The sequence below is a fragment of the Uloborus diversus genome, chromosome 6 (assembly GCF_026930045.1).
Source record: "Uloborus diversus isolate 005 chromosome 6, Udiv.v.3.1, whole genome shotgun sequence".
NCBI classification, from domain to species: Eukaryota; Metazoa; Arthropoda; class Arachnida; order Araneae; family Uloboridae; genus Uloborus; species Uloborus diversus.
In genome coordinates, this window is record NC_072736.1 from 27,441,734 (window position 1) to 27,513,822 (window position 72,089).

General features: G+C 32.8%; 2 protein-coding genes across 2 annotated transcripts; one reads left to right on the plus strand and one right to left on the minus strand.

Moving 5' to 3' along the window:
* Positions 1-2,419: 2,419 nt before the first annotated feature.
* On the minus strand, positions 2,420-40,245 carry LOC129224416 (sorting nexin lst-4-like). The gene is made up of 14 exons (XM_054858864.1): positions 40,221-40,245; positions 37,649-37,735; positions 31,890-31,964; positions 24,718-24,867; positions 23,110-23,231; positions 21,230-21,320; positions 19,324-19,449; positions 14,511-14,625; positions 12,586-12,716; positions 11,186-11,289; positions 9,505-9,763; positions 7,755-7,844; positions 3,731-3,937; positions 2,420-2,844 (listed from the first exon to the last, which is right to left on the minus strand). Exons 1-14 carry the CDS (start codon positions 40,236-40,238, stop codon positions 2,797-2,799), a joined length of 1,623 nt encoding a protein of 540 aa, XP_054714839.1. The 5' UTR covers positions 40,239-40,245; the 3' UTR covers positions 2,420-2,796.
* A 238-nt stretch (positions 40,246-40,483) lies between these two features.
* Positions 40,484-56,036, plus strand: LOC129224530 (histone chaperone asf1-like). The gene is given in 5 exon segments (XM_054858997.1): positions 40,484-40,776; positions 43,092-43,207; positions 52,814-52,855; positions 52,857-52,991; positions 55,750-56,036. Coding segments are annotated over 5 exon segments (600 nt in total). The 5' UTR covers positions 40,484-40,667; the 3' UTR covers positions 55,948-56,036.
* Positions 56,037-72,089: the final 16,053 nt, after the last annotated feature.

Below are 72,089 nucleotides of genomic sequence, written 5' to 3' on the forward strand. Positions count from 1 at the left end.
TTGCAAATAGATAAGAATTTTATGTTGGTGGGCGAACTGCAGATGACAATAGCACCAATGCATGAAACTAATGAAAAATCAGTATTTTTCCTAAACTGTGTTGAAGAACATTAAATTTGATAATTAAAATTATGTTTTGGGTGTCGCCTTATTCTGATATCTAAATATTCTGCAAAAGGTGTTTCAACTCTATACAGTGAAACCTGTGTATAACAATGCTGTCTATAACAATAAACCTGTTTATAACGATATTTTCTGTGGTCCCGCCAGCAATATGTAAACATTAATAATCAAACTGCCTATAACGATAACCTGTCTATAACAATACTTTTTTAGGTCCCAACAGTATCATTATAGACAGGTTTTACTGTACTTCAGTGTTTATGTATCAGCTGATCAATATATTTCTCTTTATTAATATATTTAAAGTTTTACAATGAATAAACAATTTTCAGATACACCATCAAAATGTTTCCAAATATTCAAAGGAAAACAAAATCCAGTAATGAATATTGATACTAAAAACAAATGCTTAGCATTTTAAATTGTTCCTGGAACATTACAAGATAAAAATTGTAATGTTTTGAAACATTCACAAATGTATCACGGTTATACCATGAGTATATTTGAAATAAATGAATCTAAATTGCTAAATCACAGTCATCATTTAATTTTCACAGATTGCTATTATACTTTTTTTTCTGCCAAAATAAATCAGCAGAGGCATATTAGATACAATCGACTATATTATTTGCTTTTTCGGCACAGAAGACAAACATTACTTAATCTTTCTTAATAAGGTAAAAATTTTATCAAAAATTACTTGTTAAAAGGCCTTTTATATCAAAAAAAAAACTAAAATCGTAACCACTGTATTGGAGTTGGATAAAAATTGAATGCTGTGAAACATAACGTTGGAAGAAAATTATCTCCGACTTTTTTTCTTACAAGTACAAATAGTACTTTTTAAAGAAAGAAGTATTTTAGCAAACACATTAAATTTTAAGAACAAATAATTACTTAAACATTACAAAATTAATCTGTAATTCAAGTTCATTTTTCTATCTCACTCAAAGTTGTTTTAGTTTTAATGGCATTTTTAAAGTTTTTGGATGCATTCAATTTGCAGTTAAGGACTACAAAACGGTTCAAGAACCAAAGGAATTGCTGTAGAAATTCATTTTCTTCTAAAATAGAAAAGCTACATCATATCACCCCCCCCCCCCTCCCCCCACCATACATCATCTAAATATAGAAAAATACAAAAATAACTATTTAAAAATACACTCACTACACAACGAAGCTCATATTATTTTATAAACACATTTACTGCAACCAAAACTGAAGAATTATTATATACATTGATGCCAAAGTTAATTTACATTTATATTAAGAGCTTAATTTCATGCAGCTTATTCAGCAGAAAATTCATACATTTTAGCAATTTCATTTTTTACCAGGAAAATAATGTTCATATTTTTAGAAAAATATATACAATGTAAGTTCATTGGATAAGTTACAGTTATAATTGGTTTAGTCATTGTTTTAAATGTAATGTACAAACAATGATAAGAATGGTAAAATAAATTTTTAACATTTTTAGGCATAAAAACGTGAACCGCTATTGAAAATTTTGCATAATTGTAATAATTTGTAGGCTTTTGTTTCTTTATTTGAAACATTAAAATTGATATTTTCAAAGTGCAATTCATGCAATATTAATAATAAAAATCTTTTCAAAAATTACCAATAACAACTGCATTTATATAAAAAAAACTTGTCATAGGAAATTTCATTTGCTTATGATAAATATAGTAAGCTGATTTCTAGAACTAAAAAATAAGCACATGATGACATTTGCCATAAATTTCAAGTTTTTGTCTAAATTTACAATATGATGGATAAAATTAAACAATTTAATGTAAGATTATAGTTAGTAAGTTTCAAACTAAAAAATTACTCTAAATACCTTCCACTACAGCAAAACTTAAGATGATAAACACCTCATTCTTAGAAAATGTTGTTTGTGTGGGTGTTTTTTTTTTCTTTTTTCAATTTAAACAAAAAATTAAATTAATAAATTTAAAAGAAATGTTTTTTTTCCCTCTACAAAGTGCAAAAATAAAAAAGTAAATAAATAAGTATTTAAATAGCACTAGGTATTTTCATTTAGATAATAAAAATTGTATGTACAGACAAAAAATCTTTTTTTCAATCATAATATTTCAATTTGGGCAAAGTACTTAGATAAACATTTAAGACTATCAATGTTCAAATAGAAATATTTCAAACAGTTAACTTCTAAGACATACAATATCAATTTGAAACAAGGTTTGGCAGAATTATTAAAAGACAGAACGAACAAGTATAAATATCTTTAATAAGTTAAATATCTAAGTCACAGGATTTCAATTCAGGTCAAGTTCTCAGCTCAACATTTAAAACAATAAATATACAAACATAAATTGCTTTAATAACTTAAATTTCTAAGCCATATGATTTCGATTTGTAGTAGGTCCTCAGATAAATATTAAAGCTAAAGCAAACTGTTGAGAACATAATGAATTTTAAACGAATCTACATATAAAAAACAGTACTCTGAACACTTCTGCCAAACTTATTACTGGTTTCTCGGCACGATTTGGAAGGCACTCGTAAGCTCATTATGTGGATCCTTCACAGAAGCTGCAGCTGTTATGTATTTTGTTACCGATCAATAATGGATGCAAAACTCAGATTTGCAGGCTAGATTGTCATGTCGCAAGAGTATTCCAGCAGGTGCCGCTTCACATAAGCCTAGGAATCCTGATACATTTGCAAAGTATCTTGCAATTTTTGGGTAATCTAGGTAAAAAGAAAGAAACAATGAAAAATAAATTACATTTGTACACATTAATTTTCACTAAGTCTGCTCAAAATGATGAAGGGTGTCAGAGCATTATGACGCTACAGACTAGGTTTGCCTCAACTATAGTGACTTTGTCATAGCCCAACTAGGATTTGTGCAGTCAAACCCTTTTACCTGGGCTCATATCTACTAGGATTTGATCTGAATCTGGAATTTTGTTTAGATCCATGACCCTCAATCAAGGTAGTGCCATTAGGTGGTAAGCAGTCTTGCATAATATAGACAAACGCGAGAAGGGGGTTCACAGAAAATATTTGGCTCTGTAGAAAATATTTTTAGGTTACTAACATTAATTTAAGGAAAAAAAGGAAATTAAAAAAAAATTAAAAAAATCCCAGTTTATTTCTGTTTCTTTCAAATATTTTCCTCTGCTTTTTTCTTGTGCACAATAAATCTAAAAAATTATGATTTCTTCTTAAAATCGTGATTTTAGAACGCAAATTACTAACAGAGAACACTCAAAACAAAGGAGCTAACGGTCGCAAATGGAGACTACTTCTACTATGACTGTATGATTGTTTATTTTACAGAGCCTGAATCGCATAAGAAGAAATGATGTGATTGATATTACGCAAAGTATAATAGTTAAGGCAGTTTTCTTCAGGTGCTGAAAAATAAGCAAACTTTATGTTATTGCAAAAAATAAATAAATAAATAAATAAATGATTTTAAAAATTTTTTAAAAATATATTTAAATATATATGTAATTCTATATTCAAGGATGAATTAGGCAAAACAATTATTTGCAGAAAATTTTCCAGTTTGCATTTGTGTTTGCAGAAAGCTTTTCATTTTATCTAAGTCTGGTAGTAAGATACTTACTTGCTGGTAGAAGTTGATCTGTGCAGAGAGGAAGGTCTCCATCATGCTCTTGAAATAGGCCACCCTCTCCCTCTGGAAGTGGCGTATCTCGGCCAGGGTGGCATAGGAGATGACGTCTGTACGCTGGGCGATGGCAGACATGTTCTCCTGGCTCAGGCGCCCCTCCTCACACAGGCGCCGGCTCTCCGCCATCTTGTTCTGGGCACTCTGGAAGAAAGGAGTAACAGTTTTACTTTTGTGATACAACACCACATGCAATAGGGAACATTAAATGGAAAAACGGTCACTTTGTCCCGCATGTGTCGCCTTATACAGGGTGTTCCGTTTTAACCTGCAAGACCTCTATTTTCGCAATCGTTAGTCCTAGATGCATACTTCTAATTGCGAAAATGTTCAAAATCAGATGCCGAGTTATGATATTGAAAGTTTTACGCAAAAATATAAATGAGTCAAAAAATTTAAAAAATAACTTTTTATACGGGCCCTACGCCCCCTTACTTATATTTAGAGAAATAATCTCCATTGAAAATTATTACTGACACAAAAAAAGTGACATTAGTGCGACAAAACTCAAGGAGATATTTCAGTTCGAAGTTTTAAGGGACCAGACAGAAGATAAGATTGGAACTATCGCCCTTTCAGAAGAATGACAGGTTGTCAAAGAAAACAAAAATCGAGGTATTTATATTTCTCATTGTTATTTAAAAATTCATGCAAATGTTGCGCCGTAGTACGCAAAAATACACTTCAAAACCTCGAACAATTTGAAAAACCACACTGCACACATATAATTTTAAACATTTGTTAACTGTTATGTTTTCCCCCAAAAGGTGCTATTGACAGCGAGTAAAGTGGTGTAAGTCACAAAATGCTGCGTTTCATATCCGTGAATATTGGTTGTACTAATTTTAACCTTTTTGTCTTAGAATTGTATTGCAATGGAGATTATTTCCCTAAATATTAGTTAGGGGACCTGGGCTCATATAAAAAGTTAAATTTTGTATTATTTTACTCAGTTTTATTTTCACTTCAAATTTTCAATATCTTAACTCTGCTTCTGTTTTTGAACATTTTTGCAGTTGGAAGTATGCATCTAAACCTAACGGTTGCGAAAATAGAGGTCTTGCGGGTTAAAACGGAACACCCTGTATATTTCATTAAAAAAAAAAAAAACTTTAAAATAATAACCAATTTTTTTATGCTTAACAAATTGCAAACTTACGTGTGATTTCTTAAGCGAAAATTACGTCATTACCCTATAAAATTATTACTTTTAAATGAAATATATGTGCCGTCACGTGCGGGACAAATGGTTGACTTTTTCGTGGAATGGCTCAGTAGAACGTCTTTAATCCAAACCCTCGTAATCCGAATGTCTACTAATCTGAATGAAACCAAGATGAAACTCATGTACTTGTAAATAAAACTTATTTAACGTACTGCTTAGTGCGAGAATTTGAAGTTGTAGGTATGAGCAAAGTTGATGCTTGAAAGAATTTCCAGAGCAGCGTTTCTTAGTGACTTAGAACGTTAATTATGTGTGTAAAACAGAGTTTGAGAAAAAATTCCAGCGAAAAAAAATCTTTCATTAACATGGGAAAAAGCTTTTAGAAATAGTGCATAATGCATTACTTCAAAAAGTACTTCTGAAAATTTAAGTACTTGAAAAATTAAACTAAGTAGAGGAATTAGTATTAATACAGAACACCAAGCAAGTACTTTTTTGGAGCATTAGGTTCAGCACAGTAAGAACAAAAATTTTAAATACTTAAATGAAGGTTTGCTGACATTAAATAATCCATGAGCAAGCCTCTTATTCAAAAATACAGAACCATGTCAACAAATTCACATAAAACGATTTTACGTAAAAACTATTTTTTTTTTTTTTAAATGCGTGCTTCAAGCTACACCTGCAAACGAGATGACACATCATAAAAAAATTTTAGAAAAGAGAAGGGAAGAATGATTCCCCAAATGTGTGATATTATGCACAAAAAAGATTCCATCAACATCATTTATGCAAAACAACCACAACTATTGACAAAACATAAAACCCCCAAAGTAACTCAAGCAATTACGAAAACGTAACTTAAGATGTAGATCCAAACAGTTTTCTTGAGTTAGTTCGTCGAATACTGTCACATGATTCGGTGATGCAATGTTTACATTTGAGTTCGTTTTAATCTGCATGAGGCAAAAACGGATTTTAGTTTAAAATAATAACAGTAATTTATAATTTCTTTCCCTTTTGAGAAAGATTAACTAAAAAAAAGGCAACAGAAGTAATCTTCATTCTTTCATTGAACATACTAATTTGGACTAATTAGTACATTATGCACCATAGTACAGTACTGTACTATATTGTATATTTGATATATTTTTTTTACTGTAATACTGTAATATTCTATGTTTACTATCAATTAAATAAATGATATTTAACACTTCAAAGCATTTCTCTTTTCTGTAACACTTATGATCCATTTTAGCTACATTCTAGCTATCGTTATGTACAGGACATGAAAAAGGCATAATAACATGTTCTGTAAAATGAACTATTTGACAGCCAAACTTTGAGATCCCACCCCCAGTCCCAATTTATGAATTAAAGAGGTTCTATTATTCTCACAAACTATATCCTATAGGATTTAAAATTGTCAACAAACTTCTTTTTAAATTAATAGTGGGCAACACATTTCTATCCAAACCTTGATATTTTGTTCAACATTTTTTCTCACAAATAACATATAATTATACAGATAATGTAAAACTAACCACAGAATTGGCGGAGGACAAAATTAGGTAATCTTCAAGATGAAAGTACCTAGTTGTTTTCAACTACTGCTGTGAACATTTAGAAAAAAATAGTAGACACATGGAAAACAAATCAATTTCCTGGATGAAATAAATTAAACCCCAGGAAAAATTATTTCATGAAAAAATTTAAAATTATTTATTTTTTGTCAACAGGGACAGCCAAATTTCTTTACACATTGTACAGTTCATAGGTACAAGTATGTGTTTTGAGCTGTTTTAGTTCTTGCAGATTCTGGAACGAATGAAATCATATCTTACGAACATGCTCTTTTTAGAAAATAAATACAAATATTGTGCGATCACAATAGACGAAAATCTGAATGATATTGATTTTAAAGGACAGAATTTATAACAATTTTCGAGACTGGCGCGTATATGTTAAGCATTGGCACAGAACTCTTGGTGGATAACAGTGCACGAATTCTTTTCTGGAACAGATTACACTGTTCAAGTTGTCTCTATCATGAACAAAAATAACCAATTCCAACCAGTTTGAAGTCAAAGAACATGACACCAGAATTGTTTTGGTTTGCTCTGGGTTCAAAAATTAATGCTATGCATATAAGTATGAAATTTCTCGCTTGTATGTATGAAATTATTCACTATGAGTGCCTCTTTTTTTTGTTTTGTTTTTCGTTTGCAATCTACCTCTGGGACATCTCTCTTGACATTTTAGCAATAGTCTGCAAGCATAGATGAGTTCCACTTCCCCTGATACTTCTTTCCATTGCAGAAATGTCTAGATGAAAATGCTCCCTGTGCTCGTCACTCACAGTACCACAGTTGCTTAGAAAAAAGTTTAGATGCTCGTAAAAAAAAAAAAAAAAAAAAGAAGAGTATTTTAAGCAACATATTACTGCCTAGTATTTGGTATATAAGTTGGTTGGTAAGAAGAGTCAAGCTGCAAAGTCTGAGTCGGACTGATTTTGGGGTAAAGAAGTTGGAGTCTCTAAAATTCCTAGAGTCGATCATTTTCCTTCAGTCTCTGCAGACCTGATCAAAAGTACCAACATTGCAAAATTTCTTTATATCATAAAATGAATTCTAGTTAATCAAGGAAAGGAGAGCTAAGAAAAAGTTTTAAACTATATATTTATTTATGTCACATCAAAACAAATGGGAATTAACTATTTCTTACTCGGATAGATTGAGTGTAGAACAGTGTAGAAGAACACATCAGCAATATTATTTTTAAAAAAAGAATACCAACCTTTTGTATTTGAAGTACATCTGGCCAGGCGGCAAGCATTCCCTTGTATTCGTGGAGGACATCCGCCATTGGCTCCACGTCATATTTTGGCTGAAAAAGAATTTTGATCAATTAATAGTACGAGAATTAAATAATATTAAAGAAAAGCACATGTTTGAATTTTTGACATAAAAAACTAGTTTTTGACATGACATGCATTTTCAACTCAAATGAAATGTTGAAAACATCATATCTCAAGTGCCTTGTTTAAAGCATAGAATACAATTGAAAGCAATATATTACTTTTAACTGTATTCAATGTAAGTAAAATATATTTTATGCAATTAAACATGATCATCAGCAACTTTTAACGCTATTCAAAGTAATCATTAAATATCAATTGGATTTTAGACATAGAATTCAATTTATACTGCAACAAAAGCACAATTGATTTTTAGTTACAGTATGAAAATTCAAATTTTTTAAAAAAGGAACATGAAATGTTTTCATTACAACTACAAAATAATCATGTTTTCCTTTTTTTATTGATAAAAAACAATAATAATTTTAGACTGGGTACAGTAAAATTCATGCTTTAACTTCCTGAAGCGGTTAGAATAAATAGTTAATACATTGCAGTTAATTGGCAATAAACTAATTTAATTGTTATATAGTAAATTGTTCACGGTGAAATATTACTCTCAAACAGTGGCGGCAATTCAGGTGGGCAAGGGGGGGGGGGGGGGCGACCACCTCGGCACTTTTTCCATCATTAAAGACAGCCTGAATGTTTTTAAGATTTTAATTTGAAAAAAATTCTGGAGAGATCACCAAAGGATAGCTTAAAGCTGCATTTTTTAGACTTCGGTTTTGAAAAATTTCCGGAGGAGAACTCGTAAGCATGCTCCATCCTTCTTCTATCTTCAAAGAGGGCCTTAATTTATGTGATTACAAGATTCGAACTTCGGAATTTTTTTTGGAAGTGAACCCGCTTCTCCCTGACATCAGTAAAAAAGCGTTTTTAAACCTCCAATAAAGAAATAAATTCAGAAGTAGTCCTCCGCATTTTCCTTTGAAGTCGCCGAAGGAAGTCTTTTAGGGATTTATCAGTTCCAAAATATTTACCGGGGAGAACCTCCAAACTCATTCTTTTCTCATTAAGTTATTTAAAGATATCTGAAATAGCGTTTTTAAAAGGATTCAAATCTGCAAAATTTTCGGGAGAGAACCCCAGAACGCTTTGCTCTCAGTTTGCTAAAGATGTCCTAAATTTGCTTTTTTAAGACACCAGTTGCAGGATCATTTTTGGGGTGACCTTTACATCACCAAAGATGTTTTTTTTAACACTTCAGCTTTGAAATTTTTTTCGGGGAAAAGTTTCCAAAGCCTCTCCTCCTTAAATCACCCAAAGATAGTCAAAAGTAAAGGCTTTAGCTTCCAAAAATTCCTTGCCCCCGCACTTATAATTCCCAATCACCGCCTTTGCTCTCAAAACATGCTTGGGTACTTACTTATTAACGCCACCGCAGCTATTTATTTGGTGGTTTTTATAATATTTTATTTGGCAGTTTTCCTTAGTTGACAATTAAGGCAACAAGGAAGCTAAAATATAACATGCAAACAAAGAATGAGTCAAATGATTGTTCTTTATTGGCCCATTAGCGCAACTTCTTCTGTGGTGGCGTTAATACCTAAGTACCAATGGTTGAATAGTAAAATAGTACTCCTGAGACACGTTGCTATTTTGCGAATTAGGCTATCCGTTTCTCACCTGATCCTCATACATTTTCCCCAGGTCCTCGTAGACTTCCGCGGTGTGCTTGATGGCAACCGTGAGTGGCTCAGCCACAGGGGAGGGGTCCATGGCGAAAGCCACACCCAGGTCCCGGAAGGCGTCCGACATGCGTTGGATCTCCTTCCGAACTGGGCCCGAGTACCTCTTGTGCTGGTCCACGGCAACGCCGAAGAGTTGACGCACGCTGTCGTCCATCTTCACCACAAACCGGTTGAAGTGGTCCATCTGCTTCTCGCTATGGGAGAGACCTACGTATAACACTTTCTCACCTGAACTCATACAGCAAATACTCTTTTCTTAGAATAATTTAGGCTTTGTTAAAAAATATGAGCATGCGTACGGTCAATATCAATGGTTCTAACAAATTTTAATGATGAATACTTAATGAACGTATACACCAGCAGATATTAGGCAGTGTTAGAAATAAGAATTTAAACCTAGGCATCATGATGACAGTATAAGTTTCTTAGCATCAAAATGAACAACCTAGGTGCTATTTTTAATAAATCAAACAAACATATGAGTCAGTGAGAAGCAAAGGCATTCAAGTGCCAAAATTAAAAATTTGGAGATAATCAGTACACATGGCACCTTTCCTATGTTTTAGGGCAAGAGATGGAACTGGTAGCTCTGGTGGGTGCTGCTATGCAGCATGATTTAGAAAAAACATCATTGAAAGTATACCTAGGATCTGAACTTTAAACGCATTTTACTCAAAACTTTAAAATTCCACTTACATGCCTTTGCTTCTTTCTGCCTCAAATGTATCCAAATATATATTTTTGAAAACAAACACACTGCTGTATACTATACAAAAGAAAATTACATTTCAAAGACAAAATTGGTTGCAGTTGAAAATTACTCTTACAAATTTATGATTTGGTTCAATTACAGATCTTAATTTCAAATAGGAATATTTCAAATAGGTGCAATGGTTCCGGTTATTACTTCGAACATATAAACACACAAAAATCCACCCTCTCTCTCTTTATAATATTAGTATGGATTTTAAATTGACATAAAATTCAAATTATTCGAATAAAATTTTTTGATTAAATATTGGGTTCAAATTTTAACCAAATATTCGGTATTCAGCAAAATATGGTATTTGCTGCATATCTAATAATGATTTTTGCTTGATTTGACAAAGAAAAGAGAATTCACATTAAATTGAACTATGTCTAAATGCGCATATATATTTCGGAAATTTGTCATTTCAGGATTGGAGTTTTAAGATGATATTTAGTAGAAAAGAGTAGTTCATACTTAACGATTCTTCCAGGCGAAATCGTGCAGGCAGAAAGAGATTAATAAGCAGTGGGTCGAGTTCATTCTCCAATAGTCATTGATAAATATAGGATTTTATCTTTGTATAAGGGGTAATACTTTTAAGAAATAAATATCTATTATTTAAAAATGGCATAATATTTCCCAGAAGCGAGCCAGAATGAAATACATTGAATGACAGAATAAATTCTAAAGTATACAAGGTTGCCAAAAGTATATTACCTTTCTGACAAATTCTTTCTACATCACACAAACAACATAATTTTTTTTTCCTTCTTTAATTTCATTTTTCAGAAATTAATAAAAAAAAGAGTAACAGAGTAGCTTTTTTACAGATTTTGAGAAAAGAAGTTAATCATGTGATGCTTACACTACTGGATTTTCCAGAGGATTTGCAGGGGTTGATATCACATGAAAAAAGGAACCACCAATCAGCTTTTCTTTCTCAGCATTTCTCTTTCCCGTCTTCCACCTCTAGAATTAAAAAAAAAGTTTATAGTGCAAAAAAGTGGCCAATTAACAACACATTTAAAACTTGCAAAAGAATACTAGGGCTAGCCTATGTTTCTATTTAGGGTTATCTTTTTTACTGCACACAAACAGGGCTAGACTTATTTTAAAGTGTGAAACTGGTATGCTTCCATTTTTATGCTAATCCTCATTCAATTAAATAGTATTAGAACCAATATTAAAAATATTAAATCCTGTCAAATAGAAAGTTTTTTTTTTTAAATATAATTTTACAAATGACCTTAGGTACAACATAACACCTATGGTCTAGTAGCTAGGGACATTACCCAAAAGTTAGTTTTCAAATTGCAATGAAAGGGAAAAAATCTCACAGATTTTATAAAAGTAAAAATATCAGCAAGTATCATTTGTTAATGACTTAAATTTTAATGCCATAAACTATTAGTGACTTTTAAGTATTTTCATAAAATATTTAAAATTATCATTTAAAAGCTGATTATAAGGGTCAGCTGCGCATATTGTCCTTCAACTAATCATACAAAAACTTTTTCATTAAAATAATATAAGAATGAGGACTTAATTACAAGGCAACTTTGTGGCACTAGGTGCAATACTAGATGTGATTTTCTGTGATGAAACCTATTTTTGATTTCAGATAAAATCTCTTCTACAAAAAATATAATGATGTATTTAATGATCCATTTAGTACCTAATGGGTAGAACAAAACTATTTAATAAAATTCAAAGTGAGGATTAGAATTAGCTCAACAGAAAAAATGAATGAGATGAACTGCAAGAGCTACTTCAGGCTATATTATAAATTTTTTGATCTGTAACATGCCACATCTTCCTCCTCCAGGATTTTAAAATGGCTATAAAAAACAATTACTGTGTTAGCTCACTCAACTGAGTGAAAAATTTAGAAAATATATTTCAAATAAAGTGACGTGGCTTTTTTTCGAGGATAATTTCCCCCCTGAACTTTATGAAGCACCTGCAAAATCCTCTAACCACCTTGTGAGCAATATCACGGCCAAGTATCATCGGAGTTACCAAAATCTTTCCAGTCCAATTACACTAGGGAACAGTTCTATTCATTGCATGTGTCTGTTGGGAAAGAAATTTCCTAACGATAAAAGTACACTGATTACAACGGCAAAGACTTGCTTGAACGTTATTGCTGCTTTGTAAGTCTGTTAATAAAATTTTCTTTTTGTTTGAAGGGAATAATACTCTAAAAAATACTTAAACCAACCCTCGCAACCCCTCCAAAAAAAAAAAAAAAGGCATACAGCATACTTTCTCATCTGTACAAGTGAGGAAGTGCATCCAAACTTCACTCTGGGAGAGGACCGGGTGCCGGCAAATCCGATTCACCCACATTTGCAGCTGGTTCATGCGGTGGTCAATGAAGTCTTGTTGGTAACGCCCTGCACAAAAAAAGTTAAAGTAATTCAGTTTCTGTGTGAAAACCGACATATTTTAAAACTTTTTTAATGGACCACTTTTTTTTACCCAAAAGGAGTAGAAGAACTGTCATAATACACACCTTATATATTGCATGCATTTGTTTACTTAGATCATTCTACATATCAGTTGCCTTGATTTATAAATACGGTCCATGATATTTGATACACATCATATATGGTTGTTTAACACAATAATTAAAAAATATAAATAATGCTAAAGTGCAAGTTGTACAACTTAATTTCTATTCAGAAACAAACATGTCACACTATGAACTATAATACTTCCAACCAGGGTTGGAACCTATAATACTTACCACCAGGGTTGCTAAATTAGCCACCTGTGGCAGCTTGATGAACAAAGTGTTTTAGTTTAAAACAAACATGTTGCTAACATTTGAGAATTATTAAGGGAAATAAAGATTTCAATAGAAAACTATTAGTTTTTAAGTTCAAATATTTTTTGCTTGAGAACTTATGAAAAAATATTAAGAAACAGATGCTACTACTTTTTGAATAAGCAAGCAAGTAAATACAGTCGAGTCTCAATACAACATTTAAGGGACCCTTAGTATCAAAGAGAATTTCACATGGTAAGGAGATTAAAAAAAAAAAAAAAAAAAAAAAAAATCAGACGAATTTTCTTTTTTTTATTTTATAGAACAATATTAGATACTAAAAAATTAGTGAAAAAAGGCAAGAAATAAAACTTCTTGAGAAAAACAGCATTTTACAGTTCAGAGCTGCAAAGAATGTTGTACACAAGTTTTAGGGGAATTCAAAATTTTACTATTAAAAATTTGCTATCAGAATTGCTGCTATTAAGTTTTACTGCATATGCAAAGATACTTAATATATGTAACTAAAAAAAAAAACTCTTCTCAAGAGTTAGTTCCAACTGCACAAGTTAGGGCTGTAACCATAGTTTAGTTTTGGAGAAGGTTTATCAAACAAATTTATCTGGAAATCTGTAAGATCAATATAATTTGATTTCATTTCATTTCTATATCCTATCAGTTCTTTATTAATTAGTTTTCTTTTATGTTATGAAAGTTGTAGTTAAGTTAGGTTATTAAAGTTTGATTATTAAGTTGTGGTTTTAGGTTTCTTAAATGAAGGATGCTGCTTTAAGGGCACTAACATGAGCAAATGTAGCAAAGATGTATCTATTAAAGGGGGAAATTTTCACTTTTGTTAGATGTTCAATATCTTTTCAACAACTCAAAAGAATAGGTGCTTGTACTCACATAAGTTCATTTGAAGTGATAGTTCTTAAACTCACATTTAATCATACTTACAAAATACGTTGAGCATAATTTTGGTGCTTTCGAATTGGAAGAATTTTGTTGTTTTTGTTTGCAGTTTTCAAAATGAGAAGGAAAAGGCTCCTTTGCTTTGTAAGAAATGATATTTGCAATCACTACAGCTGCTGCAGATAAAGCACTGAATTTGTACATTTATTTAATAATAATAATTTCAGTTTAAAATGAAATTGTAAAATAAAAAATAAAATAGCAATGGCATTTTTTCAGCGAAAATGTATAATGAAAAGCATTTTTTGGAATGAATAGTGCGGAAAAATTTCAAAGGGGGTTTGAATCCATCTCTTAAGTACGACTGTGCAAGTGTGTATAATATATTTTATCCACTGTCTTTCATTTATCTTCAAGATAGTTTTGAATATTTTTAAACTCTCTTTCTTTTCAGTACAAAAAAAAAAAATTGTAAGTAAAAAGCTTGAAGTAAAAAGCAAAGTACCTGAAATCTGTTTGTCTGGTAGAGGAGGAATAGGTATGAGAGAAAACTTTTCTTCTAGCCTTTCATGAAGCCAGTCAAAATGTTTGTACCTCCGCCGCACAGCAATGTTATTAAACTGTGGATTAAAAAAAAATCACAAAACATCAAAATACAAATATAAATTCAAAAATAAACAAGTGTTTGACTATTAGCTAAATGAAATCTAATTAGGATTAACTTCCTGAGAATGAAAAATACAACCAAAATAAATAATTTTTTACTGCTAATAAAACAGTAAAATGAACAAGCCAGATATGTTCTAATGCCATTGGCTATGTTAGAGGTTTCAGTGGTTCACATTTATGATTAAAGTATCTTGCTGTTTTATTTCCTGTTCTCCTTATTATCTTTTTCATTTGTAATACCAAATTAGTTCTATACATTACGAAAAAGTTTGCTGAACACTAGTTTAGAAAATCTAGTTTAGATTGGCCCAAAAGCTGCTGTCTTTTTTATTTTTTTACATACTTACATTTTTATGTAATAAAAACATTGAGCATTTTGCAGACTGAATTCAGTGGGCGGAAAAAACAAAAAAGAAACTTTTCAGCAGTTAAATAGATTGTTGTCATACATTGCAAATTTCTTGAAACTGCTTTTAAAAATTATTTGATTGTACTTTCTGAGTTATTGCATTTAACTGAATAATCTTATGCAAACAAAATATTTCATTAAGATCAAAAGAAACTTCCAAGACAGAGCCAGATAAAGCTTTTCATTTAATAGAGATTTGGTCGCATTTATGATAGGGCTCACATTCTGTTCTTTTCAATTTTTCTGTGTGAAAACTTAGTTTTGAGTAATTTTTTTATAGTGAAAATTTTAACATCAATGGATCCACACAAAGTCAGAAATATAGGGAGAATATCAGGTCAGTATAAAAATAGCTACACAAAAATTATAAAATAAGGCCATTTGAGGCAGTGAGAAGCACAGGAATATAGTGGCAAAATTAAAGATTTGTAGATAACCAGTACAAATAGTAGGAGAACCACTCCTTTGCCTTGGGATAAGAGATAGTACTAATAGCCCTGGTAGGTGCTGCAGTATAGCATGATTTAGAAGAAAAAAAAAATCAATGAAAGCTTACCTAGGATTGCAACTTTAAAGAAGTTTTGCTCAAAACTTAAAAATGTCCACTTACACATCCCTTTGCTTCCCACTCAGGGGTGCCCACAAGGGGGGATTATGGTGCAAGTTGCACCATCAGCATTTTTTTTGGGGGGGGGGGGAGGGATTTTTTTACATGTACTTATTTAAATGTATTTCTTGATTTATTTTTAATTTAGATTATTTTATTTTATTCTGTTTATATTACATTTCATTTATTTATTTAGTTTGAGTGTGTATATGACATTGGCATAGCAGAGAACTTTTCTAATAAAAAAAATAATAATAATTAAAAATAAATAAATAAACAAATAAAAAATATTTAAAAAAAAAAGGAAATAAAATAAAAAAGAACTAAAAAGCAAATTAATAAATAAATAAATAAATAAAAAGAAAAGAAAAGAAAATTAAAAAAAGACAACTAAAAAATATAAAAAATAAAAAAGGGAAAGAGTTGAGAAAAATCGGGGGGGGGGGGGGATTTGCGCCTTTTAACTTAGGGGGATGGGCACCCCTGTTCTCACTGCCTCATTTGTAAACACTTGGTAAAATCACTTTTATATAGATAAAAGCATACTCAGAGCTTCAGTAATGAGGATACCACTATACCAGGGAGCCTGAGGGTTTAGATAACTACCGGAAAAGAGGAGCAGGGCGATGGCAAGGTCAAAAAATTATATGAGTGTATGAGATCAGCGGCATTGGAATTTATTCAAAAATCATCTTAAATATAGAGAGAGGATTTAGCTTCTTGTTTAAAAGAGTCAGAAAATCAAAACTAGATCAAAATACCAGATGTATGAATATAATTGCAAGCATGAGGTGTAGTCAAACTTGGAGATAGGGGAGGGGAATTCGAGGGTTTCTCCCCCGAAATGTTTTTGAATTGTAGACTTCAAAATGCATTTTAGACTATAGTCTAAGCGTCTCTGAACCTCCCCCCCCCCCAAAATTACCAAAGATATGTCTTTGGTAATACTAGGGGGAAAAGTTTCAGAGATGCTTCCTCCCACCATTTTTCGAAACTTTTAAAAACCCAGCTGTTATCTCTGATTTTGTTGAGAAGTGGGTGGTTAAGGGGCTCTCCCCTAGAAATTGCTTGAAATTGTAGCTCTAACAATAATGCAACTTCAGATGATTTAGAAAGGAGAAATTAGGGAGCTCTCCCTTGGAAATTTCTCTAAATTGATCGCAGAACTTAGAATGAAGTTTAAGGCTATCTTCACCGATGTTGGCAAGAGGGGGTGCTCTCCTGAAAATTTTCCAAAGCTAACTTTTAAAATGCAGTTTTAAGAGGACCTTTTTTAATGTTAGTGGCTGAAACTATCGCCGACCCTTCCTCAGTATTTTCCAAAATTTAAGTTAAAAAATGCAATTATAGATGATCTTCAATGATGTTAACAGAGAGTTTGGGTGCTCTTCTCCAAAGGATTTTTCAAAATTGAATCTCTAAAATAGAAATGTTAGGCGTTTAATAATGATATTAAGTCGAAGAGTGGTTCGGGGATCTCCAGAAAATTTTAAATTGAAGTTTGAAAAACTAAATTTTAGACAATCATCAATGATGAATAGGGTGCGTTTCTCAGGGATTTGAGTGGGAGTGCTATCCTTGAAGCTTTTCGGAATTGCCGTAATTTCCAGCCTGATATTTTTGTTTGAAATTCGAGCGTTTGCGGTACCCCTGGTGACCCCCGTGCGCATGCCTCTGAGCATGTTAGATGAATTTTATTATGTGATAGACTTTTTTGAGGCACATTTTTTCTATCCCGTTTTCAAAGATACTTGGAATTTTGGCAATGATCCAAAAAAAAAAGACCACCTTGAGCATGTGTTTGGTTATACTGTCCAAGTACAAAGTGAATTAATGGATCATGGAGGGACCACCTACATCGTAATTTGGATTCAAACCACTAAAAGATGATTGACAGATTTGTTGTTCTGATTAGTAATATTTTGCCTTTGCTAAGGTTAGATGCCGGGTATTAATTGGGAACCACACCATGCCACCAGGTAGCCACAAGTTTTAAAACAAACCTGCTTTTAAGATCAGTAGGGGAATGCGGGGCAGTGAAATAGTTAAGATAACTTACTTTTTTTCAAATATACAAATTGGAAATTTGTCCTGAAAATTATGGTACACAAAGAAAGAACAATACATTTCATAGTAAAACTTGCATTGAAACAATATTTTTTATTTTTGGCAGTAAATTTGCACCTTAAAGAAGGTGGAAAATTTTCACTTCTGTTTTTTATGATGCAAAGTGAAAAATAAAAATATTTTCTGATGAAATACTTTCTACTTGATTGTTAAAGATCTTTTTGATCAAATAAACAAGTGAGTGAATGAATGAATGAATAAATGAATAGGAGGTGAAACAATAAATAAATAAACAAGTTAATATATGAGGGAAAATAAAGGAGTGAATAAAATAGAGTAAATAAGAAAATAACTGAATGAGTGAATAAATAAACATATTATTAAATGAAGGACTGTAAATAATTAGTTAATAAATGAATGTGTTAGTAATTTAAAAAATGATTGAATGAGAAAACAAAATGCACTATTTGACTTTGCCCTGCATGCACATCACTAATTATACAAAATATTTAAAATACAAATAAGCTTAATATTAAACAAAAAAACTACTGCACTGAATATTAGTAGGTCTCAATTAATAGGTGAATGTTAACAAGAACTGTATCATTTAACAATGACAAATAAATTTTGACTTTTAACAAAATATTACAATATGAATATCAATTTTTAAAAACTGGTTGTATTATCATATTTTTGGACTTTCAGAGGTAATTTTATCTTGTCGGGAATAACCTACATGTATTACTTTATAGTCAAAATACCACTTTGTAGGTGGCGCCAAAAACAGAGTAAATATATCACCATTTCACTTTGCCCCACATTTCCCTATTTTAAGAAAGGACTTTTGTTGAAGCCAAAACTTTCAAAGGTTTCATATTTATCATAAAGACTTCAGAACTGAATTCTGAATTGAAATATTGGGATAAAATGTATCATGTTGTACAGATTCGTTACAATGACCAGTTACAATATGCATAATTTTTGCTATCATTTCTAACACAGTGCAATATTTCATGATTGTACTCTTCAATTTCAGAGAGAGTAAAAGACTTTTTTTACAAACTACATGATTTTCACCTGGAACATGTCTTTTTATTAGATTTCCATGTATCTGAATGGTGATCAAATCAAACTATTAGTTCTAGGGGTGTTAGTGGACTCAAGAAAAAATTATCTGAAGATAATGTGAAATTTGTAGAAAAACTATGAGGAAACTCGACCCCCCTCCCCTATGAAACTCAAGAATGCATACAAAAATCATTAAAATCATTAAAAAAAAATTTTTTTAAGTTTTTTTATTTGTAAATATTTTTTTAGGTTTAGAATGTGTTGACAGCTCAAAATTTTCGGAAATGGCAACCCAAAATTTTCAGATCGCAAACACCCCTGAAGTTCAGACAATTAAAGTTATACTGCATAGATGTTTTACATACATATAAAATCATCAGAATATGTTTAACACATATTCTGATTCATATTCAAAGAATTTTCCAGTAAAAATCATATTGACAGAAAGATTAAGCACTTAAGCACCGGCATTTAGAATACAAATACAGGTTCACTTACTGATGGAATGAGTGTGTAGGCAATGAAGCTCTTAAATCCTTTCAGCTTACTCGTCTTCTGAGGAGACCGAATGGAGCATGTGTAAGGGGAGACACTGTCCAGCCACTGGATTTCACCGTCTTCCTCCTGGAAACGCAAACCATTTAGTTTAGAAGTATAAGTGATTCAATGATTCTCATCATGTCTCTAACAAACTAAATGAGTCTAAATGAGGTTTCCCTCAAACATATTTTTGTGCAGCGGATAGGGAACACATAAAAAAAAATTGTTCAAAACTTCACGAGTAGCTGTAAAAATAGTTTTCACAACAAAAAATTACTGATAGATTGCACAAAAAAAAAAACAGGTTTGTGTGCACTAAAAGTTAAGGATTTTTAAAATTATTTTAAATACAAGAACTAATTGAATTTCATGATAGATCAATGCTACAATACACAGACATTTAAAGTATGGAGCTATCATAGCATGTGACTACATCCAAACTCGAGATTTTTGACATCAATAAATGAATCTAACTCATAAATTCAAGTCACAGCAAACATTAACTGGATATCTTCACGTTGCAAAATTAACTTATGTATCATTGGAGGAAGTTAAATGATCTTAAGCCAAAATTTGCTTTCTTGATTATGTTTATGTCTTTAAGTGTAAACTAACATGCACACTAACAAGGCACTTAAACATTCCTCCATAATATTTATCACTAACTAGTTCAACATAGTACAGCAAAATGTGTCAGAAGGCATTCCTTTTAAAATTTCTTTATGCTTGTAAAACTTGAGACACTTGGTCAACTCTGGTGAAATCAGATTCAAATGTTCTTTTGGTCTTTTTTTTATCATAATAGCATATTTCATTCCATCATGGAGAAGTAGCTAACTTTATTGTTGAATAGTAACTCTCATCAAACTTGAAATTTCTGATTTTGTTTTGGTCTCTCTATTGCTTCATAAACGGAGAAATATAATTTAAATCATTCTGTATAGCTTGATCAAGCTTTACAGGCTGCATCCATCAAAAGCATTTAAAATTAATGTTCGATGATCAGATTTTTGTTACTAACTTCTTGTGTTACAATGATGAAATTATGGCAGCTTCGTAAAAGGCAAAGATGAACTTCAATTATATTGTACAAGCACTATAATTCAGCATATAACAAACACTACACTACAAAAAAGAAAAAAAAAAGATCAGTGGTACAATATACTGTATTTTCCTGCGTATTATCCGCGAGCGAGGTAATAACTTTGAAGGCATAATCAATATTAATCTGAAATATAATCTATATATACTGATTTCTTTTTGAATTCAAGATTATAGTAAGTTAATTACTTGAAAAACAGAGTCAAGACAAAGGAGCAAACGGTCTTATCTTGTACAAATGGCTTCCTAATTCACTGTAATGTTGATTATTTTACAGGGACTAAATCACGTAAGAGGAACATTCAAGCAACGTAAAATAACCAACATACAGGGAGGCAGCGAGAAGGAACATGCAAGCAATGTAAAATAAACAACATTCAGTCAGCGTACAGTCTCTATTGCTGAATCAGAGCGTTAGTGTTAAGAAGAAAAAAAATCCTAGATAATCCGCGGCAGTGTATAATCTGCACCTCATAAACTTTGCCTTTTTTAACAGATAATCCGCGGATTATCTGTATGCATTATTCTTTACACGCAGGAAAATACGGTAACTTTGAAAACAGCTCAAAAATTGGTTTGCTGTCAGTTTCAATACATAACAGCGTCATGATCAATAAAACAAAGCATTGTACATAGAAATAAATCTTTGAAGCGCTTTCTGGACAGACAAAAGTAGTTGACTCAGAATGTTTCATAAAAATAAGAATCATAAGTTTGTGAAACAAAGCTTACGAGTAAATGAGTTATGATAAAATGAACTTACGATAATGGTGACACACTGTTCTTTCGGCACTGTGATTTTTGTATTACCCAGAATATAATCCTCACCCCCTGATTTCACAAAAGTTGAAAATCTGAAATTAAATAAATAATCATGTAAAAAAAAAGGTTTCTCAGTTTGAGGGCACACTTAGGCTAAAGAAAGTAACAAATTTTGTATCCCCAAAATTGGAACAGTGCAATGGACTGCAATGAACCAATATTGGTTGTAGCAAACTGTTCATACCTTTTCTTGTTAAATAGACAATATTGATGTTTTCATTATTTAAAAACAAAATCTACAATAACATGACAAATTTATCTCAGATTCTCCAGAATGATTTGTGAAATCATAGAAAGATTTCAAACTTTTTAATTTCCGGGGATTAAAAGGAAAAAACTTAACTCTTGCAAAAACAAAACCAATTTTCTGCAGTTGCACTGTCTCCAAAGTTTTTGAATTACTTTTTTCATGGGCTGGACAAAATAAACAACGGTGGTTACCATTGAACGCTCAGTGTTTTTTTTTTTTTTTTTCTGTGAGGTTGAGACACTGCTTTTAATTAAAAAAAAATGAACTAGCTCTTCAATTAGTTTTGCAAATTAGTGGATGTGCCTGACTATCTGTTTGAATATTGTGTCAAAAAACAATGAATCAGTCAAAAATTGTGGGACAAAACTACTTTTGATTGACTGATTTTATCGACACTCTTTGAAGAAATGAATAATTATTTTATGGTATGTTGTTTGAGCATCAATTTTTACTTTCGGGCTTTAAATTTTTTTAGTACTTCTCTAAACACTAGTATTGAGCACATTCATCTAAAAACTAGTTTTCATGCACAGCAATCTTTGGGAGTTAGTGAGTGGCAGCAAGCCAAGTGCAGAGCCCCCTAGTTTCGAGTCTTAAAACTAAAATATTTTGCAAGTGAATAATGGATTGAATGTAGCGATTCAATGAATAAAAAAACAAAGTTACCTCTCTAAAAAGAATTCAAAATAATCTCTTAAAGAACAAAAACTTATATATAAACAAATCACAATTACAGTGATTGCTTCTGAGTTAATTGTTTTATTGTTATGTAAGTGAATCTCTAGAACAAGTGACCTACAATAATAACAAAAACGCATTAACGATATCTCTTATCTTGTTAAAATATTTGTTTTCCGGATTGGTGCACAGTGTTCCCAGTCAAGTTTTACCTATTATGCAATTGAAAATATGATGCCAATCAACAAATGCCGGATTTAGTAAACTCATTCTCTGTTTACTCACATTTGACTCTCTTATAAACTTTTTCCCTATTATTGTTTGCTTTTAAATAGGAATTAAGCAGGGAAATTTACTTCTTATTTCCTTGCAAAATGAACCCTAAATTATCCAGCATGACAGAAAACTCAAATTTCCCGGCAATGCTGGTCAACCTCACTTTTGTCTAGAATTCCAGCTAGTGCAGGATAACATGGTATATACTGTAACGTAGTTAGTATGTAAAAAACAAATGCAACAAGTCAGGATCACGAAGTAATCCAAACAGAAGTGATTGCAAGTTCCCGGTAATGGGTCAGCAACAGTCAGCAAAGTTAGGTCACAGCAACTGCCTATCAGCTGAAAATTGTAGAATGTACACAAAAGATTGAAAGTGTGAAATAATGTAACTTTAGGGAGCCATCTTCTCTTTAAAATTTAAATTTCAACATCTGGTCAAGTCGATATTTTCTCAAGCAATGCACAAGAAAATGAAACATTTCAATCCTTCCAGTTTTGTGGTTTATACTGTTTACTGTAATAGCAGACAAAACAAAGTTAACGTACAATTTTCTGACTAACGAATCTTTTTGCAAGAGTGCAGATAAGTTTTTATTTCACACATGCATACCTACCTATTAAAGCTTTTCTTGAGAGTCTTTTCTTTGGGATCCATTGCCCTGCTCAAGTCTTTTGTTTCTCTGGAGGACGTGGAGCTGACATTCGTAACTTGATTATGAGCACTTGACTGGTGATCCTACAGGATGAATTCTTCATTAAGGTCCCTTATTTTTCAAATCATAAACATTCACTTGATCTATATACTACTATGTAAAGAAAATAACAAGGCACAGTGCAAATAAAAATTGCCTTGCAACTAGAGATATTGCTATGAATTTTTTTTCAAGGTGAAAAAGCACTCTTTGATATTTTTAATGGCATGGAATTCCTTTTAAACAAGTAAATATACAAACTCAGTGAACACTATAATAGTTATCAATTTCATATATCTCTATAAACTACACAACTTTTCAAAAGTAAACAATAGGCTTTGAAGTTTAAAAAATTGCTCTGTTTTGCTTTGAAAACATAAAAATTCTTAGGAAAATTAAATTTTCAAAGTTTTTTTATCTTCCCATCTTAAGTCAAAGCTCTTGAATGAAAATGAATACTCACAGTAAACAGAGAATACCATATTGCTCTTGAAAAGGCACAGGTTATGCAAAACCATGAAGCTAGCACAAGTTCAGGAAAATTCACTTTCTTTTGATTGTGAAAGATACCTTTTAGGAATGGCTAATTTTAATATTAGTACTTTAATACTCATCCGCATATAAATAATAGCCGATGATCGAGTAACTGACGTGCTTCAACAATGAAACTCATGCCAAGGCATGATACTTTGATAATATGTTTTGATAATTTTTAACAGGTAGGAAAAAGCTTTATTGTGATAAGGCTGAACTGGATCCGGTAACTTAACTGTTTTACTCGTAAGACTGTAACTGGACTGTATAACTATAAAAACATCACCAAACAGGCAATGGCTTCATTCAAATGTAGAAGCAATTTTCACCCATCATACCTTTACGACGACTTTCTAGTTAACATAACAAAGGTCAATTATTAAATATTGTAAGAGTTTTTGAAGTTATTTGGTAAAACTGAAAAATGCTTTAATTTCATTTTATAAGGGGCCCATAAGAAAAGAGACGGTGTCCCAGTCCAGACCCCTAGCTTGAAGCTCAAAATCAATTAATTATTTCTTACAAAATATAAGTTCCAACAAAATTAACTCCTATAATAAAAATTGAAGTTATTCTATTTGCTTAACATATGTTTTTCATCAGCTAAACCAATTTTATGTTTTTGTATGTCAATGTAAAATACCTACTGGAGTTTAGGGTTAATCCACTGGAGTTAGGGCTAAAATTTCAATCATCAAAGTATCACCAAACAGGCATTGGCTTCGTTCAAATGTAGAAGCAATTTTCACCCGTCACACCTTGATGGGCAACTTTTTTGTTGCAGATAAAACTCATTCTGAAATGCTAATATATAAATATATTCTGAATAATAGTTTCAAAATTTGTGAAATGCTCTATAAAACGCAAAAGCTCTAATCCCAAGGTGTAGGTTATAACGGTCTTCTACTGTACTGCTCTTTACCTTCCCACAGCATCATATCACTTGAATTGAGAAGACTTTATGCAAAAAAAAAAAAGATAGAAAGCATACAATACCTGACTATATGTGGAATCATCATCATCCCAGTCATCATCCCAATCATCTACTTGATCTGCCCCAGGAAGGACAGCATCACTATACGGTGTCAACGTATCTGAGGGGGGAGGAGGGGGAGGCATTGAAGGAGGAGGAGGACTATTCATTACCTGCACAACAAAAAGATAAGAATTGTGAATTTTTGCAAAGAGGTTTTACTTTTAATTCTAATTAGCTCAAAATGCTTTCAAACTAGAAGTCAGAACACAGAAAATAAAAACAAAACAAGCAATCATTATTTATTTACTACCGGCTTTGGACAGTCTACCTCAAAAATAAAAATTACTTCAAGTGAGGAGTGTTCAACAATCATGCTTGAACAAAAAAAAAAAAAAAAAAAAAAAAAAAAAAAAAAAAAAAAAAAATCAGTAAAATTTTGCGGCAGGTTTCGGAAAAATAACCAAAAAGTAAACATTTTAAATTGTAGTCTATTTCAGTAAATTTGTATAAGCATACTATTTCACAAGTTTACAGATTGAATGACTAATCTAATAATTTCATATTAAAATGGAAAAGTACAAGATCAAAAAGATTAAAAAAGGATGATCTAATGTTAACATTAAACATGAGATATTGCTTTTAAATGTATAAATACAGTTTTTGACACAAGACAAAGATGTTTATGAAAAGTCTAACTTTCTGCTGGTTTCTTAGGGCTGAAAGCTCAAAACACTATCCAAGTACAAAAATTTTCAGTAGGTTTTAAAATCAGAGTGTTATTTTTATTATCTGGAGATGGTCTAATTAAATGGACTAAGTTAAAATTTTGAATTATGAAAAAGATTTTGAAGAAAAAAATCAATCATGAAACAAGTTTTAGAAAATGTAAGAAATATGTAACAAACAAGATGGTAGGATTTAACACAAAACTAAACTGAATCAACTGATTTCCTAAAGAGGCGCAATTTAGGATGAGGTACACCCCTAACAGTTCCATCCAAGATGGGTGAGCTTGATTAGAATTTATAAATGAACACATTTGAGAAAATCAATTTCCAAAACAAATACATGAATAAAGGACATAGGTGCTTGAATTCAAAAAACCACTTATGAACATTCAATTTGCATGAAACCTCAATCTTGGAAATAAAATTAAAAAATGTATAAGCACCTATCAAATACCAAGTTAATGACAAGTAAAAACTTACTGACTTTTCTTTTTAAAATCTAAATCAAAGCAGAAGGTAGCCAGAAGCAATGATATAGTTTTGTCTAGAAAATTACTTTTATAGAAAGATAAGAGAAAATCAGGACACCCCCATCTGATAATCAACACTTCTACTGTTTTAACAATGACTCTAATTTAATCTCTAAGTGTCTAACTTGATAGAAGGTTTATCAAGAACAAATGCCTAACCTCAAGGTCAAATATTGTTCAACTAATTTTATAAACCAAAACAAAGTTAAAAAAATAAAGCAATAATAAAGTTAATTTTTCTAACAATAATTAAAATTATCTGTAGGAATAATTGAATTGATTGGAATCGTTCATCACAATCATTAGATTATCAAGTTTACTTGATGCATATAAAATATATTTTTTTCCTTTTAGGATGATTTTCTTTCTTTTTGTTCCTCCAAGGAAGTTTTATTTTTAACAAAATACTAGAATGAGTAACATTATTGGAAGTAAAGTACTTTTTTTTTTCTTCTGGCATTGTAAATAAACATCAAATTCAACAAAACACACACACACAATGTATATCAGCAGTTAGAAATGAGGTGAATATTTTAAGTAACTTTTTTCAGTGGGCAAGTTCTGGAAAAAAAGGCGGGAGAACGCTTGCGGATTCTAATATTGAAGTAAAAAAGTTTCTTTTGTGTGTGGGGGGGGGGGGGCAATAATGATCTTTTACATCTACCCTCAACAACACAGACTTCCATTATCAGTAATTATTTAGAAAGACACAAATACCTTGATACTGAAAAGTAAAAATAATGAACATAAAAAAAAAAAAAAAAAAAAATACAGGTGTACATGTTTTGGGGCTACAAGGATCTCCTTTTAAATTATGAAAAAATGTGGATACAAAGATGTCCAACAAAAAGCTTTCATAAATTTTCTCCTTTATGGAATGATGCTGTTCATCCCTTAAAAAAGTTGTTTATTTCAAATTACCAGTATTTTTATCCTATCGAAAAACATCGATTTAAATTTGAAAAAAAAATGGACTTCTGAATAAGCGAACACTGGTCGATCTTGGGCACTTTTCTGTGATTGGAACTAAGTTCAGACCAGTGGCGTAACTACGTACCCTAAGACCCTGCAACACGGGAGGGCCCCGGAGTCGGAAGGGGCTCAAAAAATTCTGAGCTTCGGTTTTATTCAATTTTATTAAACTTTTCGGTAAATCAAACTTGCTTATAGTGGTTCTGGGCAACAGATCCTATTGGCCTAGGGGCCCCTGAGTAAGAAATCAGAGGTCGTTGACCAAACACTTTTTCAGGGCCCTCTTGTAATCAAACATTACAATTTTTGCCTTTGCTAAAACAGTTTTCACCATTTTGGGCCCCCCAAATAACCTCTAAGCCATGGCTTAGTTTGCCTATTAAGTAAAGAGGCTTTGACATTGGGTGGGGAGAATAGCCTCCAACTCCTGACCTAGCAATTTGAAGGAAAAAAAAATGCAATAACTACTTTGTTTTAAGACTAAACAGTTTTTATAAGGGCAATTGTTAATATAGTACCCACTAAGTTTTCTCACATTTTTTCTTCTTTTTTTTCAAAACAAATAAAAGATAGGGGCTTAGTTAAGAAAGTGAAGGAACGGATCCTAAAACTAAATAATTTCCTTTTACTTCATCAAAGACAGTCTTTTGTGTTTTTAAACTTCAATTTCGGAAACATTCTGGAAGACAGTCCAAAAAACCTCCTTCTCCCAAAAAACGCTTAAAATTGCTTTTTTGGAACTTCGATTTCAAAAAATTCCGGGGAAAAGTTCTGAACCCTTCCCAAATTTGCGGTTTTTCAACTTTGATCTTCAAAAAAGGTTGGGACAGTCCCGGAACCTGATCCCTTTTCATCAGGTCATCAAAGGTGCGTAGCCTACAAGTGCGTTTCTAGAGTATAATTTCAAAAAATTTCTGGGAGAGAGCCTCTGAACTCTCGTTTCTTTTTAAAATACCAAAGATCATATAAAATTGGGTTTTGGGTCTCATCTTTGAGCAAAATCCCTTTACATAACATCCTTAAAACGCTTTTGTGGACCATTTTGAATGAAGTTAGGGAAAGGGCATGAGGGTCTGGAACTTTTCTCTGGAATTTTTCGAAATCGAAGTTGCAAAAATTCTATTTAAGGATGGCTTACAGTCGCATTTTTTGAAACGCTTACAAAGAAGGTTCCCAAAACCTGCCCTTTTTTTAATATCATCTAAATTCGCCTAAAATTTGCGTTTTTGGAACTTCATTTTCGAAAATTCTGGGGCAATGGCCCCAACTCAATCTTTTGTTGTAATGTCTTCAAAGGTGTCCTACAACTGCGTTTTTAGGAGTTCCATTTGAAAAAGTTTCCAAAGGAGAGCCCCCAAATCCCCTCTCCCTTTTCATTAATATTAACGAAGATTGTCTAAAATTATGTTTTGGAACTTTAATGTCAAGAGATTTTTGGAACAGTCTCCGACTCCTTCCCCCAAAGGTGACTCACAATCACTTGTGTAAGAACTTTTGAAAAATTTACGGGTAAAGTCCCTGAACCTTCCATCCTCCTAACAACAAACGTTTAAAATCACTATTTTGGAAATTCAAAGATCTCCGGGAGAGACTTCTGAACCTCATTGTTTCGTTTAACGTCATCAAAGGTGGCTTATTGCATTTTTAGAAGTTCAAATTCAAAAAATCTCCGGGGATGACCACCGAACTCCGTTGTTTTAACATCATTGAAGGTTTTCTAAAATTGTTTTTCGAGCTTCCTTTACCAAAATATTTGTGGAAGAGAGTTACTATTTTCCATTACGTTTACAAAAAAGGACTTGCAATCGCGTTTTTAAAACTTCAATGTCAAAAAAATTACGACAAAGGGCTCTGAATTAGGAGAATTTTAGAAACTCCCCTCGAACCCCTATTTTTGTACAAATATTACATTTACAATTACAATTCTACAATTGCGAATTCTTTTTCTTCCCATTGTGAAGCAGTATCTGGATTCCTGTAACTAATGATCCTTTGCTAAACTAAAAGCTCACCCCTCCCTCAATATTTATGTACAGCTCTATATACATACAGTGGCTCCTAGAGACATACTGAGTAGCACTTTGGCCGAGTAGCCGAGTACTCGGCCTTTCATTACTCGGCCGAGTACCGAGTTACCGAGTACTCGGCCTTTCACTACTCGCTGAGTTACCAAGTACTAATTACGTTTTAAGAAGGACCACCGACACACGTGATGAATTTTGAACTTATTGGAATAGTTGTATAGACCTCCTTGTATATATAATAGTTTTTAAAACTAAATTCCTGCTGAAATTTAATTACGCATTATTTAAAAAATTTTGTTTACGTCAAAAATTTTACAAAAAAATTATATTTAAAATTAAAAATACATAAATAAAAGGTATGAATCAAGTTGGAATTAAAACAAATTATACCAATTATAGTTATAGTCTGCCAAACATAAATAATTTTTAAAAGCAAATAAAACAAATGTGCAGGAACACTGCAGACACGTGTTTCTGCGATATAAGGAACGTCTTTTTCAGTGCATAAAATGTGAGCTAAAGAATGTAAAGACATTTGACAAAAGAATCCGACTTTTGTCGGATGCCTTTAAAGCCACGAGCTCACACTTTGTGCATTGAAAAAGGAATTCCTTGTAATGCTATAACACATGTCTGTAATGTGCTTTTAACGTTGTTTTATTTCCTTTTATTTTTTAAGCAAAGGTATTTTTATAATTCTTATAACTAATTTTTGTTTGTAGCAAAAATCCATTTTTAATATAAAAATTCCATATTTTCTATACTTACTTTTTTTGCATAATTTTTAATAAATAAGTTTTATTTCCTTTGGGGACATTAAAATAGAGATTTATTCCATTGAAGCATTACAAACTTCATTATTCTCAAAATTTAAATTTGACTTCTATAAATGATTGCAGAATATTATATATGCTTGCACTTTTTTATAAATTTTAATATCTGTCTTGGACAATATTCAATTTTTTGCAACTACTCGGTATTGGCCGAGTATCGGTTCAAAATTTTCCGAGTACCGAGTACTCGGCAAATTGGCCGAGTAGGCCGAGTACTGAGTAGTTACCGAGTACTCAGTACGTCTCTAGTGGCTCCCAAAAGTATTTGCACACCTCGAAATTTTGTAGTAAAACCAAACAAACGCAAAACTGAATTCGAATATTAAGTCCAATTTCTTTTCACACCATTCCTATGCCATTCTGAATAAAACCCAGTAGTTTTTTTCAAAATATTGCCAGATTTTATTTTTGAAATTTGTCAAAAAATGAAGAGAAAGAGAAAAAATACGCCACAAAAGTCATAATACACTGAAATATTTTCGAATAAATTCATGATTAAAATTATGATATGTGGGTTTTTTATTATTTTTGCATTGTAATGACACTGTAAAGTCATTTGCCGTTAATTTTTCGTTTATTTATTCCCTAATATTCTGTTTATTTTAAAGTGGCAGGTATGCGTAGAAAACAACAAACACGATTCGAAATTTGATTTTTTTCCCCTCATAGTAGCCATAAATTGGTTTGAAATGTCTCTAAATTAGGTAATTTATACCATTCCATAGTGAAATGCTTGATAAAATGCTTTAAAGACAAGAATTGTATCGAAAACAAGGTAAGAAAAGGTCAACTGGCAAAGTTAACAATGCGTGATCAGAGGTTTACAGTTATAAAAATTATGAAAAATACACATGAGTGCTGAAAAAGTTTTTGCACAGTATTATGAAACATTTTACGTTTAATTTTCAGCTAAAATTGTTCTCCAAGTTCTCTGATTAGCTGGATTAAATGGGACCTTTTCCTGCCGAAATTTTCGTGTTTGTGCGAAAAATAGTAAGCTTACGCTTTCCATCGTAATATCAATGATAAATAAGCTCAAAACGTTTTGGAACAACGTCTTACTTATAGATGAAAATAAATTCAACATTTTGGGTTAAATTGTTGTATAATTGTAAATAGAAGAAAAAAAATGAGGAATTTAATCTTAAGAACTTAGTTGGATCAGTTAATCAGGACGGTGAAGGTGTTCTAGTGTGAGAGTGCATTACAGCATCTTGGAAATTTACAGGACTTGGAAATTTGGAATTTTTTGATGAAATAATGAATCATGCTGTTCATTTAAAGATTTTGAAAAACAATTTTAAACTAATAGCCCAAAATTTGGTAATCGGAAACAACTTTGTTTTCATCAAGATAACGACAAGAAGCACACGTTTGCGTTTGGTGCCTCAAAAATTGTCCTTATAAGCTTAGAAACATCTCCTCAATCGACAGATTTAAACTTAATGGAACATATTTGGAGATATCTGGTAGCTAGATTACGAAAATACACCATTGAAACAAAAAGCGAACTAGAAAGAGTTAGAATCGAAGTGCGGCTGAACACTTACTCAGAAAAGAAAAAAACAATGAAATCTATTTCCAGACATTTAAAAGCTGTTGTTGATACTGCATGATATTCTACTAAATAATAACTTTGTAAAATGTTGGATTATTTACTAATTTTTTGACATTTTTTCAAAGTGTACAAAGACTTTTGTGAGATAAAATTTCCGGCAATTTTTGGTTTTTGATTTTTTAAAAATTATGTTTTAATGTTTTATTAAAAAATTTTGTGTAGTTTTGTTAAAAATAGATCATAGATCTTATAATAAAATACCTATTCCAAAATATCAATTCTAACCAATGGATAATGGCCTATTTCCTTGAAAGTCGTAGGTGTACGAACACTTTTGGGAGCCACTGTATGTGTGTGTGCATTTGTTTGAAAAAATTGCGGGGCCAACAAAATCGAAAAAGTGTATGACTAATATAAGTTAATATGATTTTCAGTAGGGGGGGCAAAATCATATTTGCTGGGGGGGCCGAAAATTTGAAGTTATGCTACTGGTTCAGACAGATAAAATGAGGAAATATCCTATTGTGTGAAAGCATACTGAACTTACCTCCACATATCCTGCAGGGAAGAGACCTCTTTCTCCTCGACTGTTGACTCCTTCCCACCAGCCTTCTCCGACATCCTGGAATATGAAACGCGTGTCATGAGACAATGAATGATGTCTCACTCAACATCAAGTTCAAAACTCTGTACTACAGAGCCAGATTGACGTAACACCAAAAATTGAGATTTTCTGTTTATTAGTGCTTCGTATGTAGATGCCTACTCTGCAAAGTCCAAAAATTGAGATTTTTCGTTCCTTTGGGCCTTGCATGTAGATGCCTATTCTGCATCGAGCAATGTGAACGCAATTCTTAAAAAAAATCATTTTCAATTTTGTACCAGGGTTAAAAGAACACATGTCCCATCCTTTGCATGCACTAGAGAAAGTTTTTCCTCTCTCCTGCAAAATTACCATTATGTGATTTTACGTCCTTCTGGCTCTGAAGTACAGAACTATCCTTTTATGTAGCTTTTTGTGCCTCAAAAAGATGCTGTTTGACTAGTCATGTATAGATAATAAAGGTTATGAGAAAACTAGGCTTAGCGAAACATTTGGCTATCATTATATCACGGTTATCAGTTGGGGTGATTAAATTGACTGAAATTATTCGGCATAAGCATTAAAATATCAAGTTTATCTGATGCATATTAAAACGTTGACTGCCAAGTAAGAGTTAACTCATAGACTGCGCTTTTTTCTAGGACGCTAACTACTGTCCGATATTTTAATGCGAAACCTTATTCTAATTTGAGCATGCGTAAGGTCTCTTCTGATTTTATCAAAACAGGGGTGATAGCAAGAAGGAAGTTACGAGCAAGCAAAAACTGAATACATCGGGAAATGTGCTTCCTTAAACCATCACCCTTTTTTCAATTGGAACCATTTGCAGTTGCTAGTTGAGGAGTTTGAGAACAGACCGTACCAGTTATCTTACAAATACAAAAGTGAAGACCAGCAACAGGCTCTGGTCCAGCTAGACTGGTCCTAGTCAATTTACAATCCCCAGTGAAGATCAATGGCCCTCTTAAAACTGTCTACTCCCTTGCTCATTACCACCTCTTCCGGTAAGCTGTTCCAAGGTTCCACTACCCTGCTAAAATAATAACTTTTACTAATATCCATGTTAGCCTGAGATTTAAATAGCTTAAAACAATGACCCCTTGTCCTGTTTTCAGTGCTAAACTTCAGCCCCGTAACATCTTTCGTTTTAATAAATTTAAATAGCTGAATCATGTCCCCTCGATCTCTTCTTTGCTCAAGACTGTACATTTTAAGCCTTCTAAGCCTGGAATCATAATCCAAGTGGGAAAGTTCACTTATTAGCCTTGTAGCCTGCCTTTGAACCCTTTCCAATACATTAATGTCTTTCTTAAGATAAGGAGACCAAAACTGAACAGCATACTCCAAATGGGGTCCTACCAAACTTCTATATAAGGGCAGAAGAACTTCTTTAGATTTGTTTGAAATAGATCTATTGATAAACCCAAGCATCTTATTGGCTTAGAAATGTAATAAATTAGTTGCAGAAGATTTTTACCTTTCCTGAAACTGTACTGAAAACTAGTCAATAGATTATTAGTCTCTAGAAAATTTACTATCTTAATTTTCATCTATGTTTCAAAAATTTTGCAAACCACCGAAGTTAGACTCACAGGTCTATAATTTCCCGCACTCCCTTTAGACCCTTTCTTGAAGAGCGGTGTAATGTTAGCCAGCTTCCAGTCCTCTGGCACTGTCCCCGAATTATAAGAAGCATTGAAAATGTTTGCGATTACATCTGCTAATTCCTCTGCACATTCAACTAAAATTTTTGGATAAATATTATCTGGTCCCGGCGCCTTAGTCTCTTTAATTTTTTTCAAATGAAGTAAAACATCATCCCTGGAAAATACAAAGTCCTCAAGCTGTACTATAGCTTGTGTCTTATTGGTGTCAACTGTTGAGATACAGTTATCGTTAAAAACACTCGAAAAAAAGTTATTAAGAACATTAGCAATATCACTATCGTCCTGAATTAAAATTCAGTGCTCATCAACCAGTGGCCCAATATGACTATTTCGAACTTTCCCCGAATTAGCGTATGCAAAAAACCTCTTGGGATTCCTGTTTATGTTATCTGCCAGTCTTTGCTCCAACTCTCTTTTCTGAATCCGTACCAAATACTTAAATTTACGCCTTGCCTTACAATATTGGAGCCTATCTGCACTGTGACCTGCTTTTCTAAACCTATGAAAAGCAGCTTGCTTGTAATTTAGAGTGTCTTTAGTTTCCCAGGAGAACCACATTGGCCAAATTTTAGTGTTGACACCCTTTCTCCTAAAAGGAACATGATCCCCAACCGTATTCGCTAGATTTTCTTTAAACTCTGCCCACTGAAGATTCACATCGCTATTGTCCAATCCAGAAGAAAAAACTGCTTTCAAACTCTGCCTAAGTGCCACAAAGTCAGTATTTCTGAAATTGGGCACAAGCCTAAAATTCTCTACTTTGTGCATATCAAATTTAATCCCAAACCTAATACTGTTGTGGTCACTATCTCCAATGTGTTCCCCTACACATAACCCATGAACAGAGCCTTCCATGTCGCAGAAAACTAGATCCAAAATCGCATCCTGTCGAGTACCCTGAGTTACAATTTGATCTAAGAAACAGTCACCAATTACTTTCAAAAATTCCTCTTCTCTGCTGTTACTATGATAAAAATTATCCCAATCAGTTCCTGGAAAATTAAAATCTCCCATTATGATGACTGACCCCTTGCTAGAAATGTCACTAATAATACTAAACATCTGTTCGTCTTGACGGGGTGGCCTATAAATGTTCCCTAAACGTAGTTTTTTGCCCTTATTACTAATCAATTCCAGCCAAATCATATCAATCTCATTAGGTTTATCATTAATTACCAATTCATTGCAAATTAAAGTGTCTCCGACATAAAATAAAACCCCAACACCTCTTTAACCTACTCTATCTTGTCTAAACAAATTATACCCAGCAATAGATAATAAATCATCATCACTTTCGGTAGCCCATGTCTCGGTAACTCCAATAATATCCAACCTCTCGTCAATAATTATGCTTTTCAATTCTTCCACCTTGTTCCTAATACTACGAGCATTTGTACAAAAAACCTTAAATAAGCCCATCTTACTTTTATTTACTGCTGCACGATTATTTGAATCCCAACTGTTAAAATCTTTTCTCTTATCAGCCACACTATTTCCGCTTCTACTAAAATCCCAATAGTTAGTACCCTTTCGAATTCTGCTCCTTAAACCATGCCCCCCATTCCAACTTAGTTTTTTGATTCTGAAGCCTCTAAAATCAAACCACTAACCATTTTGACCCCCGTAGAGCTCAGATGCAGGCCATCCTTAGCAATCCAATCGCGTTTACATTTACTCCACACATCAATAAACCTGATACTAAGCCTAACGCAAATTTCCTTGAGTACCAGGTTCATACACCTAGCCCGTTGGTTTAACCAACTCTGATCTTGTACTTGTTTACTTGCCATTTTTGTGCAGCTAGGATTAAACTCGGAATATATCGATAGATGGCTTCTGGGAAAATAACAAAAAATCAATGCTGGCTTGCAGAAACAGAATTTATTTAAAAAAAGGAACAAAAAATATAATTTTAAAAATTTATTCAAATTCAAGAAATAAAATAATATTTCATAGTTTGTGGAACTTTTTAAAACAATCTTCTACACAAAGGGCCAACTTCTCTATACAGGATAACAGAAATAACGCGTTTATCACCTTTTTATCGGCTTGGGTACATAACATATACGACATAGCTTTGTTGGACACAGTTTTTTCAAGATAGGTGGTTTCATTTTAAATGCTATTTGATGATGACTATGCACTAGAATTAGTTTTTAGTCTTTAGTCTTTTGCAAACTTTAGTTTTTAGTCTTTTGCAAACTTTATATCCCTCCTCGGGGAAACGCTGTCTTTTTCAAACAAGGGCAGATACAGGAATAAGTTTTGGAGGGCACCTGAGAGTAAAAAGTGGTTACCTTATGCAAGGGTGCCCATATGCAAAATTTTAATATAATGTGATGAAGTAAAATTGTCATTTTTGGCAAGATTTCTGAAAATTGTTGTGGCAGTCAATGTGTTAACTAAATTATTTTCCTTTCAGAATAGTTTTCTTTTCTTTTATTTTTTTTAGGATGTTCTATTTTTTACAAAAAAGTGGTATGAGTAACAATTTTAGTGAATTTGGTGCCGAAAATAAGATTTCAAATCTGGTGCCAGCTTGCTAGTAGTATTAGATGAAGTTTCCAAACACATCTGCTTGAAATCTTTCATGACAACTCCTATTGACATATTCTACGGCATAAGCTCTTTCCTAAAAAGTTTCTTAGAATCAAATTCACTTTTTCGTTCAGCACCTATTCATGCTGCCATATTTTTCAATGAAGGGCAAATGTTATGTTTTTTCAGCGTCAAAAAAAAAAAAAAAAAACACAAACTCAAACTAGTCAAAATATCATTTTGTCCATAAACTGAAGGAAAAGTTCTTTCTAATCAAGTTAATTCAAAGCGAATCGACCTTATAATTCAGGATTTATCATGTGCCTTAAATTTCCCTGAAAGAATAAATGTTGACTTCTTTTGAACTGCTCAAAAAATACACATGAAAAAATTTTTTTTTTCTTTCTTTTGCAAACTTTATATCCCTCCTCGGGGAAACGCTGTCTTTTTCAAACAAGGGCAGATACAAGAATAAGTTTTGGAGGGCACCTGAGAGTAAAAAGTGGTTACCTTATGCAAGGGTGCCCATATGCAAAATTTTAAGAGGGGGGGGGGGCTCAGATTTTTCCCCCATGGTTTAGCAGGACATTTTCCCCACAGAAACCGATTTCAGTACGGATTAGAGTTATTAAAATTTGACATTTTTAATAACTTATTCATTAATTGCTGGAGAAGAAATGTTTTTACATTTTTGCAAAGAAAAAAGTACTAAAAGCAAGTTCTAATTTAAAGGGGGAAGGGCTTGACCCCCCACTTGCCTCCCCATATGGGCGCCCTTGGTCTTATGCAATTTTCATAGCAAAGTTCTCATGATTCAAAATGCTTTTTAACCTTTCTTACAATCAATTAATCTACTTTACAGCGCAGAAATATTATGCACTAATTTACTTTGAATGCAGGTGTCAAGTCCATAATATAACGATTGGCTTCCTTGATTCAAATATGTAGTAGAATACATACCATCTTTCATTTAAATATCAATTATTGATCATATCAATTAAGAATTGATGAAGTATTTGCGATATTGTGTACTTTTGTATTTGAAACTAGTGAGTTAAGTGCATAAAATTTATTATTTAGGATTGACCTTCGACTTCAATATTACTCCATAAGCAAACAAAAGGGATCTTAATTTAAATATACTTTTGTTTTTTAAATCACATTATTTTAGTTTAAAATTTATATTTATCTTATCAAAAATGATTTAAATGTCATTTAGTGTGATAGTTAAATTCATTTTAAACCTTCGGGAAAGACACGTACCCCCCCCCCCCCAAAAGAAAAAAAAAAAAACTGCTACTGTTCTCAAACACCAGAATGATATGAAAATATGAGCAACCTCTATGGCCCCAGTTAGTTCGGATTTTGAATGCTCTACAGTACTTAAATTCTAACTAATGTTTGCCAGACTGAAAAAAATAATTGCATACTTTTGAGCAAAAGTGTTGCAAACAATTGAAATAAATAAAAGCAAGTTTAAAAAATATGTATATTCACTTGGTTAGTCACTGTCAAAACTTCATTAGCAGAAATGCTCAATTCTCCTGAAGCGGGTTGCGCCTCAAAGTCATACAAGGCTTTGACCTAAAAATAAAACACATTATTTTTCTAATAAGCAAATTTATACACATTTTCTTCCACTAGAACAGAATCAAAAATGAGCAAGAGAAATATAATTGGATTAAAGGAAGGTAAACTCATTTTCAAATTCAATTTTAGAACTTTTAGTTCAGAAAAAGTTGTGTTGGTTTAAAGTTAAAATTTAGAAATTTTACTAAAAATAAGCATAAATAACAGAAAATAAATGTAAACAAAAATTTTCAGCTGTTTATAAAAAAAATAAATAAAAAGTATGCAACAAACCTGATTGTCTATAAAAATTAAAAAGGGAAGCCTTTAGGTTTTGGATAAGGATATATTAATTACTACTTTAAAAATAAAAATCTAATTTGCTCAAGTCATTTAAATGAAATAAATACTTTTGTGCTGAAAAATAAAAGATAGTAATATTTTAGTAAAAAGCACAAATTTGTGCTTATTGAAGGTTTTTTTTTTTTTTTTTTCACTTAAATGGGTCTAAAAAGAAGATTTTTTTAACTCAATCCATAATGCTCAAAACAGGTTCTTTGCTAAATGAACCTGTCAAAAATTCACAATCGCAATAAAAGTTATTTACAGCTCAAGAAAAATTTTAATTGTTGAGCTTTCACCCTCTCGCCCTTTGTAATATGAAAAATAAATAAAATAAGATAAGCTGATTTAATTCCTCAAGTACCTTATTAACATAAAATAGCATCATATTAATGATAAAATCAATATTAATAATTATTAGAACATATTCTTTTTTAAACTATATTTTTGTAAGCAAAAGCACAAAAATTAAGTAAATAAAACAAAGGAATTACTACTGACAATATAGCATACTTCTTTACCTTAAAGGCTATAAATATGAAGTTAACAAGTTATGCTTTCAAAAATTTTCCAACTTTTAAGTTACTGTGATTTTTAATCAGCCTGTAAATATTTCCCAACATTTAATTGATGGATGGAAATGCACATGACACCATAATAAACAAAATTCATAGCCTACTCCAAGAAGGGACCTATTATGATGATCTTTTATTTAAAGTGACCAGAGGTCCAGCTTTATGTGTCACAGTCCTGCTGGCTGAATCTTCTGCTAAAATGTCCTGCTTTTCCCTTAAAGTACTGCTAAAGTCCTGCTTTTCTGTTAAAGTGCCACCAAATGGGGGGAAATATACATAAATTAGATTTTTTCATACTTTTTTGCATTCACTTAACAGTAAAACATCTTCTTTTAACCTAGATAAACTTTTTGTACTAATTCAAGTTAATTTTTAGATTTCTGAGAGGCAATGAAAATTTACTAAAATGCAAATATTGTTTCCAATGTTCATATGACTAAGTTTCTGATAGCATATTGAGTTTCAACTTAAGCTATTTATAGGTATACATCTGAATTACTTCTTATTTATTAATTAAGCTAAACAGTTGCTATGACTTATAAAATATGTAAAATATAAGGGTATTTGAAAAATTATTTTTCATGTGACATCTAAAAATCTTCAATTCAGTGATATAGTGAGCCTCTGAAAAAATGCCCCCCCCCCCCCCCCCCAATCAGTAATGTGTCCTGATGTTTAGTTTGAACAATCTGGTCACATTACTTTCATTGTATTGTCTATTATGATCCTACAAACTCCAATTCATCAAGTTACTATCCACCAATCCTTCTCAATGAGCACTTAAGTGCCAATCAAATGATTAAAGATCTATTTTTAAGCAATACTACACACAGGTCACAGTGCAATTTTTTTCAACAAATTCTGTCATAGAATCTTGCCCCATCTAAGTTATATTTTAAAGACAATTACAATTAAGTGTTAACAATAAAAAAAATACAGAGGTAACTGTGGTGCGATATCACATTGTGATTCGCGTCCTACTACACAATGTTTTTCACATTTTTCCCGAAATTTGAAAAATGGATGACCATATGATGCAGTGATATTTTCATGATTGTATTTAAAAAAAAAAAAAAAAAAAAAAAAAAAAAAAAAAAAAAAAAAGCTGTTGCATCTACAATTGTATTTATCTGTATTAACACAATTTTAGAGTAGCGTAATTAAATTTTCTGTGGAATGATTATTGGACAAAACGTTATACTTTAAGTTGCTTGTTATTCTAATTTTTTAGGCAGGAAATTTAAAATCATATGGTAGTACTAGGCACGGCAAATATCCGTTACTTATCAAAAACAGAAAGAGAAATATGCGAAAAAACACACACAAATGCTTTATCGGACTTTGAATCTGATTAAAATTAAATGCAGATTAGAATTTCATCTTTCATTAACCAGATAAAAAAATTTTTCAAGGAATTAACGTGATTACGCGGTAATGAAATCTTCTAATCATGGAGTGAATGCTCAAAACTTGTATTTTCTGGGAAAACCAAAGAATGAAAGAATTTCGGGAGCTAAATTAAAAAGTTGTGACAGAAATGTCAAAAAACATTTCAAATTTTCAAATTAAATTAACGCACGAACCTGAAATGACACCGCCATGTTTACATGTCATGTCACCTGATAAGAATGCGTGCCAGATTCCCAGATCGAGAATATGAAAATTATATCAACAGCAAAGGAAATATTTTATGACTATCAAACATTAATAAGTAACTCAGAATTGATGAGTGCTTAGAACAAAAAACGAGTTGAGCAAGAAATCTCTCTGTATCACACAAATTATTCAATGTGTCCTACTGAAATTCGAATTAAGAGTCTACAATTTGGCAACAAGAATCGTACTTCAGCTCCCGCCAATTTTCTAAGATTTCGCGTCCAAAACTTCGTGGGCATTTAAAACTTTTTTATTCTTTATTTTTCTTTTGTTTCTAACTCTTTTAATGTTTTAGTGCTCCCACTTGCAAAACAAAGACGCAATTTTAATTTTAAAGTTTATTATTGCTCATTCTTTCAGACTAACTAGAATAGATGGCTAAAGTCCATGTTTGTAACGTGGTTGTTCTAGATAATCCGTCACCCTTTTTTAACCCCTTTCAATTTGAAGTCACATTCGAATGTATTGAAGACTTAAAAGAAGGTAGGTAATCATTTTATGTCCTCTACAAAGTACTTTCATTGTTATTGCAATGTGTGCAGCTAGACACAATTCAGCTAATAAATGTCATGACTAATTCCGTTTCACTTAGAATTTCTTCGAATTGCTAAATCTTAAGGCTGTTGCTACTGTTTAAACTTAACAATACAAAAATTTATCCACACGAATTCAAAAAATGTTTTTTAAGTCTTTGCTTAAGTTCATGTAGTTTGTGATAATCTAACAGATGTTGCCCGCCCACTGTCAAAACTTTCAAGTTTTATTTCTTAATGGTGTTTTCGTTTTGTGTATTTATGGGGAAAGGAGGAAAATGTGAGATGGGTAAACAATTGACGCAAATTTTTACTTACGTTTTCCTCTTCTGTGAATAAATTAAAACGAATTGTAAATAAATGTCCACGAGTTTTTTTGGGATAGGGAAAAACATTTGTAGCGTGAAGTTTTGATTGAGAACAAATGATATTAACGGAATAGCACTGAAATGTTTTGACATGTTACATTTCCTAAGATTGGGGTAAATTTATTTGCTTTTTATTTTGTAGGGTAGTTTATAAATGACATTTTGAGAATGCTTTAAAAATAATTAAATCTTTCTTGTTTCTCTCGCTGGAAAAATTTACAAGCATATTAATTTTAATAATTCAGTAGTGTTTGACCGTCAGTGCCAGATATGAGGGAGTAAAACCCGTGTCTGGGCGGCAAATTCACCTTATTTCTGTTTTTTTTCGTTCAAACATCATGAAAATTTTAAAAATGGATAGTGGCTGCCTTTCAAAGATCTGCCCCAGCTCAAAGAAATAAAAACTCCAGCACTGTTGGCATTGTATAATATTTTTTACTTTTATTTCAAAATTTTAATTTTGTCTTTAAAAATGAAGTTGTGTGCAAAAAAAGTATGGCAAAGCATAGAGTATGCAGTCTGAATTAATGTGATTGGAAAAGGTTAGGTAACTTCACTGCAATCTTCTCCTATTTTTATTGGTTGACCTTGGCCTTACAGCAGAATGTTAATAAATCAGTAGTGTCAGAAGCCGAATTAATTACTGTGCACCCCATAGGCAGAGCTGCTTCACCCCCCCCCCCCCTCCCCAACACATCTTTTTGAGCATCTGCAACTATTAATATGCTGAAACATTTCATTTTCAGGAGATTGATAGATTTAAATCTTATTTAATAACAAGAAAAGTAATGATAAAAAATAAAATTTGCTGGTATTTTGATGTTAAAAATGGTATGAAAATTTAAATTAGACACCTGAGGTCTACTCTGCATATATTTAGAAATTCAGTTCCGAGTAGTATCAGAAATTGAATGGTCTGCTGGTCCAGATCCCTCCCCTAAAGTTTAAAATTGTTCCTAACAATAGCCTACTTTTGGTAAAAAAAATTCTAAAATAGTTGAAGTTTATTAAATCATTTTCCGTATTTTTTAGTTTATTATGTGAATAATGAAAACAGAATTGTTAAAGCAAAAAATTTTACTTCCAAATTTGTTTGAGAGGAGGGGCAAAAAGTGTTAAAATATATGATTGGGAAAAAATGGATCCCTTGAGAAAATCCTGCTTACATCCCTGATTCTTAATGAGAGTTCCAGTTGTTCTCTCTTACTTCAAATGTTTTTATCATGTAATTAATTTAATGTATTTTATTAACTGGGGGTTTATATTAAAATCAAATTCAGACTGCATCTATTTGTACATTTTCAAGAACACAGTTGGCTGTTCTTAGCGTGATCACCTTTTGCAAATTTCTTTCTGTGCTTTTGTACTTTAGTAACATTTTTCAGCTGGTTGAAAGTGTTATGCGAGTTTGATAAATATGCAAATTCTAATGCAAAGTTGCTTGAGGTTCAATCCCTTGGCAACTACCCCCCCCCCCCCCCTTTCTTTCGCAATAATCTGATCATGGCTTTTCTTTCTTGAAAATGTCGCGACTTGTGGTTGATGCACAAATTGTTCTGAAGCAAAGGTGCTTTTGCTGTGGCGTACGATGCACATCTTACTTTTCAGTCATTCTACTTTCGAGAACTTGGATACATTTTTTTTTTCTGTGCTGGTCTTGCATTTGCCAACACCTAAATGTCTTGCATTTGAGTATTGAACCAGTGAAATCAAGGTAAATTTCTGTAAGACAATGTATTATGTCTTACGATGTACCAGATATATATGTACTTATAGATAGTCAAACATATGTTAAAAAAAACTCATGGTCAAAAATTCTCAAAAGCATTTTGTCTTAAAAATACTTGTAGTTTGTTAATTTTATTTCATTTTATGTATCTATTTTAATTTTTGACAGATTTGGAGTGGAAAATAATCTATGTGGGATCTGCAGAGAGTGAAGCTCATGATCAGATCTTGGACAGTGTGTTTGTGGGACCAGTCCCAGAGGGAAGGCATATGTTTGTCTTTCAGGTGAATAAACTGTGATATTATCTAAAAGTATTTCTATGAGTAAAAAAAATGGTTTTGACTTAATAAAACGGATTAGTGCTTAAACTCAACGGTTGGATCCTCTAATTCAGAAACTAGTTAACCAGAATTTTATTTTCAATTTGACGACTGCTGAACGCTAAAAGTAAAAAGTGTTGATTTTTCATAATTTTTTATCTTGTAATTTAAAGGTAATATTTTTTAATGTCGTATTTTATTATAAAGTTAAAATACTGTTCTTTCAGTCTGTGGTTTGTATTTGTATACAATTCAGATTGCATTTACTTCTCTGTAACAATGTTTTTTGCACATGATAAAAGTGAATTCTAAAAATATATTCGTATTTTTCTTCAATATGTTTTGTATTTTGTGTTAATAAGGAAATAATTTTACACTAGGGGATGAAAGTTTAATCAAAACTACCGAAAAATGCCAACAGTATGTGTGACTTGGCATTGAAAAAACACATAAAAGTTTTAAAGTATTCAACATATAGAAACAGAGTGTGACTAGTAATGTAAAATACCTGGGTATTTATTTTTATGGGTAAATACCCAGGGTGCATACCTGGGTAAATACCCAAAATGGGTATTTACCTGGGTATTTCTTTCAAAAATGTATATTCAACTAAAATACTTTTCTGTATGTATTCCACTATGTATATATAACCAACCATATACAAAACAATAAGTTTTTGCCCAAAAATTGTATTTTGATCACATATTTAAAGAATTATTGTGTGAAAAAACTTAGCAATCTAATATGATATTCACATTAAATGTGTTGGACGTGCTTACTCAATGTTGATAGCCAAATATCAGGTATAAAAAGTCATTCTACAAAAGTAAAAAGCTTAACTTGTTACAAAAAAAAACAAACATCCCATTTAAGTTTTAGAATAGTTCATTCTAAATTCTGACAGTTAAGATTTCATTAAGCCTTTAATTAACAAAACTATGATACATAAATTTTTATATTTTTAATCTTTCATTTTATGATTTATGTTTTAAAAAGAAAATCATCACCTTTTGATACCACCCAAAATTTTTTTGCAAAATGCGCAATTACTAGAGGATTTACCCTGCCTTCGGATGAATACTCAAAAAAATATTTACCTTCCCACCCTATATCACTAATTGCGTGTATCAAAAATAATTTGAATAAATCTTTATCATGAAGTACCGGAGAGCAAATGCAAGTTTTCAAGGCAACAGAAAATAATATTTTGAATTTTTTCTCCTTTTTGCTTACTAATGTGAAAATTGTTTCTATTTTTGCCACGTTATCACTTAAACAGCAATAAAATAAATAAATAAATAACATCACAGTCGTAATAATTTCTGAGTTTATTCTTCCAAACATCCCTCATGCTTCCTTTTTTATTCATTTTGTATATAACTAACCTAGATTGTGATTTTGAAATTCTGAAGTTCACCATTGAATTGCTTATACTTCTCCAATTATGACATTGAAAAGAAAGATTCTTTGGTTCACGATATGTTTCTTTCATAATTTCATCAAGTCTTTCTATAAAAAATATTATAAACTGTGTAATACATATGTGTCAGTTTACTGTATATGTCAGTTTTACCAATTATTTTATATTTAAATTTAAAAAAAAAATCCCATTCACTTATTGCATTTTTTTTTGTAAAGTACCCAGTTTTTGGTTATTTACCCAGGCCTTGTGTAAATATCCGGGTAAATAAATACCCAAAAAATATTTACCTACCCGCTGGGTATTTACCCGATCCACATCACTAAGTGTGACAGATTTTGAACAATTAAATTCTAAGCAAATGTTTTAATTGTGAAAAAAAAATTCAAAGTTTCATTAAAATAGACCCATCCCCTCTCATAGCAGTGATTGTTTCTAGAACAGTTATGACTACCAATTTAAAAAAAGATTTATAAAAGGTAAAATTTCTTCATTGTATATAATCTTAGATCTTGATTGTTTTTAAAATATTGTATGATTCTCAATATAGTTATTCTATTGCAATTAATTTTGAATAATGGAAGAGACAAAATATTTTACAGTTGTATTTTTAATGTTAGCGAACAGGTATTAAGAATACAGGTCTGGCTTAACCATTTCTGATAACTATTTCCCTACTATATTTGTATTACAGTTGATAATGAGGTGTTGTGTTGATACTGTTACAAATAGATACGTACCGAGTAGCACTTTGGTCGAGTACTTGGCCTGTCTCTACTCAGCCGAGTATCAATTATATTTTAAGAAGAAACACGGATAAACATGTGATGAATTTTGAACGCATTGGAATAGTATTATAGACCTCCTTGTCTGTATGATAGTTTTTAAAGCAAATTCCATTGAAATTTAATTAGGAGTTATTAAAAAAAATCTTGTGTCAATTTTTTTATAAAAAGGTATTTTTAAAATTAAAAATAAGCAAATAAAGAAAAGGTATGATTAATCAAGTTGGAATTAAAACAAATTATATCAATCTATTCCAGTTCGCCACTAACAGCAAATAAAACATAAGCTGGAACATTGCAGACAAGTGTTTCTACGTTGCAAGGAACGCCTTTTTCAGTGCATAAAGTGTGAGATAATGAATGTAAAGACATCCTACAAAAATATCCGACTTTTGTTGGATATCTTTAAATCTATAGGCTCACACTTTGTGCATTGAAAAAGGCATACCTTGTAACGCCAAAACACGTGTCTACAGTGTTCCTGCACATTTGTGCTTTTAATGTTGTATTTTTTAAGCAAAGGTATTTTTATATTTCTCATAAATAATTTTTGTTTGTAGCAAAAATCCATTTAATATTATAAAAATTTCATATTTTTTTTACTTACCTTTTTTGTCTCATTTTTAATAAATAAGTTTTATTAACTTTGGTGACATTAACCCTCTGACGGTCCGGGGGTCATGAGTAACAGGGTTTGTACGCTCCTTCAAAACTCCTCCAATACTCCTTCATTTATAAAAAATTTTTGAAGGGGCCCTTCAAACTCTTTTATTTTGGTTTTAACTCCTTCAAAACTCCTTCTTTTTTAGAGAGTTCTAGACTACATAATCTTCCTCTATAACAGAAACTTAAAATACTTCAATTGACAACTAACTTTGTCACTGAGGCGATTTTAATGTAATAATTTCGTGCATTTATTTTTTTCGATTTACAAATTGATCATAGTTAATTCATAAAAGTTGAAGGTGAAATTTTTATTAGAAGACTAAGACATTTCATAAGTGAAGTAAAACATGCTTAAATGGTGCTTGGCTATTTTTCCAAGTTTTATGATTGTTTTTTTCCTCCACCACACTCTCAGCAGCAAAAGTCAAGTTGTCTAATTATTATTTAAATATTTAAAACTACATAAGTAAATGTACTACATTAAGTGATTGCGTTAAAAAAACAATTGTTTAGTTAATTGCAGTTATGATATTGTAAAATGGGTCATCCACAAGTGATGTCATGCTTTGAGGAGGAGAGGGGCTCATGAAATTGTGACAAGGGGAAGAGGGAGGGTGACAAAAAGTGACATCACACAGTTATTGTAACAATATGTTTGTAAAAAATATGACATGACAAGAGGAGAAGTTCGGGATGAAGTGTGACACTTTGTGTTAAAGGGTGCTGATGATCAAATATATTGAAAAAATGTAAAATCATTTAATGACACTCCATTAGTACTCCTTCAAAATCTCATTTTATTCCTTCAAAACTCCTTCAGTTTGTTTCTGAAACTGAGTACGAACTCTGATATAGTTTGCTTTTTTTTCACCAACTGAAGAAAACTTCCAAAACCATTATTTTTTTTCACACATGTGCTTTAAAAAGCTTTTGGAGAAAGGCTATAATAGAAATAAACTGGGATTATTTTTTAAATTCCCTTTTAAAAAAAATTATAATTTAACGTTAGCAGTGGAAAAAAATTTCTGCAGAGCCAAAAGATTTCTCGTTTGTGCATCATTCGTATATATTATGCAAGACTGGTCATGATATAAGCAAAACTGAAGATTTTTATTTTGTTCTGAACTAATTTTGGAGCAACAGCAATATTGCAAGATTCTGAAAATCTGTTACACACACAGAAACGGGCATCTATGTAGTTTTGTCTGTTAAAGTTAAGATTAATGAGGCAGTATAGTGTAGTTCAACACATTCTAAAAATTTGAAATTAATTTATAAAAATAAAATTAACTGGTTTTAATCAATGATTTTGTTAAAAAAATCACTTGATTTTAATCATGATTTAAACAAGCTGATTTATACAAACGAACCTTGAATCAAACACCTCAAAAACGTGCAATTTTCAACTTTTTTGATCACGATTGGGTTCGTAGGATGAAAATCTTCCGCAGATCAGCGATTTTCTACTTTATTTCTGCAGTCAGGGCTCATAGTCCTCCTATATCTCCTATGTTTCCTATATTTTCAAATTTGTCAGATATTCTCCTATATTTTCTTACTAACTCCTATATTTTCTTCATTGAATGTTAAATTCTACCCAAAAATGAAAAAACTTTTGATCAATTTTTCTTCTTCTTTGCCTTCGTTTAAAAAAATTAGTTTCTTTTTCTGTAAATAGTGAAACGATGGGGAGGCAGAGTGTTGCACACTTTTTGCAACGATTCTCTCTTGATATGTCCTACAAAACCAGTAAGACGAGAGAAACATGGAGTTGAATGGACTTTTCAACTTTTCATCGTTAGTGTTAGCATTGAAGTAATGACGTACCAATATTGAGAACTATGGGTAGATTTAAGACATTGAAGAAAGAATGTCCGAATTAATTATTACTTAGTTTTAGCAATCAATAAGAGATGTATTTTCCGAAGTACGTAAGCTAAAATCTGAATTTTGTAATTGCTTTTTCATGCTCTTTTGGTAAAAAATTCTTTAAAGAATCAGAGAACGGATTATTTGGCGGTATACTTCTTATGATATCATGTTTGGCCAAAAATTTAATAAAGTTCTCTGAAATTGTATGGTGAATTCCACGTTAAAAAAAAAAAAAAAAAAACATGCACACACAATTTTGCTTAGTTGAATCAAAGTTGTCTTAAACGAACAGGATTCATATAAGTAACCGTGGGTACAAAAATTCATTTGCTCTCTCTTCTTTGACTCTTTTCATTGCTATGACTTCATGCATTCTGGAATTGTATTTATACTGGATCTCTGTTTTTTTATGTTTTTTTCATATTTTTTTAGGGCTACAAACATATTAGATGCTATATGTTTTTGAAATTCCTATTGTTTTTCTATCAAACTCCTATATTTTTCCTTTTAAAATCCTATATATTTTGCTACCAAACTCCTATATATTTTGCTATCTAACTCCTATATTTTTCCTGTTAAACTCCTATATATTTTTTTCCACTTGCTATGAGCCCTGCGCAGTTTTTAGGTTTTAAAAACCAATTTTCAAGGAAGGCATATCTCGGTCACGTCATCATCATCGGTGTGAGGATATAGGGAGATATCAGAACTTGTTGGCTAAACCAGGGCTTCTCAACCAGTGCGCCGCGATAAGGAACCCGTTGTGCCGCAGTAGAGTTACGACCGAATAGCGTTTGTGTCGTTCTGTAACTTCTCGATTCACCCTGTCGATCATGTGCAGTAAGACATACGCAACAAGGGGAGAGGTGGGATTTGCTGCCCCACCTCTTTTAAACTTCTTGTGATCCTATTACTTTCAGTTTTTGAAAACTAATTTTAATTTCCAGGAAATCAACTAATTATATAGAATTCTTTCTAAATCTTTTGCAAAAGGGAGTATTGTCCCCTACTCTAGGAATTTTAGCCCCAGCTTTAACTTTTGTTTTCCTTTTTTCCAGTTCCGATACTAATTTCCTTTTATCGTAGTTTCTCAAAGCTCAGTTCTGAGACTTGGTAAAATAGAAATTAAAACCATACACTGTTTCCTCCATCGTGAAGTTCTCATGCCAGAACTTACCTGATGAGCTGAAGAGATTTGGCTGAAGTCATGAAAATCGTGAATTTCATAAAACTAAGGCCGCGTAATTCTCGCCTTTTCTCCATACTTTGTGAAAAAATGGGGGCAGATCACGACTCCCAACTTCTTCATACAGAGATTCGCTGGCTTTCATGTGGTGAGGTGCTATCAAGAATTTTTGAATTGAGGTAAGTTTTGATTTTAAAAAACAAAATGCAGTACGCCAGTTTATTGCAAGACAAATATTGGCTGGCAAAACTAGCGTACATGGCTGACACTTTTGAAAACCTTAACAAATTGAATCGAAAGATGCAAGGACAAGAAGAGAATTAGGGTTACATCTATGGACGGGGGGCAAAACGGGTTCAAATAAAAAATTCAGCTGTGGAGAGAAGTAGTTTGTGGCTCATTGGACATCTTCAAACGGACCGTCAACATGGTATGTGAAGAAAATGACATGGAAGAAAAGCTGCTGAATGTGGTGACAGAACATTTAGTCATACTTTAGGACACGTTCCAGCACTATTTTAAGAATAGTAATATGGAACAGTATGGCTGGATTCGCGATGCATTCTCTTCATCTGCATATGCATTAGTTAGACCTTTCTTTGAGACGCGAGAATAATTTATGGACCTCAAGAGTGACCGTACTCTTAAACTTAAGTTGAACGAAGTGCCTCTGGACAAATTTTGGATGCTGGTTAAAAATGAGTATCTCACTATCTCTTGTCTTGCTATTGATGTGCTGCTATCATTTTCAACTACGTATTTTTGCCAACTCAGCCCTCGCACTTGTAAGAGATCATCCCTAAAGAGCCTGGATCAAGAATACTAGTGTAGCTCTTTCCAACATAAAGCCGAACATCAAACGTCTTTGCAAAAATTAGTGTCAAACGGAAGTTGGGAGCTTGGTTTTAATTTCTTGCTTGCTTCTTTCTTGAAACATTATTTGATAAATCGTTTAATTTCAGTGTGCACTTTTATGACATGTTTGACAGAAATGCTTTGAAACATATGAAGCATAATTTTCTGAAAATAGCTATAGTTTTGTTGTTCATTATCAACCTCAATACATTCAAAATATTTCTGCTTTCTAAATAAATTAAAATGCACTACATTTGTTATTGTTTTATTCATATGAAAAAAGCTCCCCCCCCCATCTTTTTATCAGTGAATGATAAAAAAAATTCTATATTACAATTGCGAAATTAAGTTCAGTGCGCCCTGTTGATCTAGAAATTTCTTAAGTGTGCCGCAAAGTAAAAAAGGTTGAGAAGCACTGGGCTAAATGATGCAGATGCAATGCCGTTTACGATACAAAATGCGGGAATCGTCATAATGCGGCATACATACGATATCGTCACAATGTCGCGAAATCGATATCGGTGTTAAAGAATAACAACACAGTATCGTTTACGTCGTCGGTACCAGGGATGAAAATCTTCGGCAAATTCGCAATTTTCCTTTTTTTTTTAATTTTTTCCATTTCCTGGCCAAGGGGTTTCAATTCAATCAATAGATCTCTCCCCCCACCTTGATTTTTGCTGACTTTCGTGTTCTTTTTAAGGTAGAAAGAATAGAGGAACTTAGTTTCCTGAGTGGGGAGAGCGAAAGGCTTGAGAATGATGTAGCAATCATCAGTGTTTACGCATTTTCAAAATCTGATTGCACCACTTCCATAACACTTGCTCATTTCTGTCTACTATGCCATCCTACCACTCAGACCTTTACAACTTTTTGTAGACGACTATTTTCAACCCTTCTTGTATTTTATTTTTTGCTGAAGACTTGTACACTTATTGTTTTGCCACATCCATTTCACAGTCACTTTCAAACGATTGCGCAAATACCCCCCCAACCTCCCTTCTTCCCCAACCTTCCCATCAAGATTTTTGCTGAGGCAATAGTTCTTTCTTGGGTAGAAAGAAAGAAGTAACTTGCTGTTAGTAGGGGAATGCTGGAGAGCGACTGTGTGCAATTGTGCAATCGTTAGATGTAGCTTTTGAAATCCAATTGCATAATTGCATCCGATTCTTTAACACTCTAATTTTTATCTGCTATGCCATTCTACTGCTTAGACATTAATACCTTTTTCTAGACTATTATTTTCAACCCTTCTTATATAGATTTTTTTTTTTCTGAAGACTGCCACACCCATTCAAGCCAACATCATAAATGTCCAATTTAGTTTTAATGCTTACCGGAGATATAGCTTTTGAAGATTTTACTGAATTTTAATTTATTTTAATTGTATTGTGCTATTTTATTATGATATGCAAATGCATGTAAGGAAATTAAAGATGCATATACTCTCCAAGCATGGACATAGTGTTTAAAGCTGTTTTATTAATTTTAAAGTCATTATTTGTATGCTAATGCTTAAAATGACCATCAAAGCTCAGAATTTTGATTCATTTTAATTTTTTTTTTAAATTGTTTTTTATACAATATACCCAGCTGCAAAACTTAAATGCTTCTCAAAATTTCACCACAGGTGCTCCTCAAATTGTTTCTCCAAGGTTGGCAACACTGATAATGTCATTTTGTAATTATGGTGTCTAATGATTCAGTTTGTATTGAGTGTTTAATCATATGGAAGTTTTATAGCATTTGTCGTCACATTATAAAGTATTAATTTCATCTAATTTGTGGGCTGTGGGAAATTGAAAATGATAAAAAGAATTGAAATATCTGTTAAAACCTTAAATAAATGCAAGCTTTTATTTATATGCTAGCATTTCTACAAGTAAAAAAGAATAAAACAAAGTTTTCTATTATATTTTTCTATTATTTAAAAGACAGCATACTATCAATATATATGTATAGTTTTGCATAATTAAAAAAAAAATTCCAAATTTTAAGCCATGCAATTTTTTTCTTTTTTAATTTGGGCTAATTTGTTGTTTACAAGAAAGCAAAATTGTAATGATTACAGAAATTATGGCTTCAATGATGCCCACCATCAACAAACTCTGATGGCGACCGCCCATGAACAGCAGCTTCTAACTCCACTAATTCTGGTGGAAATAACGTCAAAAAATTACAAAGTGTACTTCATAAGATGATTCTCGAGTTTCTATCCGTAACATGCCTCAATTTTGTTTATTGTGCGGCAATAACCTCTTATATATGAAGCATACATTTACTAATGACGTATTAACAACCATACTGGCCTCATGGCTGTGGCCCTCAACTTGCATAAAACTTGATATTTTCGCTGTTGGCGGCAATATAAGATTGGGGAGACCCTCCTTGTTTTTGCCGAAAATTTTTAAGAAATAATTTTAGTTGACTGACAGTTTTACATCTTATTTAGGTCTCTTTATGGTCTTATTACACCCCAACTTTAATTCTATACGAACAACTGCTTGAATCTCTGGAAATTTCTAGTGGCATGAGGTTCTTGAGAATGTCTTCAAATTATTAGGAGATTCATTATTAGGAGAAAAAGAAAATTAAAGCCGAAAGAAAATCTTCAATTTCTAGACAAATGCATGAATTTGTCCTTGTTTTGGGGAGGGGGGACCTTTTTCCCCTAACATGGTCTTTTTCCCCCCTTCTTCTGACCATTCCAATCTCTATTCATGACTATGTTCTTAAAATGACTCAAATGTAAAGTTTTTAAATGTTTTGTTTTCTCTCACTCACAGGCAGACCCCCCAGATCCCCAAAAGATTCCCGTGCAGGACGCGGGTGGGGGTGACTGTTGTGCTCCTCACATGCTCCTACCGTTCAAAAGAATTCATCCGTGTGGGCTATTATGTCAACAACGAATATGCAGATCCAGAAATGAGGGAAAACCCACCCACCGTGCCTCAATTTGACAAGGTATGTTTTTTCTATTTAATCCTCTACTGCCCAGATTACTTCCTGTAGAAAAAAATATTTAATTGCAGAATAAAAAAAAATAATGTATTTAATAGATACAGAATGGATTTTTTTTAAAGAAAATTTTATGTTTTTTAAAAATTGAATATGTTACTCCGTGACTGAAAATTGAAAGTTTGATAGCATCACCTATAAATTGAAGCATGACTGAAAAATCTGAAAGAATTTCATATAGATTGGACTGGTGTAACAAATAAGTAATTGCGAATGAAAATGTGTAAAGAAAAAACTGTTATTGCTTAACAGAATTCAAAATTTGAAATTGTTACCAAAAAAAAAAAAAACACATCTCAAAGTTGATTAATCGTGGATTTAATAAGGAAGAATCCCAAATGGTATTTAAAAGAATTCATAAAGGAAGTGTTTAGTATCCTGGCCAGCTTCAGTGTCTTTTTAGAAAAAAGTTAAAGGAGGGACACCGAAAATTTCATTTTGCCAACTTAATTTTTCGACAGGAACTATTTTTTGTTAGAAAACTTCTGATACATTGCTTCCTTTCTGTTTTGAATTAGCAGCATTGTCTAGTTATTTATGCATTAAACTAATATGAATTGAGCTAGTTTCAAAATAAATGAACCACTTTTTTTTAAAATTTTCTTTTCAAATTCTACTTTAGTCGGTGGTCTGTCCAAGACTTTTCACAAGGTCCGTTTTTTGTGAAAAATCAAAAAATTTTGCAGATTTTTTTTGTTAAAATCAAATTTTAGAATTTTGAGATGGTGCAAACTGCATCATTGAAACTTGAAGTTGAATGTTTTCCTGTTTTCTGTTGAGAATATCCTTCTTGAGTGCTTTTCTAGTATTGGGGGGGGGGGGGGGATGGACACGCCTCTAGAATCAATATTTATTTACCATTCTACATTATGTTACATTGTACTAGAAATGTTATATGTATGGTATTTAAAATAATTGTAATAAAAAACTAAAATTTAGGCAGAGGTTCAGCATTTAACTTTTTGACCCAAGACACTCTTAAAGAGCACAGAACTTCGATTAAAACTTATAAACTCCTTGATTTTAACAAAAATAAAAACAGCTTTATTTGTTTACCTCTTAACAAAGCATACTAAACATAAAACATTCGAGAAATCCGATTCCCATAGCGGATGTGAAGAGATCACAATCCTCTAAGTGAAGGCATCAAAAGTATGAAAACATCTTGTAAAAGAAATATTTTTGAGAAAATTGTTTTAGAGTCCTATTATAAACATATCATAAAAATCTGTGGACACAGTTGAAGCAAAAAATTAAATTCTTAGATTCAGCATTTTAATTTTTGAGTCATAAAAGAAAATGGAATTTCACTTTAAAGGGTTGAAATAGGTGTTGTAACAAAAATAAAGAGATTTTTCATTTATTTCCATCGTAATAAAGCGAAGTTAGCTTGAAAAAAGAATAAAATATGATTCTCATATCGGATGTAAACAGATTGCATTTTTCAAAATGTAGGCATCTAAAGAAAAAAAAGAACAGAAAATAAAAGTTTATTTTAAGTTAATCATCCTTGTTAGCATCCAAAGATCAAACCCATATAATTTTCTCCCAAAAAAACAGTTAAATATCGTCCCATAAAAACTCAAAGTATTGCCAAGCTAGCAAAATGATGAGAATATTTTCTAAGCAAGTCACCCAGACTCTAAGTGGCGATAAGTTTGAAGTAGGTAACCCTATCTAAAGCGGATAAAATTATTATTGTTGATTAAATCATGAGTGGGGAGAAAAGTGCTTAGGACCGCACCAAGCCTTTTCAGAGAAGTTTACAACAACATCACTGCAAAATAGCTATGATAAAACAAACAAGCAAAATTATTTGAAACCAAACTGAGTTTTAGTTGTTAATTTCTTTCAAAGAAACAAACAACAAGCATTATATTTATTTGGCAGTAATTATTTATCGCTTGCAGAAGGATCAGAAGAATGCTGGTTTTTTTGTTTTTTTTTGAAAAATAAGCAGGGATTTTCTATAAGCTGACCCCTCATTATTTTTAACTTTAAAAAAAGTTCCAAAAATTATGCGGTTTGGAAATATGCCTTATTTTGATTTTAGTTTTGCTCCTTCAATAAATAATTTGTGAAGGATCCGTTTTTGTTTATTAGAAGTTTGTGAAGGATCCATTTTGGTTTATTAGAATTTTGTGAAAGGTCTGTTTTGGTTGATCGGATGTTTTTGAAAGGTCTGTTTTGGTTGATCAGATGTTTGTGAAAGGTCTGTTTTGGTCGATCAGATTTTTAGTGAAAGGTCCGTTAACGGACCCAAAATTCCTCTGGCCAGACCCCTGTTAATTAAAGCAGTATCTCAATTTTATGCCTTGCATTAGCCCCAAAATCAAAAGTGAGCCATTTAACGATTGTTATAATAATCTCATTGATGTTACCCCGAGCCTTTTAATAATGACCATTCAGTAGAAATATGGATTTGATTGGTTTTTACAGCGGTTTTCTACCCTTTGGAGAAATGTCCATTCCAAATTGCCTTTCAGCCTGTTGTTATCGACCAAAAAGTATCAAATTACTGAAAAAATCATGTATTGAGCTAGTTTTGATATTAAATGCCTCAAAGGAGCACCTGACATGTTTTAAAAACCTAACAGAATTGGTTGAAGAACCGTTTTGATGTTAAATGAAGTTTCGCTTTTTAATGTCTGTTTCAAAGTTATTTTCAAACATGCCTTAAAAAACCTTCTTTCCCTCTCATCAGCTGCAGAGGAACATCCTGGCGACGTCCCCACGTGTTACGAGGTTCAAGATCGACTGGGATGACAACGCAGGGGTCCAAGACCTCCCCTCAACGTCCAACGGCCAGTCCCATGATGCTCAGGTGGAAGACAGCAATGGTCCCCTCAACCAGATCTTCCAGGAGAGCACCAACCACAGTATGGAGATGGAAGTCATGTGAGAGACGGTTTTTAGTTTGTGTTCCGTTGTGATGTCTTGTTTTACAAATTAAATTTATTTTCACCTTGTACATAGATTATCGAATAAACCTCTTTCTTGTTATTTACTTCACTTGTGTTGTCCTTCTTTATGGTGACTGATTTCTCATGGGAGCATATATTATGAGGTTTGATAACACATATATCCGTTGAACTACAAGAAAAACTTAAGTATTAATTATCTTAATAATGTGAGAAGTAGTCGATTTCTGTAAAATATTTTTTTAAGATTTGAAATATGTTGTTATGGAAAACTCATTGCATACTAGGAAAACAAACTGTTGGTGGTTTAGTCTCTATTTAAATTGTTAGTGATAAGGGGTCGTATTAATATTAAAATTAATCAGTGTTGACTCGCCTACAAAACCCAAATAAGCTGGAAAAATTTGAGAAATTTTTCAAAAACCTGGATAAGTCTAGGAAATTTTGCATTCCCAAGGAAAGGAACGAATTTTTTCTTTTTAAGCTACAGCAAAAAAATTTGACATCTATTTCATGTGAATAATATCTTTTTTTTTTTTTTTTTTTTTTTGAGCAATCCACATTTGCTTATTGTTTTCACTTGACCCCTGAATGATGTCTGCATCCTTTGGTTTTATTTTTCTACTAGTCGACCCGTGTAGAACTCCGCACTACTTCGGATCGTTTCATGTGGCATTTCGCTCTTTAAAAATTTCAAAGAAAGAACATTTTGAAGAAGAATCGAAAAAGTTAACGAATTAAAGTAAACGCAAAAGAAGGCATGTAATTTGAAGACATCAGCAACAAAACCTTGTTAAATCCAAGGTTGTGATAATGTGATCATTGCTCATCTTTTGGTTGTACGTATTTCCGAAGCAAATATAAATATCATTAAAAGTGACTGAGTGACTCGTGAGAAAGCAGTAGTTGTGCGTGTGAAAAAACGGATTGTGGCAAATATTGTCCTGCCCATGTGAGCGTCTGACGGGAAAAAAAAAGAAACATTAAAGAGATATTTACTGGTACGGATTTGAACTGGTGCCATTCTGATTAACAGCACAACACTCCAACCAACCGAGCAGTTGTGCCTTCGTTTTCGAATGCTATTCATTGAAGCAATGTGTCATAAAAAACAGCAAAAAAAGGTTTTTGCTAAAAAAAGGACCATGCGTCTATGTTAAGTCATTAGCCAGCATGATACACTGAAAAATTATTCGAAAAATATGGAATATGATTAAGGAATGAGGAAGATCTCACGTAGCAACTGACACAAACATTCTAGAGAAACAATAAATTAGATTAAAAATAAGTTTTTTTTTTTTTTTTTTGAGAATTGATACAATTTTGCATAGCAGGCTGCTTTAACGGATAAGGCTTGAATGCCAGCATATATCTTTCTTTTAGTCCATTTTTAGCCTACTTTCCCAGTAAAAATCAGAGAAAGAAGAAAAAAGCATGAAAGAAGGCTTAATACATCTTAAAAATATCCCGAAAAACAAAAAAAAGTCAAAAATAAATAAAATAGTTAGATAAATATTGAAAAATTAAAAATTGGAAAGTAGGGTATTGAGATGGGGAAAAATGTCTGTCTGTCTGTCCCCCCCCCCTAATAACTTTTGAATGAATAGTCCGATTCAAACAAATTTTTTTTTTTTGTTAGAAAGATCTCGGCGAGGACATCTCATTCCCGTAATTCATTTTTTGATTTGAACAATTTTTCGTTCAATTTTCAACAGTTCAAAAAAACTTAACATTAGCGCCTACGGGGAAATTGAAATCAAAAATAAATCTTGAACTTAGAAGCGAAGTGGCTTCAAACAAACTTTGTAGGGAAAAACTTTTGATAAAAAACATGTATCGAAAATATCTTTTTGATTTGAACAAGTTTTCGTTCAATTTTGAACAGTTCAAATCTCTTAACATTAGCACCTAAGGGGAAACTGGAAGTCAATATAGATTCCGAACTTAAAGGCGGATTTACTTCAAACAAACTTTGTTGGAAATAGCTCTTGACGACCTACTCCCGACTCCGACTCTGAGAATTTAGGGGCACCTGACACCGACTCTGTCTCCTGTTCCCGACAATTAATCGGACTCCGACTCCCCGACTTCGACTCTGACTTCGTAGCTTTGGCAAACATTTATACACGGAGGACAAATGACTGACTCCGATTCTTGGATATTCGACTCCGACTCTTTTATCCCAAAATGAGATTGACTCCGACTCCGCTGCTGTGGTTTTAACTGTGAAATAATTATTGTTGATATGATTTGTTTTTATTTTCACGCTAAAGTTTTAATTTAGGTATTTAGTTTTCGGTGAATAAACTCGAAAAATATGCGCAGACGATTTTTTTTTTTGACAATGAAAATTATTTCTTTAAGTTGACATTTTATTGTTTTTTTTTATTTTGGTAAGTGCATTAATTCGTTTAAAAAAATTTTGGCAACAGGGGAAAAAGAAACGATTTTTTTTTATATGATGTATTTATTTTAATGAACTTATTATTTTTTCGTTTTGAAAGCTGTTAAAATTTTTTTTTTAATGGAAAGAAGTGTATTAGCTGCTTTGTTTAAAAAGTGCTGCTATTTTATTTGTTCGTTTTTTTGAAGAAAAGTAAGGAATATTTTATTCCTAGAAATCAGCTTAAAATATTTAAAAAAATATGTTTGAAAAAATTTGCGATTTTAGCTATTTTTGAGAATATTGATCAGGTACTAGAAAGTAGTATGGGTATACGGGAAAGTAGGCTCGTCTAGTTCTAGACGGAACTTCTTGTTTAAATGTAATTTTTCGAACGTAGGCAAAATGCATTCCCCCCTCCCCCGAAATTAGAGTAGTAGAAAATGATGTTTTACATCGTATTCGAATAAACAGTTGAAGGTTTACTGGGTAAAAATCGTAATTTCAATTTGGCGTAGTATTTTTTCATTTACATTATACATTTCAGCATACAATGAAAAAGTTTTTCAGCAGAAAAAGGATTCCCTTGAGAACTGAAGTTTTAAATATACTTTTTATGCTTAGTGGCCTGAACGGAGTCAAAGCTTTTAAAAAAAAAACACTCTTCGATTGATAGTCAACTTATCTGAATAATAACTGTATCCTGCATAAAGGAGTTGAAACTCCAAGTAGCATTCCCGTCTTATTTATTTTATTTCCTTATGTGTGGTATCTGTTGTATGTTATGAGTACATGTAATGCGTAATATTAATCTAAATTAGCTATATAATATCGGACAGCCGGGGTGGGCTTGAAGTTCAGCTAATTTATAGCCGAACACTCTACCAAAAAATCTTATCAATTTAACCAAAAAACTAAGTCCTGGTCCTTTTAAACTTTATTTAAAATAAATAAATTGTATTAAAAATTTTCTTTAAAAAAAATCTGCATAAGAACTACATGCTGCATCAAGGTTTTGCAACAGCAAGGGGTGTTTCCAAAAAATTGATTTTTAGACTGTAAATCTTTTTTTCATCATTAGCCGGCCCGATAAGCTTTAAAATCGGGGAGGAATTTCTAAAAGAAGTAAGAAAGATCTCACACACCGACAGAAAAATAATCCACAGAAATAATATATAAGGTATTGAAGATAAGTTTTTATTTTTGGAAATTTGTACAATTTGTTATTTCAGGCTGCTTGAATCGTAATAGCTTAGATGGCAGCATGTGCTCATCGTTTAACTGAACAGTTAAAATACAAAATCAGTTGAACAAAGTTCGTTTTTTTAGCGTAGCTTTTCGAATGTAATAAAAATGTGACTTTTTTGCCGAAAGAAGAAAAATGATATTTTACCAATCAAGTTAGAAAATTTTTTTGTTTTATTTTGTATTCTAATAAATATTCATAGTTTAACTAAATGAAAAGTGTAATTTCAATTTGTGGTAGATTTTTTTTTAAAATTTGTACAAAGGGTCAAAAACTCATTAGAAGAATCTACATTGCAGTATACGATTTATTATTTTTTTTCTAAACAAAAAACTATTCCATTGTAGTCTGAAATCTTAAACTTGATACTTATATTTTCGCTTACATTATACTTTAGCTTTCTGACCGGAGCCAATGCTTTAAAAACGAAACAAAAAAGAAAAAAAGATTAAGAATCGATATAGCTACATGTTGCATCAAGTTTTCGTAACAGCAAAGAGCATATTCTTCTCATTTATTTTTTACCTCAATTGTATTATTTATTGTTGTTATATGTTCACGTAATGCGTGATATTTGTCAAATCTTTTGATGCAGCTCGTTCGAACCGGGCCCGAACACTCTGTTCTTTTGGTTACTATTCGAACGCTCTGCCAATCGAGCTAATCAGCTCTGCCGGAGACAGCGCTAGTTAAACTTATAAATTTAACCAAAAACCTCAGTCCGATACTTTAAAATATATACATATACAATATATTTTTTTTGACAGAAAAAACTATTTTTAGACCATGGGTCTATTTTTCGTCATTAGCCTGCACGATAAGCTCTAAAATGAGATGTAAATTAAAGAAATCGATCAAGAATTGGGGAAGATCTCGCGTAGGAGCACAAAACAGGCTGCAGAAATAATATATAAGGATAGTTTAAAACTAAGTGAAAAGCGTTATTTTAATTTGTGGTAGAATTTTTTATATTTGTACAAAAGCTCCAACACTATCATTAGAAAAATCTACATTTCAATATGCAGGTTATTTTTTTTTCTGAACAAAAAACTATTCCATCGTAGTCTGAAATCTTAAACCTGATGCTTATATTTTCGCTTACATTATGTTTTAACCATGGAGACTATAAGCTACTTATATCTCCATGGTTTTAGCTTCCTGACAGGTACAAATGCTTAAAAGTCAAAACAAAAGAAATATATATACAATTAAGAATCGATAATAGCCACATGTTGCATCAAGTTTTCGTAACAGCAAGGAGCATATCCATCTCATTCATTTTATTTCCTCACTTGTATTATTTATTTTTGTTATGTGTTCATTTAATGCGTGATATTTGTCTAATCTTTTGATGCAGCTCGTCTGGACGGGACCCGAACACTCGTTCTTTTGGTTACTATTCGAACGCTATGCTGATCGAGCTATTCAGCTCTGTCAGAGACAGCGCAAGTTATACTTATAAATTTAACCGAAGTCCGGTGCTTTAAAACATGTTTTTTTGACATAAAAAACAATTTTTAGACCGTGGGTCTGTTTTTCGTTATTAGCCTGCACGATAAGCTTTAAAATGAGATGTAAATCAAAGAAATCGATTAAGAATGGAGGAAGATCTCACGTAGGAACAAAAAACAGGCTGCAGAAATAACATATAAGGATCGATTAAGAATTGAGGAAGATCTCGCGCAGGAACAAAAACCAGGCTGCAGAAATAATATATAAGGATAATATCAGTTTAAAACAAATTAAAAGTGAAAAGTAAGAACTTTAGCGATTATCGCGAGATGCGCATGCTCACAGCGAATGCATCCACCTTACGCGCTTGCGTATATACTTTATACTATCTATTTACAACTTTTACTAATTAATTGAATAATATCAGTTTAAAACAAATTAGAAGTAAGCAGTAAGAATTTGAACGATCATCGCGAAATGCGCGTGCCCGAAGCAAATACATCCACCGAACGCGCGGTTGTAATACTATCTTGTAATAATTTTTACAATCTAAATAAATAATATCAATATCAATTTAAAACGAATTAGAAGTAAAGATATTATCTTTACTTCTTATTTGTTCAAATTGATCTAAGATCTAAAGATTAGCTCCTAATCTTTATCTTTTATTTAAGAACTTTTACGGTTATCGGGAGACGTGCAACTCCGCGGCGAATGTATCCGCGCGCGTGCGTCTACATTATTTAGCTTTGCACTATCACGCATCCATGTGGGTATCAGCTGTGATTTGATGCACGGACCAACCTCCCCATCTCAGTCCGATCACAATACCCCTCGTAAAATCGTCTATCTGCTGGAAGTGCTTTTGTTGACGGCGGCCTGGCATTCTCGCGTGTTACACGTATCCTCCAAGAAAAAAACAAAATTTCTTCGATAATTCTCCAGTCAGAAATAACGACACGAATATTGCCCATTCTGCAAGTTCCTTCCCTTATATCTTACTTCACGTGCGTCGAAGAGCTGTGCATTTCACATCATTTATATAACTCAGTGATATACATCTACTCTAAAATTTGCATAAATTTTTGAACACTCTTTGATGTTGCATTTTCAATGTCGAGAAGTGTATAGTCCAGATTTTTCTCCATACGATCCCAGATCTTTGAGGAACTCAAGAAGGCGCGGAATTATGCGACTTCCCACAGGGATAAGTGTTTAAACAATTTCGGTCAATATTTTTGAAGAATGTCGAATAAAATCTGTTTTACAGCCTTTGCCTCGTTATTTATTGACTGACCCTAATAGCTAGCCTGAAATCTTTCTTTAATATTCAGCAGTTACCGCCTCTAAGCCAGAGGGCTAAGGCAGAACTGCATGCAATATACCAGACAGCCCGGGTTATCTTTTGATAGAACTCCCCGTTTCTTTGGTGTTCTATCGAATATTTAAAAATTATGAATGTTGAGAATTGAAAACATTTGTCATCCCGTAGAATTGTTTTTCCAAGATCTCAATTAGGGAGAGATAAGTCCTCTTAAAATATGAAGGGTACTGTTTTAGCAGTTACAGATTTTATTGATTTCAACAGATTTGACGGTGAAACGTGATGTAAATTCGAAATTTCACTCATAAGAGATGGGATTTCACATTGCAATAATCTGTCATACCTATTTAACATTTGTTTTACTGTTCGAAATTCCGGTCTCAAAGGACGAACGAATGTCCTCCCAGAGGAAAGTTATGAGCAATCTTATAAAATTTCATCAGTGTTTTTCCTAGAAAAAATCTCCTGCTGTGTTGTTTTTATTTGGATCAGCGTGTATATTATTGAAAAAGTATAGTTTTTTTAGTTCCTAAAATGATGTTGCTAAAATCCCTCAGAAATCAGCAAATTTTCTTTTGATACTTTTCTGCCTTACCTCTACCTAGCCCATAATTTTCAATTTTTTCTGAGGAAGGGGGGGGGGGGAGGTGTAAAGGCTGTATAAAAGAAAATTTTATCGGAAAGCAATGAAAAGGCTGTATAAAAGAAAATTTTATCGGAAAGCAATGAAAACCAAGCCCACTGAATGAAAAAAAAATTTTTTTTATCTAAGTCGGAGGAAGGGGCTACTCTCTCCCCCCACTCCGATCTCCTTTAATAACGGACTTATCTCTACCGTAATAATGATATAGTAAAGGTGTTATTTGTATCTACATCATTACGCCAAAAAATCTAGCTCTTCTATGATTATGCCATACTCACGTTGCGTCTTACTTGCGCGTTGAGAACAGGAACAGCATAAGTCAGGGACTTATGCCCATTCGGCACAAAATGTAAATTGTAGTCCCTAAATAAAGTGCTTTGTTGTTCCAGGATTCACTTCCCTTCTACCCTAGTTTCGATTTCTATGCATAAAAAATATGGTAATACCAGTTTTGCAAAAAATGGGACTTACGCCCTTTCTGTTATAATCGATTCAATTCTCAAAAAAGAAATTTGGCTTTTAATAACAGGAATTTCGAATTAATGTGTCGAACTAAAATTTGTAGCCCATGGCCCACAATAATTTGAAAGCCACTAAAGACTGACAAAATTCAATGGTTGATTTATAAGTTTCGTGCCCCGTTGGAATGCATTTTTGCTGGGCCGCTGACAGCCAAGGCGGGCCCTTTGTCCGTTGGTCGTTGGGCCCAGCCTTCCACACCCAAACTTGTTAAAATTATACTATTCCGACTCTTGAGCCGGGGACCCTAGTTTCCCACTAGGGTCCCCGGCTCGTCGGCCCTGGTTTTTTAGGGTTCCTTTTATCTACCACAGAACTGTGCAAATCATTTATCATGTGCATATTTTAATCCCCATCGGAGCCTCTCTGACCGCGGAGACACCTCACGGTAAAATGCGCTGATGGCAGGATAAATAAAAATTCCCCTTTTATCATATTCTTTTCTGAATAATGAATAATTAACTAATTATTATTTTAAAAATACTCGTTTTGTTAATATAGTTTTAGTGCTACGCACAAGTCATAGGCGACTCACACGTTGGGGGTGGGTTGGGGGGAGTTGGCAAGGGGTTAGTGCCCCCTCACTTTCGAAAGAAAGGAGCCTTGTCCCCTCACTTTTCAGAGTTAAAAATCTACGATAAATCGAAAAATGTTAATTAATTTATTTCACGAAAATAAAAACTGAATTTTTTAAATAAATGAGCTGTTCTAAATTGTGTGTTGCTTCATAGGAATGGAACTTCGAATAGGAAACAGGATTCTACGATGGCTATCTGTACTAATTTTTAGGCCATATTTCACTTTTTTTAGAGGTCATTTGCTAAATGCAAGAAAAAAAACCCCACTTTTACGGGAGGGGGGGGGGGAGAAGCCTTTAGAGGGGCCGCCCCCTAAACCCCTATTTTGACTTCTTACTTTCATGTTGGACACTAGCCGCCTATGGCATAAATCTTCAAAAACATTGAAACTCTTAAAGAGATAGGGCTCTAGGCCCAGGCCTAGTTGGCCTATGCGGCATCAGGCCCTGTCGTCCAGCGGTGACGTTCTGCGTTTGCGTGACGTCCTTCCGGCGTGTGACGCTCATCGGTGTCGTCGTGTCATCACGTGTCCGTCGTCTTCGTGTTCTTTCAAGGATGCGGAGCCCGAAATAGCTCCCTCCTTCTAAATCGGGAGAAGGGAGCGCTTGCCTCTTCGCTGAGCAACTCGGAAGAAGTAAGATCTCTCTGTGTCTCCCTCCCTTTTCGAAGGATTACTGGAAAACTAAGGTAGGTTTCCTAGTGCTTGATGTATGTGTTTTGCCTTCCCATGTCCGCCGGCTGCCGATTTAGGTGTGTCCGTCAAGGTGCTGGTGTCAATCATTAAACTATTGATATTTTTTGACAGTCGAAAGTGATCAATATTTTTTTTAAATTTTTGATAGTGTTATTGAGGCTGAAATTGTGATTAACTCATTTTTTAAATTTACAGTTTCATTTACACTGATGATTTTTTTTCCTTAAATATTTTGGAAACTCAAGGGTGCCCACGAGAGAGGGATCATGGCCCAGATTACGCCATTGGAAATTTCAGGGGGGGGGGGGGCGAGGGGACCCATGTTCATGGGGGGGGGGGGGGGTTATCAGTTCTGAAGACTCACGTATGCAAATAAAGAGAAATAATAGATAACAAACTCTTGACTTTTTATGGGTTATCCGCTGATGGTTTCATAATTAAAGGACCGGTTTTTGAGTGACTCTAATACTCGAATTCGGTTTCGAGATTTAAAAAAAAAACCTTCGACTAGACATAAAAATGAATAATCAAGTGACGAATGACAATCGACAACCTCCTAAGAAAGATTAAATTAATGAATGATATACAATTCTACCAACGATCTGTAACTTATCATTTGACCATAAACTCGACGTTCGATGAATGATCATGCGATTATGAAATCATTCGTTGAACGATCGTTTTTTGCAAGAAATAAATGCGCAAATTTCAAAGTAAATTGCATTGCCATTAAAATACAAGAGTTCGAAAAGAAAAAATGATTCAGGAAAATATTCAAAAGCAATTGTTTGTAATAAAACCTTCCTGCCTTCTTCAGTCAATAGTGCTGAAGATTTCTAAAAGAAAAAGCTAGCAGCTATAAGGGACTCCCCAAATTATGTCACACACTTCTTTTCTCAACATTTATGACCCCCACCTCGTCGCAAAGTGTCACACTTCAATTTACCCCTGTCACATGTCACTCTATTTTTTTATAAACATATTGTACTGACAAAATTGTGTGGTGTCACACTTCTTGTTGCCCCCTCCCTTTGCACTGTCACAAACAGTCACAACGGCACGACCTTCACCCCCCACCCTCTCAAAGCGTGACATAATTTGTGGAAGATTCCTAAGTTGAGTGAAAAAAAATGCATGCAACTTTTTTTTTTGCTTTTTAATGCTTTTTCTCTATTATTATTCTGAAAATCTTGCAAACCATTGATGAATTTCGGGAAAAAGCTATTTAAAAATCATTTTTATTATCACTGAGAAGGAACAAATTTTGCGTGTAACACTGCGGCCACAAAAAAAAAAAAAAAAAAAAAAGCTTTTAACTCCACTCTTGCATATTCTTACGAAAAGTAACCTCCTGTATCCAAATACGATACACTGACCTCAGAAAGTTAAGGTACAACATGTTTTTCGATGCTCACCATTGAAAAAATGGCAGTAACAAAAAATGCATAGTTTGCATGAATGATAATAACGAACTTTAAAACCATTTATCAAAAAAAAGTTGCTGCCACTTTTATTTTGTAGAAAAGAACGTATCTTTATGAGTGAGGAAAAAAATGGAAATATCACGCTCTCGTACTTTTGTGTGTAAGTTATGTTGATTTCCAACTGTTGTTGGCAGTTTCAGTGACAATAGTCAATAGAGTTTAGAAAATGTCTCAGAGACGTCGTTTTCCTGATTCATTAAGGTGGCGGGCAGTTGCATGGATGGAAATGGGAATGTCTCAGGCTAATGCTCTAGACGTCTCAATGTGTCTCGTAGTGTTGTTCAGCGGCTTTGGGATCAATACCAATCAGAAGATTCTGTGTCCAGAAGACCTGTTCCAGGCCGACCACGAGCTAGAACACCTGTAGAAGACCGTTTTCTGGTACTTTCGGCTCGAAGGAGAGGAGCCACTAGTGTGCCGCAGCTCGTTGCAGACCACTTTGTAGCATCAGGGAGAAGAATCTCTGGGACTACGGTGCGAAATCGTCTTCATAAAGCAGGTCTCTATTCAAGATGGCCAGTTGCGTGTGTTCCGCTCAACGGAGCACAGAGAAGGATCCACTTATGCTGGGCAAAAGAACATGTTTCCTGGACCCAGCAGCAATGGGTTTCTGTGCTGTTCACAGACGATTCTGGATTTACATTGGAGAGTGATTCAGGGCGTCTACTGATCTGGAGGGAACAGCGCACTAGATACCATCACTACAACACTATTGAAAGGCACAGTTATAGAGATGGTGGAATCATGATTTGTCAAGGAGCTCGATCGTTGGTCACACTGAGATGCAGGTGTTCCATGGAGAAACTCTGATTGGTCTGAGATATCGGGATGAGATCTTTGATCCATATGTCCGTCCATATGCTGGTGCTATTGGTAATGACTTCATTCTGATGGATGATAATGCCTCACCGAAAAAGGATTGTTGAGGAGTATCTTGAGGACCACAGTTTGGAACGAATGGAATGGCCAGCTCGATCTCCAGACCTGATTCCGATAAAACATCTGTGGGATTATTTTGGTCAGACAGGTTGCTGCTTTAAATCCTCCTGCAAGGTCGTTACTCTAGAACAAGGATTACTCTGTGTCTAGTTTTCGCTTCCTATTCCGGTGTCCAACAACTTCATAAACAGCATGGGAAATCAATGCCGCCAATGCATTCAAGTTAGGAGGGACACATTCCTTATTAGAACCCATTTTTGTATTGTTTCTATGGCAATTTACTACATAACACTGTGATGTTCTGTTTTCTTCAAGAATGGACTGTTCCGCAAAGATTGCTTTTTTTTGTTATAAATCGTTTTTGCAATACACTAATACAAATTTCTATGACGCATTCAATAAAAAACTATTTAATGCACATAACCTCCGAATTTTTTGCTTCTACATTAATTCATTTGCAAATTAGACGCAAAAAACCGGTTGTACCTTAACTTTTTGAGGCCAGTGTATTACCACCGTTTTTCCTCACTTTTTGCAAGAGAGGAAGGAATCATTATATATATATATATATATATATATTTTTTTTTTTTAAATTTTTTTTTTAACCGTCAGCATTTTCTGAGATGCTAGAGAGAGGAAAAGTACAAAAGCATGAACATTGGTAGCAACTTGGGAGACTCATGAGGTGGGGTATTCTTGCCTAACATATCTAAAAAATCATCAAAAACAATAAATTTTTTCTGGGGGGTTTGTTCTACATTTTTTTTACTTATTTTTCGGTGTAAAACCAAAGTAGGGGATTCACTCCTAGGAGCCTCTAGGTTATTCTTCAGTTACTCTCCTACTAGTAACTGAAAGAACTAACAAACCAAAAATCAAAACTTCTGTTTTTGCCACTATCATGCTTAATACTACCATTGAGATGCCGAGGTTTACTATCTGTTGGTTGATTTGATATGGAATGACTCGTTTAGCAATTGAATGGATTATTTCAGAAAGGAGGTAAACCACATTTCTTTTTTCAAAATTGAGTTAGCTCTGGTTTTACAATATTTTTATGTGGAGGTGTCGACTAGTGTAGAAGGAAAGTGAATCCATGTACAACAAATCACTTTATTAAGGGGCCACAATTTTTGTTTATTGCAGAAAGGGTATAAGTCCTGGACTTATGCTGTTTGTGTTCTCAACGTGGATCAAGGAATAGTAAGACGTTGTGTGATTATAGTAGAACTTGATTTTTTGGCGTAATGTAATAAATACAAATAATGCCTTCATTCTAACATGACCACGGTAGAGGCAGGCCTGTCATTTAGGGGAGTCAGGGGATGGGTCAATTGTCCCAACTTTGAAAATTTAATTATTTTACATATAAGTGGGCGTTGTTTTTATTGCTTTCCGACAAAAATTGCATTGCGTATACAACTCCCCCCCCCCGCCAGAAGAATTCGAAATGACTGGCCTAAGTAGAGGTAAGGCAGAAAAGTATCGGAATGAAATTTACTAGTTTTTCATGGATTTTATTAACACCACTCTAGAAACTGTAAGGAAATTGTGCGTTTCTAGAGACGCATACGCTGCCGCGGGTCCAAATAAGAACACTACAGTAAAACGGTTCTACAGGATGAAAAATGTTTTGACTTCTCCACATTCATGATGTTAAAATATTATTCTACAGAGCACCAAGAGACTGTTGAAGGCTAGCTATTTTATTGACTGTTTTCAATCGCATATTCTCGTGCTGTCAAATTAGTGCTGTCAGCTGAATTACCTTTGTCAGTTTATTGAGTAAAAAGGAAAATTCACATTATGTAGCAGGAAATAAATGATATCAAGAAATATATTCAAAGCAGTTTTGATTATAATCATATTAATTTGTACACCGAACTTGGTTCACAAAACTGGACAACGGGAGAATCGAAAAAGAATATTTCTGTGGAGGATGTAACTGATGAATGTGATTGTTTTTTAATGAAAAGGTGAAACTTTTGATTTTTTTCCTCTGTTTGTTAGCTTTTATTCTTGAGTATTTCTTTTACATCAGACTTTGTTATTATTTTATGGGTGCAGACTTCACTAATTACTTTTGTCACTTTGTAATATTATTTTTAAATACCATAAATCAGTTTAAAATAAATCCCTTTTATTTGATTTGTATTTTTATCCCTCTAAACTATACTATCAGTTTATTGATTACGGAAGAGGTATAAGTCCAAATTAAAAAAAAAAAAACATTTCAATTAATTTAAGGGAAGAAATGAAACATAATTTACTGTGAGGTAATGGTCCTACTTATGGCTAGATGAGTCATAAAGATTCTCGCAGAATTTAGTTCATTTATGAATGAAATAAACACTTTTTATTGAATCCTGAAAATCTTCATTAGTGAGGCTTAAGCCCTTTCAAATGAATCCGTTTTATTTGATTTGCATTTTTATCCCTCTAAACTATACTAGCAGTTTATTGATTTCAGGAGAGGTATAAGTCCAAATTAAAAAAAAAAAAAAAAAACATTTCAATTAATTTAAGGGAAGAAATGAAACATAATTTACTGTGAGGTAATGGTCCTACTTATGGCTAGAGGAGTCATAAAGATTCTCGCAGAATTCAGTTCATTTATAAATGAAACTAGTGGTACCCGCCCGGCTTTGTCCGTAGTTGAAAATTAAAAGGTCATTCGATTCACCTGTATATTTACAAATAATGGATGACGAATTTCTCGCCAATTGGCTATGTTCATTCGCTCTCCCATTCCACGTTATGATAATTTCGTAATTTACTTGTCCATCTTATGATAATTTTGCTCCGGAAAGTGTTCTTAAAATTGAAATAGAAAAAGAACAAAATCGAATTTTCGAAAAGTCGCTTCGAGGTGCACACCCCCATGCTACAAACTAACTTTGTGCCAAATTGTATGAAAATCGGCCGAACGGTCTAGACGCTATGCGCGTCACAGACATCCTACAGACATCCAGACATCCAGACAGAGAGACTTTGAGCTTTTTATTATTAGTAAAGATAAACACTTTTTCTTGAATCCTGAAAAGCTTCATTAGTGAGTCTTAAGCCCTTTCAAAAATAATCGATTCAATTGTTTATTGAAATTTGAGCTATAAATACTTGGGTTAGTTGCTGCATGACATTTCCGTTATTTTAAATTTTTCCACGGAGGGAAGGGAAGGGCGGCAAATGGTACACTGTTAAAAATTTCCCGGAAAATTTACGGTAATTGTTACTGGCATCCATGTTGCCAGTAACTATTACCGTAAAAATCAAATGTTGCTGTAAAATTTTACGGTTTCCTCGATAGGCCACAGCAACCAATTGGCGCTGGGATCGCTTATTTCTCCGGTATAAATTACCGTAGAAATCAGCGATGCGTTAAGTCCGCCATTTTACAGTAACAATTACCAGAAAATCTTCCTGAATTTTTAACAGTGTAGTTTCTCAATGTAAATTAGACTGAAAAACAGCAAAAAACCAAGGGTTCTGGAGCGGTTTACATCAAAACCTTCCTCAGGCTGCTCCATTGCCCAGGAAATAGAGGCAGATAATCATCTGTCCTCAAGATGAAAGGGAGGGCCTAATGCATATTTCTGCACTTCTTAAATACTATATACAGTCGGACCTCCATATATTGAAATAACAAACTGCCAGAAAAAAAGTCGATATATAGAAATTTCGATGCAGAGAAACAATCTTATTTTATCATAAAAATCTATTAAAACATTAAAATTAAAGCTAATTTTCGTGTATGAAACCCAATTTCTAATTTATACGAGCATCGGATTAAATTAAAGTTAATAATTAAAACATTAACAGAAATGACATTTTTGCGCCTTCATACATCTTCATTCCTTCGATAATTAAACTTTATCCGTAACATTAGGGGATTTTTGTTTTGACAATGTAATCGAGAGAAAAGTAAAAAATCAAATCTACTTAACTTGAATAATTTTTTACTGAATCTAAAAAGACTAGGAATGGTAATCAACTGACAAAAGGGGATAACTTGAAACCGATTTTGGGTATTTAAGAACTCCAGAGCGGAATAACGACCTATCTACACACCCCTCAACCCCAGATTCCTTATGAGTTTCGTAGCAACCTTTAGTGAACATAATTTTCTCCCCTAAACTTCATTTTTCATGAGACAAATAGTCTAAAATAGAAAAAAAATCTACGAATGTCTCGAAAAAATTTTCGATATATAGAGATTTTTTCTTTGTAATGAACATAGAAATTTGCTGGGATTTCGATACATAGAAAATTTCGATATGTGGAAGTTTGATATATGGAGGTCCGACTGTATATACTATATGCTGTAATATGTTTCACCCAGTTGTGTATTCATTCATCTTTACCAATAATAAATCTGAACGTCAGGATCTCTGTCTGGATGTCTCTAACGTGCATAGCGTAGCGGCCGTTTTGCCGATTTTCCTGAAATTTGGCACAAATTAGTTCGAATCACCGCGAAGCGATCTTTCGAAAATTTGATTTTTTTTCCTATTCCAATTTAAAGCTCATTTTTCACTTAAATTTGATATTATAGGAAAGAAATATTTCATTCACATTTTAAGTTGTAGGTCATTTAAAAGCTTGGAGTTTTCTGCATAAGAAAAAGTTTGCTTGAAGTTTCTATGAGCGTTAGGAGAGCTGTAGGAATCGTTTAAAGAAAACCGAAGTCCAAGGCTTACCTTCAGCAAGCCAAACGATTCTTAATGATAAAACTTGAAGATAAACTCAAAAATTTAAGGTAAATGGAAATTATTTTTGAAACGGGTGTGAAATTTTAAATGTTTTTGTGGTTACGTCTCTTAAATCCTTTGATCGTTTCGTTCCTTTTATATATATATATATA

Excerpts from the sequence above, each read along its gene's own strand:
- LOC129224416 (XM_054858864.1), bottom strand. Across the intron at positions 19,450-21,229 it reads AACAGTGTGTCACCATTATC|GAGGAAGACGGTGAAATCCA; the intron begins GTAAGTTCATTT and ends TTGCGTTTCCAG. Across the intron at positions 12,717-14,510 it reads ACCAGACAAACAGATTTCAG|GGCGTTACCAACAAGACTTC; the intron begins GTACTTTGCTTT and ends TTTTTTGTGCAG.